We start from the raw sequence: 72,089 nt of genomic DNA, 5'->3' as shown, positions 1-72,089 counted from the left end.
CATCTAGTCTTGTATCCTATTTCTCACAATGCCCAGCCAGATGCCTCTAGGAAGCCTGCAAGCAAAGCATCAAAGCAACCATCTTCACCTGCTGTGACTTCCTTGCAATTGTTATTCGGAGATACCCTCTGAACGCAGAAGCGAGTGGTTGATCCACAAAGCTTCTTTGAAACTCCAGGAGTGTAAAAGTTTTCTGTAATTTTTGGCTTGCAGTACAGAAGAGCGTCTGAGAGTCCCTGACTGCCCCATAAGAGAACAAGCAGGGAGACAATTATATACTAAAATGATGCAACCAGATTCTACTCATAACAGTTCACATGAGATGGCTTAGAGACCTGTTTTCCTTTGTTCTTCAGCATCAGTGACTTTGGGAGCAATCCTAAGCAGGTCTATGCAGAAATCACACTTTTATTTAATGGGTCTTACTCCCAGGAAAGATTTCTTAGGACTGCAGCCCATGGCACCTGCACTTCTCAGAGGTATCTGAATTTTATGTTTGTTTTATTTGCAAAAAAGTATGGTGTGTGTGTAGATGCACAGGAGTTAGCCGTGTTAGTCTGTAGTAGCAAAATCGAAAAGAGTCCAGTAGCACCTTTAAGACTAACCGCTACAATAAAGTTGGTTAGTCTTAAAGGTGCTACTGGACTCTTTTTGATTTTGGTGTGTGTGTGTGGATGAAAGTAACATTAATATAATAATATAATTTTACTTCATATTATTTATTGTGTTCACATAGTTTTTTGTTTTTATTCAGTGCTGGACAACACAGCTTGATCCTAACCAGTTTTGATAGATCTTTCCAAAGACTGTCCAAAGCCAGGCTTCCTTGGCTACTATTATGGAGAGTATCCGTAACTCTTTTATATCAAACATCTGTACTTGATGTGTACAGGGCTGTCTTCCTTGATGGATGGGGTTGCCATTGTTCCAGATAGGACTACGATGCTCCACCCTCAAGCTCTCAATACCCATTACCATTCTAAGCGATGGTGGGCAGAATTTTGTTTAAAAGAGCCAGAATCACCAATGTGGTGACTCTTGGGAAAAGCTGGAAGTGACTGCAGGTCGCTTTAGGGATCACTGGAAACTCTATGATAAACTTGCATTTATTTATTTACACCACACATGTCTTCCCCTGAGGGACCAAAGAGTTTTCTTGGTATGTGACTACAAATTTAGTGGCTCCTTTATTATGCAGGAGGAAAAGTGGAATGGTGATTTAGGCCACTCTCAGTCATTCTTTACAGGACTGTTAGCAGGAAAAATGGAAATAGACTAGGTTTGCCAGCTTCAGGTTGGGAACTTCCTGGAAATTTAGGGGTGAAGCCTGGGTAGGACAAGGTTTGGGGAATGGAGGGACCTCAGTGGGGTATAATACCATACAGCTCATCCTCCTAAGCAGCCATTTCTTCCAGGGGAACTGATCTCTGTTATTTGGAGATCAGTTGTATTTCCATGAGATCTCTAGCCACCATCTGGAGGTTGGTAACGCTATGTCTTGAGGTCTTTGGAGGAAAGTTATTATAATATGGAGAAAGGATTTTTTTTTAAAGTCCACCTTGAGTCAACCAATTATTGGCCTATATGGGATAATAGACAGTCACATGTTTTGTTTTCATATGAAGTTTCATAACTAACCATATGGGCTACCTCCTCTTCCCTGTATTCATACAAACATCTGAACAGTGTCTACACACACACAACATTAGGTACACTGTCTTTGTCCCGATGACTGGGAACTATCAGGAACGAATGGATGCTCGGTTAGAAGACCATTTGCTCTGATCCAGCAGGGATGTTTTTCTATTCTGATTTTCTCTCCTGCCTTACTCCTTTCTTTTGCAGTAAGTGGCTATATTAGGCTTCGAAAAACAGGAAACACATATTCTTTCCTTCAAGAGGAATATTACCACATCAACTGGATGAGGAGTAGTTATAGAAAGCAGTTTTTCGGGTTCATATACCTCTCTCTTGTGGGTACAATATTTCATTCTCTGTCATACAAGAACTAAACTAATTATTGCAGCTTAAAGACAAAAGCCTTTTTATGGGAAAAAATGCTGTCAAGCTACTTCTCCCCTCTGTTTTAAAGGCGTGCTATTTTTATTCCTATTTCAATAATCCTTTGAAAGCCTGGACATGAAATGTATTTCTTTTCTGCACAATTGTTTTTCCCTTAACAAAGATACAAACATTCTAGTTAATTCTTCTTGACTTCTGCTTTAAAGTACAAGAAATAAGGGGAGGGGGGAAATCTATCTAATCTCCAGGTGGAGGGAAAAGATCTTTGCCAGCTGTATTTTGTTATCCCTTCACTGATTCAGCCTGACCATCAACTAGGCAGGTAGACTTCACCCGCAACAGGAAGTTCATTATAGAGTAAAATCATCATGACCCCCCCACCCCAATTCTCTTCTTTAATTGGGATGGATTTTTTCTTGGCACTGATGATGCTTCCACAAAGAAGTTTTGCTCCGGTTTCATGGCTAAACAGAAATGGTGGGGTTTGGGTTTTTTTGGAAGGAGGAATGATATCCTCATAATTGTACACCCCTTAATTGCACAATTCCCCCATTTTCCACCTCTTTGCTGCAATCTGTTCCAAACCCATATAGTACAATCTTTATGGAAAGATCACAGTTAAAGAGTTCTGTATGCTGTGTAGATGGCAAGAGTGTGTGTATGTGGGTGCATTGTGCCATTTCCCTTGCCTCATTCCCCCAGGACAGCCACTCCTTCTGCACTACCAGAGAGCTTTTCTGGGCTTTTAAAAATGGTAATTGAAATATCACTAGGATCAGGAAAACTGGGAAGCACCCTGGATTTCCTTAGAGCAGAACCACAAGTGACAAAAGGCACAGATTGGACACTTGTCAGCTTCCCTCAAGTTTTGATGGGAAATGTAGGCATCCTGGTCTCGCAGCTTGGCTCTCTGACTGCTGTCCAATGGACTTTTCAACTGTCACTTGTCCAACATTCCGCCAAGCTGCCTACATTTCCCATCAAAACTTGAGGGAAGCTGACAAGTGTCCAACCTGTGCCTTTTGTCACTTGTGGTTCTGCTCAGAGATACTGTGTGGTTCCATTCCCCCTTCAGGCCTGACTGACTGTTGTCCTGAGATTCTTTTGCAAATCAGAGAGAGAGCTTTGTTCTGGTTTGGGTTCTCCCATGATCGGAGATAAATTTTCAGGAGTAGAAACCCACCGACTCTTTCTCCAGGCTTGCAATCCTCCTGGTGGCTGGACCATGCTTCCAAGCGAAAACTAGAACAACAGCCAGACTCTCAATAAGGCAACTTTTGATGCTGAGTGTGGTTCAGCATGGTTGTCATGGTTGCAAAGCAAGGAGGAAGGTATTGTGTTTGGCTGCACCTCCTGGCAGCCATTTTAAGTTTAGCTCCAACTCCTGTGGCAGCCATTTTGGGGTATTGCTCAGGACCGCTTTTTGTCAAAATTCCAAAAGTACCTGCAGGATCAAAAAGGTTGGGGCCCCCTAAGTTATACAATTCACAACCAAAAAATGTCCATATATACTCCCCCCCTCCCAGTTTTGAAACCTACAGTACTTTTGTGCTGTTTTTTTCCTGCTTATTCCTAGCCACGAGAGACCAATCATTGCAACAGTTCACCAGGAACGTTTCCGGTAAATTAAGTGGCCAGTCTTCTTGTCCTACCTGCCTGAATTCATTTTTAATTTCTTCCCCTTTCCCATTTGGAAGCTTAATGCATCCCTATATGCTAACAAGGGAAATGATGAGAACAGTTATCGGTAAAGCAGACACCTTTAACCAAAGCAAAAGCTTCCTGCCCCAAGGAGCTTAGAAACGAACTAGCATTTAAAGTGACAGAGAGAAAAGGGACGAGAAGGAGGGGTAACAAAGGATGAAGGTGAGCAAGTGCAGTTTGATCTACTTAGGAACAAGTTACACTTTGATTTAATATCAACATCTGAGCTTTTGATGACACTAAAGAAAAGGTGGGGGGATCTTTGCGTGTAAAACTGCTCCATTTTCAAACAGTGATGCTCTCAGAACTGAGAGCCAAAGAGAGGAGGGAGAAAGAGAGGTGATGGGGCGGAGAGGAAGCAAGATTAACACCCTTTCAAATGTGTCTGTTTACTCTGATCCACTCTGAGCTCACTTTAAATAGGATAAAATGATCTCCTAATCCTCCCTATCTGCTTAAGAAGAGGCTGTAAAAGATCTACTTGACATTTGAGAAATGGAAAGAAAAAGGGACTTTCTAATATTCATCTGAAATGCTAGATGGGAATGGTTTAAGTTGAACCAGAAAAATCTCATCCTCCAAAATGAGGTCCCGTTCTCATCAAAAAATTATGCAGCCTCATTGGATTTGTTGTGAATCAGTGACATCAGGTCACGTCAAGCGGCAATCAGTCTGAATCTAGGGAGAGAAACCATGCACAAAATTAGTTGAGAGAGTTGTTAACACTCCATGGGGGTCAGAAATCCATGGCAAAGCCAAGTTTGCTGCAGCATAATCTAGGCCTCTGAAGTCAATTGATTGACCTCCAGGGCTTTTTTTCTGGGGAAAGAGGTGGTGGAACTCAGTGGGTTGCCCTCAGAGAAAATGGTCACATGGCTGGTGGCCCCGCCCCCTGATCTCCAGACAGAGGGGAGTTGAGATTGCCCTCCGTGCCGCTGAGCGACACGGAGGGCAATCTCAACTCCCCTCTGTCTGGAGATCAGGGGGCGGGGCCACCAGCCATGTGACCTTTTTCAAGAGGTTCCGGAACTCCGTTCCCCCGCGTTCCCCCTGAAAAAAATCCCTGCCACCTCCCATTTTCTCACTAGAAATGACTGAGCCAGACCTGTTGCTAAACTCTGGGTTGGGAAGAATATTATTTAACATTCTGATCCAGAGATGATTGTCATATAGGAAAATGGCACCCCATTTGCGTAACAGTCAAGCATTGGGCACTAGATACATTTCCAAACCACTTACTCCCAAATATTCAACAATGGAGATGGCATTAAAATTACCAGGACCAACACCAAAATATCCAGTTTGGTGTATTGGTTAAGAGCGCGGGACTCTAATCTGGAGAACTGGGTTTGATTCCCCACTCCCCCACTTGACGCCAGCTAGGTGACCTTGGGCCGGTCACAGCTTGGGCTGGATAATATGACATACTTTGTAAACTGCTCTGAGTGGATGTTAAGTCATCCTGAAGGGTGGTATATAAATCAAATGTTGTTGTTGTTGTTATCCAGTACACCTTTGATAGAGTTAGTCATATATTATTTTCTTGAAAGCATTGTAATCTCTCCTTACAAAATTTTTCAGAGCCCCCATACAAACCAGTTTGGGATGCAAACCATTCTTATTGAACCGTCAATGCTGACCAGCTAGTTCCACATGATTCCAGATGGATCCATGGGTCAGTCAATAGCAAGCATCACATTCTTGCCTTCCCCTTGGGAGAGCGCTAGATGATCTCCCCAGTGAAATCTCGTGCCTCATTTGAAATCGAGAAGGAGGCATAAAAGCATCCATGGGTCTATCAGAAAATTAACGTCTTTGTTCAACAGAAGAGATGAATCAAATAAATCAACCCTCCATTTTTTATTCTTAAAGATTCCTAAAGTGAAGAATAGTGGCTAGAAATCTGCCTGCTGTGTTTAGTGACTTTGAGACAAGAGAGTTTGCAGCACTGATGTTATTTTATTGCAAGCTTCACAAAGTCCCTGATTGGCAGAAAAGCTTTGCTGTGTTTCTAAAAAAAAAACACCCTCTGACTCTCTTGCTAGCTTGTTATCCACAGCCTCACTTTGGAAACGGATCTGTTTAGTCTTGAATAAATATGCATTCCGGTGTTACTTAATGGCCTTTTCCTCCATTTTTCAAACAAGAATGAGTAATGAATCATGAATAAGTTATGAGCAGCTTCCAGTCAAAAAACCACCTAAGTAAGTCTGCCTTCTCGTATGATGGACTGGCCGACCACGGTAATGCTGGCAGAGAAGAAAAAAACTTTGGTTAGTTAAGGAAATAATGAAAGTTGAACAATGCCTGAAAGTCAAGAGCTATTTAGTCCAGGATGGAGTGTCCTGTTCCATCGTGCCAAGAATAATGGCTTGTATCTTACCACTTGGACCAGGCTAGCCCAAACTTGTCAGATCTCAGAAGTTAACCATGGACAGCTCCAGTTAGTATTTGGATGAGAAGCTACCAAGGAAATCCAGGGTCACTATGCAGAGGCAGGCAATGGCAAACCACCTCTTTTTTGTCTCCTGCTTTGAAAACCCTACGGGATCTTTGCTGTGACTTAGGTAGTCCAGGCTAGTCCAGATCTCATCAGATCTCAGAGTCAAACTACAAATGATGCCTGAAACAGGTTGGACACTTGTCAGCTTACCTCAAGTTTTGATGGGAAACGTAGGTGTCCTGGTCTTACAGCTTGGGTCTCAATTTAATTGAAGTTTACAACCCCCCCACACACACACAGCAGAAGGGAAGGGGGCGCCCTGCACTCCCCTCCCGACCGCATGTTCTCCCTCCCATAGACTGCTGCTCTGTAAAATGGAGAGCTAAGCTGCAAGACCAGGACGCCTACATTTCTCATCAAAACTTGAGGGAAGCTGACAAGTGTCCAATCTATGTCAGGCATCACTTGTAGCTTGGCTCTCAGAAGTTAAGCAGGGTCAGTCCTGATTAGTACTTCCTCAGATTTAAGTGGCTCTTCTGCTGGTGAGAGAGCCGCTTCCCTCTGAGGATGTATCTAGTTCTAGTTTTCTACTTCAAAGGAATTACTAATAGAGGGAAACTTGGGATAATGTAATCCTTCCCGCAGCAGTCTGAAGTTGTACAGTCCGTATTACCACCTCAACTCTCTTCCCATCTCATTCTGCTCCATCTCTGGACCAGGCCTGAGATAGCCACAATGGATTTGTTCTCTGAGCATCTCTAAACGTTCAAGGGAGTTCCCAGAGGGAGGAAAAGAACTTCAAAATCTACCTTGAGGGGATGCTTGTAAGTAGGGGTGTGCATTGAGAAAACTTCCATTTCAATTTCGGTTCTGGGGGTTCAGGAATAATTCCATTCCATTATTGGTTTGTTCCGGGTGGGCTAATGCTAGCTTGGATTTGATCCATTTGATTTTATTTTTCATTTTCATAGTTCCCAAGATTTCTGTGTGTATGTTTGGCTTGTTTTTCCCCGTTATGCTCATCATTACTTGTTCTTAGGTTTAAGACAACTATTCCAGTCAGTCAGTCAGTCAGTTAGTCAACCTTTATTGGCATTAGTTGGCTCAGTAAATACAGAGCAAGGTACAGAAACATAAAATGCAGACTAATTCTGAAAACTTTCCTGATACAATTTTGTAGCTGTATAAAGAAACAACTAGGCACTTCTTCTTTCATTCCAGGTGGCAAAGACTGCTGTGCTTTCCCCTTTCTGGCTAGGATAAAACACCCAATAGGAAGGAGAAGAAGGCCCACTCTTTAATTGCCTCCTCTTCATCGGAAGCTGGCATGCACTAGGTCCTCTTGGGACACCAGGTCCCAAGTATCCACCTGCCTACACCAGTCCTCAAAGGAGGCTTTGTTGATCTAAGAGGAGGCTACTTGGGGTAGGTGAAGGACAGAAGGTCTTCTGCTTGGAAAGAGTGATGAATCTGATCATCAAGACCCATTAGGCAGAGATTAGGCAGGGAGAACATTTGCTCATAACACAGCTGAGCTGGGGCAGCGATTGCCAGAAAGCTGTCTGCTTGTTCCTGAAAATATTCTGAAAGGAGATTCCCCACAGGCTCTTCAGACAGATTGTCAGATTGGAGAGGAGACCAGCTTTCCAGAGATGAAATCCTCACTCGTTCACTTCAGTGAGCACCTTCTTGTTGATAGAGAAAGAATCCTGCACTCAGAGCATGTGGAAAATCAGGGTGTGGAAAGGGAGGTACTCGTCTGCTGCTTCTGTTGCACCAGGGAATTCAAGACAAAGGAGTCCCCAGAGGGAGAAGCTAATTCTCTCCCAGGTGGTTCTGCTCCTGGGTGTCGGAGCCTGAGAAAAAAGCAGGGATGTGATTTTACATGTATTTATTTAGAGTGTTTTTAGACTGCCTTTCTCCAGAACTGGAAAGAGATCTAACTAGCATCAGAAACAATTAGATATCAGTGTTGAAAGCCCAATACAATACAACCAAAAAAAGGGGGGTATACCTACAACCAGGGCTTTTTTTCAGCTGGAACGCGGTGGAACGGAGTTCCAGAACCTCTTGAAAATGGTCACATGGCTGGTGGCCCCGCCCCCTGATCTCCAGACAGAGGGGAGTTGAGAATCTAAACTCCCCTCTATCTGGAGATCAGGGGGTGGGACAAACGGCCATGTGACTATTTTCTCCGAGGGCAACCCGCTGAGTTCCACCACCTCTTTTCCCAGAAAAAGCCCTGCCTACAACTAACACAACAAACAATCAACTATTTTTTTTGAGGAACAGATAAAATCCCTTATAAAAATACATACAATCCTAGCAGACAGGTCCGCCTGCCCACCCACCCACCCACCCGCCCGTCCGCCCGTCCGCCCGTCCGTCCATCCGTCTGCCTGTCTGTCTGTCTGTCTGTCTGTCTGTCTATAACCCCCAAAGCAGTTTACATCATTCTCCTGTCCTCCCTTTCATCTTCACAACAACCCCATGAGGTTGGTTAGGCTAAAGGTGTGCGACCGGCCTGAGGTTACCCAGCAAGCTTCCATGGAAGAGTGGCAATTCAGATCTGAGCCTCCCAGATCTTAACCCAATACTCTAACCACTACACCACATGGGCTGTAAAAATGATAAATAAATAGTAAATAAAAACGACATAAATAAGAATGTGTAAATGAGTAAATATTAAAGGACAATTATTCTACTATGATTATGTATGTTTTTATAATAGTATCAAAAGCTATGCAGAGGAACTCGGCCTTACACGAATTACAGAAGCTCAGCCATATGGAAGCCTTTCTGACAGCTTCCACAGAATAGGAACAGTCCTTGAGACAGTCCTTAAATCTAGCAATGGCTTGCCGACTGAAAGGTATTGCTCAGAGGAGTAGAACATGGGAATATTAATATGCAGTTGATGCACAAAACACCCTGGAAAATGTGTTAAATGGGGGAAAAATCATCTAGAAAGAAAGAAAAAAAAAAGTGAAAATAAAGACTCATGGAGCTCAAGAGAAGTGCCATCACGAAAGAACAATGCATGAATATGAAATATGCATTAGCACATAAAACTGTCTTATAATGTGCCTGACCATTGTTCTATCAAGGCCAGTACTGTCTCCTCTGTCCGGCAGCAGCTCTCCAGGGTCTCAGGTGACGGTCTACCACATCGTCCACTACCTGATCCAGGGATTAGACCTGTGACCTTCTGCTTGGAAACCAGATGCTGTACCACTGAGCTACGAGAACCCTCACCTTAACAAGACTACACAGAGCTATCTTATACGGAGTCAGGCTGTTGGTCTATCAAGGTCAGTATTGTCTACTGTGACTTGAAGCCGCTCTCAACAGGGTCTTGGGTCAAGGTCTTTCTCATCACTTGCTACTTGCTCCACTTCAGTGAAGATTCCAGAGACTGAACCTGGACCTTTCTGCATGCAAAGCAGTGCCACGGCCAGTGAACCACACCCCCTCCCCTACAGCAAAGGATAAGGCTTGGAATCATCTAAAGGATACCTTGGGATGGTGACTGATTTGGACCGGAGAACTTTTTACAGCGAAGGCCATTTGTAACCATGAATCCAGAAAGGGTAAGACTGCATCCTATACATTATTCCTACATGTGAGTTTCTTTTGGAGTATTACCCCGCAAAAGTTTTAATCCTGATATTCAAACTGACCTTCTCTGGAGTGAAGCTTTCCCCTTTGTCCTCCCCCCCCCCCGGCCTGCACACCAGGGCCTCCTGTCAGTTGAAGCCGTTGCCATGCCAACTGTATTTTTGGTATCTCCATATTATTCATGCCAGGGGCCATAAAGTGATACATGTAGTCTCTATAATAAACTGCTGAGAGGCATTTGCAAAAACCCAACTGAGATGGGCTTGACGTATTCCGGCTTTCAGAAGTCAACCATGCTCCTGATGACCTAGGTACAGGCTTGAATACATTTCAATGCGAAATCCCATTAGGACATAATGATGCTGAATAGAGAAAATGCATTTAGCACAGCCGTATTTTTTCCCTCGGGATAAGTGGAGAAGTCTCACCAAGTACCCGTTTATATTCATGAATGGCTTGTTCTAGCATTTAGATACAGCTACCATTTCTTGAACTATTTTTTGTTGTTGTTGTTAGGTGGCTGACTGAGTCATAGATCTGGCATTCTAAAATATATGATTACTATTACTGTTGCTATTTTTTGAATGACAAGGCATTGTTTCGCTGGGAAGGAGAAAAATATGAAAGAAGGGCTCTCTGGTTTAGAGATGGGGGGAAGTCCTAAGCGTGTCTAGGGAGGAAGCAAGTAAGATGGGGAGACGAGAGTAAGAAGGAAACCCTCCCCCATCCCAAGTGCTCTCCAAAATCAGGACACCTGATTTTTACCCCCCCACCACATCAGTGAATAACTCATTTACAACCTCCAAATCAGTAAATAGCTCACTCTTTTAGACCAGTTCCAAACATTCATTCATTCATTCATTCATTCATTCATTCATTCATTCATTCATTCATTCATTCATTCATTCATTCCGTTTCGATTCGATTCGATTCATTTCATTTCATTTCATTTCATTTCTACCCTACTTTTCTCCCCAATGGGGACCCAAAATGACTTTTTACAACATTATCCCTTTATCCCTTTTGTCCTTATAACCACCACCCTGTGAGGCAGGTTAGCGTGAGATTATGTGACTGACCTGAGGTCACCCAGTGAGCTTCCATGACAGAGTGGGGATTTGAACTTGGGTCTCCCCCATCCCAATCTGAGCACTTTAACCACCGGAGCACACTGGCTCTTAGAAAGCGAATTAATTTTCCATTGCCACCATTATCCAGTCCTAACTTATCTGGCTGCTTTCAGTGGCAGAAGAGGGAAGCCTGCTGCAGCCCATGACACTGGAATTAATACTGGTAAACAAACATGCCCATGAAGCTTCCTTCTATTGAGTCATACCATTGGTCCATCAAGGTCAATATTGCCTTCTCTGATTGGCAATGGCTCTCAGCTCTTGGGTCAAGGTATTTCTCATCACCGACCGCCTCATCCTTTTAACTGGAAATGCCAAGGATTGAACCTGGGACACTAGGCATGCCGAGCAGATACATTACCACCGAGTCACAAGATTGCCCCTCAGCGGCATGGATCTGACAAACTGGCCAGTCGCTCAGCCAACTGATAGGTGGTCAGGAAGAGAGTCTCTCTTCCTTCCTGCCTCCCCAACTTTTGTTTAATTTCTCCATTGCCTTGGTGTACCCTGGTATGATGCAGACAAAGGAAATGATCACTGAGGGCAAGTAAGGGCAGGGAAGAGAGGAACAGGCCATGGAGGGCAATTGGATGTTGGATGAGAGAGCAAAAGTTCTATATACAGAAGAAGAGGAGTGGGTTTGTTAATAAATAGGAAATGGGAGATAGAAGTACACTTTAACAGATACTGAAAAAACTGGAGATAGTTAATGTGAGTTTCTCCTGTACTCTGAAGTGTTACAGGTTTACCACTTTAATTTAGAACCAAACTCAGAGTTGCCAAATGCCTGGCAAAACAAACAAATAATAAAAATCCTGCCCCTTTATTACAAATGTACCTGTGATAGCAGTTTGGTGTAGTGATTAAGAGCAGCAGGACTCTAATCTGGAGAACCGGGCTTGATTCCCCACTCCTCCACTTGTAGCCAGCTGGGTGACCTTGGGTCAGTCACAGCTTCTAAGAGCTCTCTCAGCCCCACCCACCTCACAGGGTGATTATTGTTGTGGAGATAATGATAACATACTTTGTAAACCACTCTGAGTGGGTGTTAAGTCATCCTGAAGGGTGGCATATAAATCGAATGCTGCTGCTGCTGTTGTTGTTGTTTTTACCTCTATGCCATTAAAAGCTTCAGCTGCCTATATCGACACATCAAATCAAAGGGACAGGAAAATTTTCTTAAAACCTGCTGGCAACCCTATGGTAATGTAGTTTGAGACACCAAGGGATTCATGATGGGATATAATAGCAAGGCCTTGGTTTGAATCAGGGCTGCGGAGTAGGGAATATAGGGTATAGGGAAAGAGGTATTAGCCCCTTCTTCGGTATGGTTTTGTCTATTGTTTTTGACCCTGGATTGGTTTTGATCATCCAAATGATACAGGACAGTGGATTAACACCCAATTTCCACTTCATTCATGTGTGTGTATTACGTGCCGTCAAACTGCGGCTCTCCAAAACATCCTATATTTAACAGACTTGCTCAGATCTTGCAAACTGGAGGATGCGGCTTCATTTATTGAGTCAAACCATCTCGTTTTAGGTCTTCCTCTTTTCCTATTGCCTTCCATTTTCATTGACTTTTCCATTATTGACTTTTCCAGAGAATCTTGTCTTCTCAAGAAATCAGAAGACTGAGACTTGGAAGAGCAGCTGTGAGGGAACTAGAAAGGATCCTTAAAGATAAGGATGTCTCTCTGGGGACCAAGATCAAGATAATCCAAACTATGGTATTCCCCATTACTATGTAGGGATGTGAAAGCAGGACAATGAAAAAAGCGAAGAGGAAGAAAATGGATTCATTTGCAATGTGGTGCTGGAGGGGAGTTTTACGGATACCGTGAATGGCCAAAAAGACTTCCTTCATGGTCCTTCCCCAAATCAGGGTCCCCCCATGACTGCTGTTTCCTAATTTTAAATGTCAGATCTCCCAGCATCTCTTCTTGTTTCACCCCAAGATCTGGGTTGTGATCTTGCCGCCCTCCTGGTGTGCCAAAGAGTAGCAACCCATATTATAATGTTATATTCCTTCCCCATGGACATCCTTTCTGAAGCACTTTCTTTTGACTGTTTCCACACAAAGAAATGTTTTGCATTGCATTAGTATCTTTGATGGAAGAAACTGGTACCATGAATAATTAAGAGAGATGCCCTCTTGCCGGTTTTAAAACAAGAGAAAGGCATTAAAAGTGACACAAACTGTAGTGGGAGGCTTAAAACACACACTGCATTTTGAAACGTGTGCTTTGTTGGCAATGAAAGAGTAAGTTGCGAGTTGACAATCAGTTCCTCAAACTGAACTTTTTTTCCCATTAGCTCCGTGATAGAGCATTTGTGCAGCATGCAGAAGATCCACTCTCTGGTCTAATCTCTGGTGTCTCCAGTTTTTTGTTTTATTTTAATATTTTTATGTCATTATACAGTTAATCTTAGTATCATATTTATGTTTACTGGTTATTATTTGTCATCCATTTTGTAGAAGGGTTCCCCATGGTACAGAAAAATCTTCTTCCACTTGCCCTTTCATTAACAATGTTAATTTATCCATTTCCGCTGTCTCTATTACCTTCGTTATTAATTCTTCTTGTTGGGGGACTCTCTGTTGTTTCCAATAGGTTGCTAATAAGATTCTAGCCGCTGTTACTACATGGATTACTAAGTATTCTTGCTCTCTCTTCATATCCGACATACAGTTTAATAAAAAAAATTCTGGTTTCAAAGGAATTGTTATCTGTAAGATATTTTGTAGTAACTTATGTATCATTACCCAATATCTATGTACTTCTTTGCAGGACCACCACATATGGAAAAATGTCCCTATACCTTCTTTACACTTCCAACACTTATTTGACATATTTTTAAACATTTTAGCCAGTCTAACCGGCATTAGATACCATCTATGGAACATCGTATATAAATTCTCTTTAAACACAGCAGATTTAGTTATTTTAACATTTACTTTCCATATCTTATCCCACTGTACTTGGTCAATATCATTACCTAATTTCTGTATCCATAGTCTTTTACATTTCCCCACCCCATCATTTTCTTTCATTTCCATTAGGAAGGTGTCTCCGGTTTAAAAGGATCAGGTAGTAGGTAAAAGACTTGACCTGAGACCCCGAGGGCCACTGCCAGAGTGGACAATACTGACCATTTAAACCAGATTTTGAAGAAGACAGCTTCATGTGTTCCTATCTATGCGTGTTCAAACAACGGATTCAAACTGATTGGGAGAAAAGTAACTCAAAAGGAAAGTGTCCTAATGTGAAAGCATGTGGCATTATCCTAACTTGTATGTTACTAAACTGACTTCATTTCAGTATTCAGAAGCTCCAGTCGCTCAAATGAAGGTGTGTGCTGATCCCTGGGCTCTATTTTGCTTTAAAATAAACAAGATTCCTTCACTATTTTCTTTATTGTCTCAGTCTATTGGTGGCCTCTTCAGGATCCAATATGTTCCTGCATGCACAAATTGCATGCTTGCAAATAAACACATATTACAAAACAAGCAAAAAAATATAAAAACCCCACACCCGCTATTACTCTTTCGGTTTTTTCTTTTCAAAGGAGCCCTGCTGACATGGCTTCTGGAACTTCCAACCGTTTACGAAAAACTATCTACCAACATTTTTAATTCCACTCTTCCTTCAAGTGGTATGACATTTTATCCTCTTTACTTGGAACATGAAACAATGGATTTCTACTCTTCCTTCCCTTAGTTCTCCTTCATTCTTGTCTCCCAGAGCTGGCAAAACCTTCTAAGCGGTTGTCCCTCTAGCTACTAGACTAATTTGCTATTTTAGTCTGTGGGTTCTCAACCTTCTATCTGCATTTTAGCCCTTAAAACGAAGAGTAAAGTCTTGCCAAAGTTATCCCATGCTCACATAAATAGACTCTTTGTCATTTATTAGCCTTTAAATGGCCTCTCTCTATTCTGGCTGTCCACCTTATCAATATTTAACACCTCTGTGATGGCTCATTCTTTTGGTTTTAGTTGGTATTCCTCAACTTTATTATTCTAAGCAAAAAGTCAGTTCAACTGAAGTGAGGAAACCAATTGGGAGACTCAATTGGTTTTACAGAGTTCAACCAGAGTTCTAGAGGGGGCCACGTAAACCTTATTGACACTTTGTGTCACTGGACCTGTGCTGCATTGGTAGCTGCACTACCAACTTTAGCCATCTGCAGTGGTGGCACTGAAGTGGCAAGCAAACTTTCCTCCAATGGATTGCTGCCATGACTGCAGATAATCAGGTACATGGATTACCATGTAAGTAACACGCATGACTAAGAGAATGGGACTTTTCATCGAGTACCAATGGCAATGGCAAACCACCTCTGTTAGTCTCTTGCCATGAAAACCCTGCTAGGGGGTCGCCATAAGTCAGCTATGACTTGAGGGCACTCTCCACCACCACGTTTTCCACTACACATTCCTCTTGTGTAATTCCTCAGGGTCCCCTATGCCCCTAGAGCAGCATCTGGGGGAAATAAGTAGGCTGTAGTGGGAGGTGAGAGGCAGGAAAGTTTTGTTCTGCCATTGGAAAATTTAGTCTGGATCCAACACACTGTAATAGATAAGGTGCAACTTACATCAACAGACAGTACGCAGTAGTATAGTCTACAGTCATGGTTCAATCCTTAGGTTCATACAGGATTAAAATAAATGTTTTTACAATGGCAAATTCACGTATTATGGTCTACACTGGTTGTATCTGGGTTCCCCACCCTTTCTGTATGAAGAAGGGCACTGTTGGATGTAAATCATTGTACTGGAATGCCTATTTTCACCAAACGTTTTGGCTGCTTAGCATATACTAAGCACATTTTTCTAAAATCTCCATACCCTCATTACTCCCTTCACTTTACTGAGGGCGTACAAGTGACTTACAGCAAGGAGCAAAGTTGGTATGACATCCCGTGACATGCAGAGGTATCGTCTCCTTTGAAGTTAACAAATTTTGCCTGTAAGGTGAATGGCTTTCCATTCCCCCGGGACCTCATTATTGTCAGCTCATCTCAGGGATAGCATTTTGTACAACCCTGGTTTGTCCTTTCCAGTATTTTGCAATTTGATTGATCTCCTATTTTTATTCCTTTGTCACAGATTAGTGAAGCCATAAACAGAGAGAAAATAGAGGAGGCAGAGCCATAAAAAAAAATCCCATTCAAATATTGAAGAGATCAAAGCAGCACAGACTGGGAACACTACCATAAGTCACAGATTACAGGTGGTATTAAAATGTGGAGACCTTGTTCTCTTAGGAGATTGTAATGAGAACAGTAAATGGCACACGATTAATCCCAGTTAATGACAAAACCTATGAATTACTACATAGTGAAGGAGTAATACCTGCCAAAACATTTCCTTAATTTCTTAAAAACTGCAGCTGTGCTCTGAAAAAATCATAAACAAATTGAATCCTGGGGTATATTATTCATACCCCCGATCCAAACTCCAGGTTATCTTGGGGTTTAAAAAGTCTCTCTCTCTCTCTCTCTCTCTCTCTCTCTCTCTCTTTCTGTTGTGGCAGGCATACTTGAGTTCAGGGCTTTTTTTCTGGGAAAAGAGGTGGTGGAACTCAGTGGGTTGCCAGCACAGGGGGCAACTCTTGGCGGGAGGTGGTGCCCCTGGTACTACATGCGTGCAAGCAAAGTGAGCAAAGTATGTGCATGCTCCCAGGACCAATGATGTCACTTTGGGTCAGCTGGAATAAGAAGGGAGTTTTTAAACGTTTAAATCGCCCTCGGCAAAAATGGTCACATGGCTGGTGGCCCCACCCCTGATCTCCAGACAGAGGGGAGTTTAGATTGCCCTCCATGCCGCGACGCAGAGGGTAATCTAAACTCCCCTCTGTCTGGAGATCAGGGGGCGGGACCACCAGCCATGTGACCATTTTCAAGAGGTTCCGGAACTCCGTTTGTCAGGTCTGTTGCTGACTGTCCCTCCATACTTTTACCCAGCTTAAGATATGTTGCAATAGCCTCATGTACCTGTTCCCTTGTGGCTTTCCAGATTCCAGGACGGTCGAGCCCTTATCTCAGATGGCTCGCCGCAGCAGCCTTGGAACAGCTCCTTCCGTCCCGCTACTGATTATGTTCGGCTGGGAGAGCTGGAGGGGTGGGGGGGACATGTGGAAGGGTTGATATAATGTATCATGTACTCAATGCGTCATTCTTAACAAGAGACCTGTGTACAGTCAGACACCTTTAATTGCTTCTGTGTAACCTATGGCCATATGGTGAAGCCTATGATATCTCAATAAAGACCCATTTACTCAAGAGAGCTTGGATTTCTTGCTGCAAGGGTTGGGACTTGGGAGTCACCTTCAGCGTATCCTGTCTTCCATAGACTGACACCGTTCCACTGCATTCCAGCTGAAAAAAAGCCCTGCTTGAGTTTCACGTTATCCAGAAACACAGAGTATGAGAAGACACTTTCAGATGAGGAGGAGGATTTCTTTTGAGCAGATTTGCCCTTTTGCTTTTGCTATTGTTATTGTTATTTACAAACCACCTTTCTCACCGAGACTCAAAGGAGTTACACAGTGAAAATCAGCATGATCAGCAGATGAGATATTCAAATAGACAATAAATAGGGTGCAGATTGCCGAAATTGAAAACAAGCAGAAAATCTGATAGTGTTGATACAATGGTGTAGCAAAACATAAACAATTTGATGCAGCATATTAAACACGGAAACTACCCAGTAGGAACAAACTTACATCAACAGACAGTACACACTAGTATAGTCTACAGTCTCTAACCCTTTATCAAAGCCTCTTTCTGCACCATTTCCTTATAGCACAGCCTTATTAAATGTTTTGATTTTGCACAGTTTGCAGAAAGGCAGGAGTGTGGGAGATTTCCTGACTTCCTCTAGCCGGCCATTCCACACAGTGAGGGCCACCACAGAGAACGTGTGTGTATGGACTGCTGTGGATTTCACCCATTTGCAGGGTGGGACCTGCAGAAGACCCTGTTCGGATGAGTGATGCTGCCATGGTAGAACATTGGGAGGGAGGTGGTCCCATAGATATGCGGGACCAAGACCATGAAGTGTTTTGTATATAGCTTTTAAGACTAACCAACTTTACTGTAGCATAAGCTTTTGAGAATCACATTTCTCTTCGTCAGATGCGTCTGACGCATCTGACGAAGAGAACTGTGATTCTCGAAAGCTTATGCTACAGTAAAGTTGGTTAGTCTTAAAGGTGCTACTGGACTCTTTTCAATTTTGCTACTACAGACTAACACAGCTCACTCCTCTGGATCTATGTTTTGTATATGATAGTCAAAACTTTGAATTGGTAACTGATGGGTAGCCAGTGGAGTGATTGCAGACTGGGAATATTATTCATGCTTCACTTAGCTCCTGATAATAATCGAGCTGAGGCACTCTGTACCAACTGGAGCCTCCAAGTTGACTTTGAAGGGAGATCTATGTAGACAGCATTAGAGTAGTCAATTCATGATGTCACCATACCGTGGTTGGGTTGGCTGTGTCAAGGCAAGGTGCCATCTTTCGGCTTTTGCATATTGCATATTGCATATGCAAATTGCATATTCACACTAGTACCATTCTTTTATAAACCTCTCATTTGTATTTTGGATCTGAAACAACAACCGAAAACTATATTGTAAACCTAAGATATTAGCAAACTAACACAGACTTTCATGCATTGTAAAGGAAAACACTTAAAATGAGTAATTGCTAATGTTGTTCACACACGGATGATTTTTCTGCCCCCGAATCTTTGCTGATTTAAATATTCTCCAGGTTACTAGGAACAGTCATCAGGAGGACTGGGGTAAAAAATGCAACCAACTGGCAAAACCTTTAGACTTCTGGGATTGTTACATAGCCTATGTTTTGTTTATGAAAGAAAACTGTAAGTGATTGTACTTTGGGGACATTGTCACCTGCACATGAATCAATGGGGACTATAGGGCCCTTTTCTACACCAAAAGAAGAATTGTAACTGGGGTGGAAACTCACCTTAGACTATGGAAACAAGGTAATATTAATTACAGCACATAAGTGATACTGTTACCATTTTATTATTACCATTACCAATCACGACAAATATTGTGTATTATCCCTGCCTGATTAGTATTAGCAAATTATTATTACTATTAATCCAAATAATGAGAAATACACTTAAAATAGCTAGATAACAACCACTACAACATTAGATTTATATACCGCCCTTCAGAACAACTTAATGCCACACTTAGAGCGGTTTACAAAGTGTGTTGTTATTATCCTTACAACAATCACCCTGAATTAATATACAACAAATACTTACATGTTCACTCTGAGATATCTACACAAGATTGCAGCCATGGGTAAAAAAAAACACACCCAGTAAATGTGGCTTGGCTTCTTGTTTATCACAAGTTCAATTTATAATGGTAATAGAGCTATATTATAATGAAATGGTTCAGGAAAGTGCTTCTATAAAGGGAACAGGACTGTACACTGTATCACTGCATCTAGTATGTATTACCTGTTTACAGAATTATTACCCTGCTCTTCACTGCATTGTTTTCTACTTATGTAATATCATTTTCCACATTGTGCATCACATCATAGGCAAACCTATGCTTTGTTTCGGGTTTCTGTGAAACTTTTCATATTGCATTGCTTATTAGTTCTTTTCATCCTGTTGGTTGCGTCAACTTACAACGTGTAATCCATCTTGAGTCTCAGTGACAGAGCTGGACTATAACTAAATAAATAAAGATGAATACTGCCTGCATTGAAGTAACCTCTTCACCCCCAAGATTCAGGGATATGGGGTCTTAATGGCCCAGCTGGCTCATCTCAGAGGCTGGGGCCAGATCATCTAAGCCCCCCCCCCCGCCTTTTGTTTTGGGCTTTGTGGGTTTATACATTTCCTAACACTTAAAAACTGTATGAAATGGTCTTTCTGAATATTCAGTTTAATTATTTCATTTAGATATTTATGTCTTGCATTTCTCCTAGTGGGGGCACAAAGCAACTTCCAAGACCATTCTCACATGTTCCATTTTCCCCTCCCAGCAACAACTCTAGCTAGCTGTCGTAATCCTCTGTTTTATTACTTGCCTCTCTGTCTCGTCTCTGGCAGCTTTCAACACTCTCTACCAATTGCACATTTTTTTTATAAGTTCAGTATCCAGAGCTCTAATTGTCCTAAGCCCTGAAATTGAGTAGCAGGCCCATAAGACCCTGAACTCACAGGTCTCTTTCTCAGACTCAACATCCTTGCAAATCAACAGTCTATTTATGTCTTGGCTTTTTAAGCATGAATGATCAAGAATTTTTTTATAGGCGACTCATTTGATCTTTGAAGGATAAAATGGGCTCCATGGTGATGTGCCTCAGATGGCAGCTCTTTGACAGATCTTGCCATTTGAAATTCCATCACAGCTCCTTAAAGAAGCCAGCGGCTCAGCTTCACTCATTTTTGTGTGTGTTTTGGAGCAAATAGGTTGAGCTAATATTGGCGTTTCTAATTCTGACAGAATTGATGAGTCCTGAGCTCAGAGCCAAAATAATTTCTCCTCGCAGAAGACAAGCAGGCACATCTTCTCTAATACGTTGGGGGCCATATGGAGAAAGTGTCGTGCCAATGCTTCACAACCGATTAAAACTGGCACAGAGGAAGGGAAGAAACACACTCACAAGTTTAGAGCAGAAGTGTCAATAACTTCTAAGAGATTTCAGCTGGGCCTTTGAGAGGGGATCGCAGACGCTAATGGTCAGATGCCCATGAACTCTCTTGGCTGCGGGGACTGAACTCCTTGAGCAAGAAAATGGACCAGAACAGAACATGCTGAGAGAGGTCTTTGTTCACATCGCCTTGCAAAGATCTGGCATTCTGGCAAAATGAGAAGAGATTCTTCAGCATGCAATGTGCTCTAGCAGAACAGCTGATCCCCAGAGCCATATGCTTGGTGGGAAAGGTAACAACAGAAGAATCGCTGTTTCACTGCGGAATCCTGTAACGTATTTTAGTCAATGAAAAGCCATCATAGAACTATCTTAGCTCCCAATGTTAACAAATTAGATCAGAAGTTACCGGAATAGCTTAAACAATATGGGGGTGCCATACCCATACGAGGAACCTGATCTGGATAGCCCAGGTGAGCCTCATCTTGTCAGATCTTAGAAGCTAAGCAGGGTCTGCCCTGGTTGGCAATTGGATGGGAGACCTCCATCAAAGACCAAGGTTGCAGAGGCAGGCAATGGCAAACCACCTCTGTTAGTTTCTTGCCATGAAAACACTACCAGGGGTTGCCATAAGTTGGCTATGACGTGAGAGCACTCTCTACCACTACACCCATAAGAGGAGCTGGGTGAAGACCAATGTTCCATCTAGTGCTGCATCCCTTTTGCAACAGGGGCAAAGAAGATGTCATGGGGAAACATCTCAGTCAGGGCCCATTAGGAGTAGCCCTCACTTTTTGATTGTTCCTAGCACCTGGCATCTGAATACTAAGATCACATCCAGCTTTCATTGCTAGTGGCCAACAATAGACCTATCTTGCATAAAATCAGCCCATCTTCCTTTTAAATCCATCAAAGAGAGTAGATGTTATCACATCTGGTGGCAGTGAGTTCCACAAGTCAACTGCTGGTTGTATGGAATAGTTCTTCATTTTGCCAGTCTTGAAACTATTGATAACTGGTTTCATAGGGTGACCCTGAATTCTAGTAGTGTGGGTGGAGGGATGTCCTTCTGTCCACTCTCCAAATTTTTTATTGGGGGGGGGCACAGTGCCATGCTCTTAGAGTTCCAGAATCACATTTTATCTGTCTATGTCATTTATAGTCCCCCCAGAGTGGTTTATAGTCCCACTCAGAGTGGTTTACAAAGTATGTTATTATTATCCCCACATCAATCACCCTGTGAGGGGGGTGGGGCTGAGAGAGCTCTGAGAGAGCTGTGACTGACCCAAGGTCACCCAGCCGGCTTCAAGTGGAGGAGTGAGGAATCAAACCCAGTTCTCCAGATTAGAGTCCTGCCACTCTTAACCACTACACCAAACTGGCTAACTAACGAAAGTATGCAGCATAGTGGATAGAGGACAAAGACTGAGGGGAACCTGGTTTAATTTAGTGACCAGCCCTATTTATGACACCCACTCCTCACCAGGAACCATAAAACAGGTGGAAAAAGGGTACTTCTCCCACTCAGTCTGGGAAGAACCCCAAAAATTCCTGCTCAGCCTCATTACAATTGGCTAATTCCACATTTCCTTCTGAAGGGTGTACAGTCAGCTGTGCTCTAAAGACAAGTGCCTGACAAAGGGAGGCGGGGCATATCTAAATATATGTTCCTTTCCCCCTCCTGATTGGCCATGCTGTACAAGATTCTCAAGCTGGGTCCCACCCACTAGAGACCAGTAGTCCTGGGCAGAGGACCCTGACTATCATGCAGGGAGGAAGAGTGGATACAGACGGCTGGTTGTGAGTGATTCCATCTCTGAGCAACCACCGAATTACCTGCATTGTACAAATGCATAGATGGAGTGCCTGGACATACACCCCCCTCCCTATGATCAGTGATGCTTCTTTCTCAATGTTGCTAATCATGAGCAAGGTTGTGCATGCAGGCTCTTCTTCCATGTGTTTGTGCCATGCAGACAGCTTGACAGTCGGCATTGAAGCAAGGGGGTGGGGGGGCTGGCCAGCATGCTTGTGCCCTTTCTCCCATACACAAAGTCAACATGTGGATGGCCTGCCTGCCCAAAGCTAATGTGTCTTCCTTCAGCATAAAGGAGGCAAGAACAAAAACAACCCTCACACCATGTGAAGGTGGGGACCCAGCATCATAGAACCAGCAGCAACCAATTAAAACCATAGTGCAACAGGAAAAAATACATTAAATCAGAGGAAACCATTAAGGTTGCCATGCATAGCTGGTGTCCTTCTGCTAGCAGCCCCTGATGCCAGCTGTGGGGAAAAATAAGGCCAAAATTGCCGTTGTGTTGATGTTGTAATGTTATTTCTGGGGTAAACCCGGAAGAGATGTCACAGTGTGCTAGGATTCAGTGGAAACCCTATGGAGGATGAGCAGAATGTGAGAAGTATCCTTTGAGGTAAAAACTGGGCCTAGTGAGAATGTCCCGGCACAGTAATCAAGATATTATTGCTCTACAAAGAGGATGAAACTTGAGAGCCAGAAATGGATGCGATTCTTTTGTGGCAAAGCACCAGAGAAAATGTCGCCTGTTTCTCAGTTATTGTAATATTATTTGCTACTTTTCCACTCCGTTTCCTCTGTGACAGTTCCTTTGATTCCCTCCCCTCCTTTCTGCAATGTATCTGTCACACAGCAATGATGTGTAACTGGAAGAGAACGTAGAGGGTAAATTAAAAGAAAATATGCACCAATGTATAAGAATGTCTGATTTGCATTCCCATTAATTTGATAAAAACTGTCAAAAGGCAATAGACAACCCCTGAAATGCATCTGTTGTCCATTTCCACTGATTCAATAAAATTTCCTCTGACCTCACATTGAAATGAATAGTTTGCAGACAGTAGCAGAGGGTGATTGCTTTGATAGGGCTTTGCTTTGATGCCATTCTATTTTTTAAAAATGTTTTGTTAGAATTTTTTTCATAATGCTCTTCAGTATAGTTTGACTAAATATAATTATAACTGGACCCTATCTTCTGTTTAAAGCTCCAGCCCCTGCCCCCCCCCCCCCGCCATGATCAGGAGCCAGTGGTGCCAGACTCCAACCAGGGATGGGATGCCCCTGTTTCCCTCCACTGCTCAAAGGGCTGTTGAGCCAATGGTATAGCTGTCACTTCTAGGAGAAGCCTGAAAATAACACCAATTCTCTCTAGGAATCACTAGAAACTCTGTGGTTTTACCATAGATTTTCTAGCAATTCATAGAAGTAAACAAGTAAAAGACTGCATAGTGAAGCAATGACAGAATGTGGCAAAAACCTCTAGAAAGCTCAAGAATTTTAACTCCGTAACAGGAAAGTGTGCAATCAGCAAACCGCGGTGATCACGTAACTAAAACAAAACACTGTGTTCCCATATATCTGTTAATTGATATGGAACTCACAATCGACAAATTTATGCAAATATAAAGGAGGAGGAAGACGATACAGCTCCAAACGTTCCTTGCAAGGTTATTGTATTAATAAGATTTCACATTTATTGCCTGTGTTATTCTGAGCTAATTACATGGGTGCCTAAATGTATCTCTTTTCAATCTCAATTAATGCCCTTTACAATCAATTCATTTTTAATTAACATAACTGGCTGATTAAATGTTAAGAGAATGCTTATTTGATGCAAAGTGTTCGTGGTGCCTCCAGTCTTACGAGGTGCTTTAGAAGGATAATTGACATTGATAGGATAAAACCTGACAGCTTTATAGGTTGCTGGCCTCTCATGTTATGGAAAGTTTGCTACCCCCTAATGCTCTTTCAACCTAACAAGGGGTGTACCATTTAATTCATGCACCTAGTCCAGGGAATTCTGAGTGACATACCCCATGAAATGGAGCTTCGTCCACTGAAGAACTGACTACTGCTAGTCTTTGGCCCAATTATTTTATAACTGTAAGGATGCCACGGCAACAAAATCTTGACTTGGCTATAACAATCAATGTTGTCATTGTACTGTAGGAACAGTGGACACAATTTGAGACAATCTGTCCTTAGTTGTTGTGGGTTTTCCAGGCTGTATTGCCGTGGTCTTGGCATTGTAGTTCCTGACGTTTCGCCAGCAGCTGTGGCTGGCATCTTCAGAGGTGTAGCACCAAAAGACAGAGATCTCTCAGTGTCACTGTCCTTAATTCAGAAAAAAAATGTTTATAGAGTATCTAGAAGATGCAGGACAAAACTTAGACAGGGCACCCAAACAACAAAAGAACCCTCATCTTATTCTAGTTTCCTCTTTGAGCTTAGCTCTTTCTATGTCCTTTGATAGTTGAAACAGCACTGGCTACTGCCTGGAATCAGAATGCCTACTGAAAAATTGCAAAAAGATACTAAATTTTTGCTGGTATAAAATTTTCTGCTATAAAGCATGCTACCGAAAGGATGCATTGCGAAGAAGATGAAGAAAATTCAGAAATCGCATTTAAGGATGAGTCTAACCAGGGCTTTTTTTCAGCTGGAACGCGGTGGAATGGAGTTCCAGCACCTCTTGAAAATGGTCACATGGCTGGTGGCCCCGCCCCCTGATCTCCAGACAGAGGGGAGTTTAGATTGCCCTCCACTGAGTTCCACCACCTCTTTTCCCAGAAAAAAGCCCTGAGTCTAACCAACTGGGAAATGGCTTAAAACAATTTTAAACATCTTAAATAGCAGCCTCTGAGTGTTTTCCTAGAACAAGCTAAACCCATGTGATCTCAGGGTATGTCCTCAAATTACCAAGTCCTTAGCAATGATCATTGTAAAGGAATGTGTGACTTTCTCTTTTGCTGGAAAATCAGGAATAGAGTACTCAGATTCCTGCTCTTAGATTCAAACCACAGAGACGGGTGTCAAAAAACATCCATTTATTAGCAAGGAGATGCAGAGATGGGAGCGATTGCTTCAAGACAAACTCATGCAGTTTAGAATTCTAGCTAACAAACAGAACTAAGGAGCAGGTGGAATTCCTTCCAAAGAGACTAAACCAACACATACAAATATCAGAGGGGGGGACAGACTGTTCTGTTGCAATGTATACAATAAATACAAAGCAGAATGTCTCTAAATTATGCAGTCTGTTACTACAGTATTGTGATAAATTTAATATTCTGTTTAAATAATATCTGAGGTAGTAGGAAAGGGCAGAAAAATGGAATCAGGGTTAGGTAGAGAATGCTACTTAAAGCTCCATTGCACAAAAAGTATCTCTCCTGGAAGGATCTTAAAAGACTATTGCTAAGGTCTGCTGTACGAGACCAAAGTAGATCAGATCAGGAGCCGTCTCTTATGCCCAGGTACCAGGGCTAGAAAACCACAATGAATGCTTTTATTTAGACGTTTATGCCCCAACTACATTCCCAGGCAGTTTACAACAACATTGCTCTCCCCTATTTTATCATCACAACAGTAGCTTAGACTGATGACAATACATGATTAGCAAAAGGTCACCCCGCAAGAGAGGCTGGGGTTTCAATTCAAACCTGGGTCTCTGAGATCCTAGTCCAACACTCTAACTAATACATTATATTGTTATAGTGCATCTCTTGGCTCTGACAAGCCCTAGTTAATTGTGACTATAAACATAGTAGGTGAGGATCGCCGAGTCCTTCGCCTTTAGCTACAGCCCTGGTCACTATGCACTCAGTCTATATATAGCTATAGCTCCTCCTTTTTGTGTCACCAAGAGGTCAAGATATGTGTCGGGTGCCTCTGGGTTCTGCATCGCTCAGCCTTCCTGACAGCTCTAGTTGGATTGTTTCAAGTTGGGTATTTTATTACCCAAGAGGAAATGGCCACAATCTGCTGCAAACCTAGCCACAAGACAGCTAAGACTCCTGTCCTTTCACTGATGTAATCTTGTGATCATAAAGCATGAGCATTAAGAGAAAACTTATCAGTCTAACTTCTGATGTCTTTACCTAGAAGTAAGCACCACTTAGTTCAATAGGAGTAAAATTCCTTTTATGAATGACATAGAAACCTGATTGCATGGGGTTGTGGTTAGGCTGTTAGACTGGGACGAGGTGAATTCAAATCCCTGCTTAGCCATGAAAGTCATCATTTGACTGTCTCTCAGTGTATTCTACTTCACAGGGCTGTGAAGCCCTGGAGATCAGTGAGGCTGTGATGCCACTCTAGAGCTTTTGCTTTTCCAGATCTCTATGGTATACCATAGTGTCTGCCCTCTGAAGCTGTCATGTCCTTCTGGGGACCTGATTAGACACATGGGCATGAATGGAACCCCCCTCCCCCAAACATCCTGTTCATCATTCGGTGCCATCCATGAACAACGAACAATGAACATGGATGAACATGAACTGTTCCTGGACATGTTCGTTGTTCATGGGGGCCAGAACCCCTCCCCCACCCCCCCCACTTAGCCCCCTCCCCTCAAACCCACTTACCTAGCCCTTTAAAGATCCCTTTAAACTATCAGCTGGCAGGCAGCGGGGGGGGGGGGGATTCCCCCCTTCTGCCTGCCAGCTGATAGTTTAAAGGGCCCTGTCCTGGCAAAAACAGCAGTGTCTGCTGGCAGCTAGTTTGAGGGGTTACAAAAGTGACCTTCCCAATGTTCAATACTCACCAAATTTGCAGGGGACATAGTCCTCACTGTCCTCTGAAGACCTCCCCCCACAAGTTTCAGAGAGATTGCACCCCAGGAAAGGCATGATCCATGGGTCTCCCCACTGTCTGTCTGTTTCTCTTCACAGTGGCAAAAACTGGACTCTCTGCTAAAAGTACTTTGAAGGGTTAAAGCCAGAAGGAAAGCTAGAAGGAGTTCAGACAGAGTTCAGTCCCTCCCTGCCTCCGGTTGCCAAGGGGATTGATTGCAGCAGGTGCTAGACTGTCTGGCTTGCAGAAGGGCTGCCAAAGGCAACGAATGAGGCTTGCAATGACCACCTGTTCGTTTAGGATGGGGCCTCACGAACAGCTTGTTCGAGAACAGCAGATTAGGCTGTTTGTTGTTTTTTTCTGTTCGTAATGCTGTTTGTGCCCATGTTTAGACATGATCTCTGTAGTCTGGAGATCAGTTGTAATTGGGGAGGGCCTGGAGAGTGGCAATCCTAACAGGTACAGTCAGCTCTACCATCTCAGAATGTTACCCCCTCGTTCCAGTGAATCCCTACACCTGGCTGTAGACCTGGCCTAATCCTTAACAGCCAGGAAGAGGAGGGTCTCTTCTTTCCTAGTCCCTACTTAACTCACATAATTAATACAAGACTAATCCATGTTTTGAAATTCCTTGCCTGGATTAGTCAGTGGCTGGAGTGCTTTAGCTTATGTCTACACAGGATATCTCCAAGGGGTTTGTCTTTCCTATTTATGCTTGGGACTGCAACATGCAGATAAGAGGAGCGTGTGGTATTGGAAAAGCAGAAATAAATTTACATTTAGTCAGTTGCAAAAAAAAAAAAAAGCTACATCCAGCTGGCATTAATGTTCTGAGCAGAAGTCATTCCTAAGCAGAAGGAAATCTGTATTAAAGGCTCTCAGGCATCTCTGGCTTTAAATCACCCCACTGCAAACAAATTTAATAGGATCTGTCCAGAGGCAGGGCTAGTAAAACAGGTGATCTCTGCTCTTAGAGCCAAAACACACGTTAAGAAAAACCTCAAGGTTTGCTGGGATCTGTAGGAGTCCTGGAAGCTTAAAGTTTAGCATTTACAGAGCAGCAAAAAGGGAAAGGGAAATACAGGCGCCTGTATTTTAAGCTTTAAGCTTCCAGGACGCCTTTAAGCTTCCAGGACGCTTACAGATCCTTTAAGCTTCCAGGACTTTAAGCTTCCAGGACCCCTACAGATCTTTAAGCTTCCAGGACGCCTACTTTAAGCTTCCAGGACTCCTACAGATCCCGGCAAACCTTGAGGTAAGAGAACACGTGCTGAACCTAGGTTTTTCTTAACGTGTGTTTTGGCTCTTAGAGAGAGCTCTTCCAAACATACCATATTCAAGCTGATCCGATCTGGTTCAGATTCTCCCTGGGTTCATTTGCATAGGTCCTGCAATAAGTTGCAAGTGGTCCAATAAGGATAGTTTCAGGTGAGTAGCCGTGCTGGTCTGCATTAGAAGAGCAAGATTAGAGTCCAGTAGCACTTTAACGATCAATGAAATTTCCCAGGGTTTAAGCTTTCCAGAGCTGAGCTCCTTTCATCAGATACAAGTAAGACTAGAGATCCCCGAGTCTTTTTATATCCGTCAGAAGATGGGAGGGCTGCTGCAAAGAAGAAAGATAGGATGTAAAGGAAGTACAACTTGAAATGTAATTACCTTGATTAATTAAGTTTTCCAGTGGAATCTGCAAGTAAAATGTTGCTTTTGGCAAGTGTCCAAGCACTGATGGATAAAAGAAATACTTGGACGGAGAGCTTGAATTTTGAGCTATTGTATATTTCCAGGCAAAATTAAAAGAGTTTAAGGATGAAAGTATTTTCAAATTTGCAGCTACCTTTAATGTACTTTTTTGCAGATATAGGGTTGGATCATGCAAGAAATGTGTTGCCAACCCCCTTGCATTCAGTCAGCTTTACTGAATCCCAGCTTGCGTTTCAGCTTGACTAAGACAGCACAAGGCATATTTCGGCAAAACCCACACTTGAAATAATAACCTCCTTTGATCAAATCGTATTGCACTTCCACTGTAATGATTGCATGAAATAGATTTACTTTATAGCCCGCCTTTCTTGCGGAGTCTCAAAGCCAGACTACAGGACATAAAGCACAGCAAGCAGACAACCAATGAATAGTGCAATAGGACTAAGACAGCAAGTTAATGTTTGTTTTTTTTATGTTGCAGCAATGATCAGACATGAAAAATATCATGTAGAGAAAAATATAATGTAGCAGATCAAGAGACCTCTAACATACAATTATCAAATGAGAAAAGCAAAGATTATTATCCTCGATGATAATTTCTGCAGACTTCAATTTCTGCAGACTTCTGGTAGCACTGATTGTATGATCCTTACATCAGGGACAAGGGATACATATGGCATTCTGTTTATTCACCAGCCACCTAGGTTAAGCACTCTCTCTGAGTTGGCCAAGGTGCTCGAGGATGTGGCGCCAGAGACATCTAGACTGATTGTTTCGAGTGACTTCAACATTCATGCTGCATACTTCTCAGTTCTCACTAGGCCTGTCTGTTATCAGTCAGACCTGTCCTCCAAGTTTGGTGTAGTGGTTAAGAGCGCGGGACTCTAATCTGGAGAACCGGGTTTGATTCCCCACTCCTCCACTTGAAGCCACCTGAGTGATCTTGGGTCAGTTACAGCTTCTTGGAGCTCTCTCAGCCCCACCCATCTCACAGGGTGATAGTTGTTGTGGGGATAATAATGGCATACTTTGTAAACTGCTCTGAGTGGGCGTTAAGGTGTCCTGAAGGGCAGTATATAAATCGAATGTTGTTGTTGTTATTGTTGTTATTGTCATCGTTGTCAATGTTATCATCGTCGCCACTGTTGTTGTTGTTATTATTATTATTATTATAAGGGCAGTTTATAGATATGGAATCATAAACATCCTCTCTCATATGTCAGAAGCACAAGGCACTGCCTGGCACAAAATTGATGCCAGCCAGGTAGAAGCCTGGAAAAATATTTTAGAAGGGAGTCAAAGCAGCTGGCTGACTAAAGACCCTCCTCTTGCCTAGGAGAGATGCATAATTTAGGGCAAAGAGGCTCCGAGGAAGCTTCTTACTAATGTCATCTACACCTTTAGTCATCACCCCTCATCTTGATTAAGAACCTCCTAGTGGTATTCAGCTTTTCCCATTTGGTACTCAAAGGGTCATCAAGCACCATTTACACCTATAGCCCACCTCAGGTAGACCCATTAAGGCCCTCCCAATTCATTAGGCACCTTTGGAAAAACTCATCAATTCATTGTTTGGGGGGCAAAGACATCAGCTTGCTCCAGGGAGCATTTTGCCCTATATCAAGACTCCCCCTAGCCACCAGTGAGCCACCATTTGGCCGTCTTCTTCTCTGTGAAACGATGGGCATTTCACTGCTGCTGCTGCCTCCACAGACCTCTGTTTTCAAGACAGGTAACTATAGCCTTCCCGAAACTACTTTCTCTCCCTTTCCTCCCTGATTTCCTCTTAAGCTTTTATGCGTGCTGTGTGCGATCTTTGTATTTTTGCCCTTTTATTTCTCTTGTAATAAAAAAACCCTTTCTGTTCAGACATCTGACTGATTTATTTCAAGAGTTCTCTTAAGGGAATAACCCCATTAACATAAGAGGAGAATCCCAGTTACCCCCTCTCGCCTGTCTCCTTTAAGCTAATTCCCCCAACTAATTAGGAGGCTGCCTATCTGGGTAACATATCTACAGTTGCCAACCTCCAGGGGTGTGCATGGAGATCTCTAGGAATTACAACTGATTTCTAGACAACAGAGATTAGGACCCCTGGATAAAACTGACTGCTTTGGAGGGTAGACTCTGTCATCGTACCCCACCGAGGTCTCACCCTCTTTAGGTTCCAGCTCCAAATCTCCAATAATTCCCCAACCCAGAGATGGCAACCGCAAACTTGTCCCAGGATTTTATAGCCTCTTTGGCTGTCCTGGGCCTTTTTCAGATTGTGATGGGCCCAGAACATGAAAGAGGCCTGGTCTCGGGCTTAATCTTTTGCACTGCACCTTTGAGGGGAGGTTGAAAATGGTGTCCATTTGTTATAGTACCCTTCCTGGCCAATCCTCACCCACGAACTTGCTTCTGTATATAAAAAAGGTGAACAAATTAGCCTTGGAGTGGGCAGCAATGGCCATGACAGCAGTGACACTCCCTTCCCACTCCAATGGCCTTGATCACAGAAACTGTGACCCATGAGCCACTGGTCTGCCTATTACCTTGCTGTACACAAGTGCATTTCCAAGGACAGCCGGTTCTTCAGAAGAAATGTAGTACACAGATGGGGCTGTGAACAGAACTGCCAGTCTAAGGAGCTGTCATTGCACACTAGGTAAAACCACGTTAATCGACTTTGGCTGGAGATTGCTAATTTGGCATTTTTCTTTCCTCCTTTCTTAGCCTTGTGGGACTCATTTGTACAGTGCTGTTCGGCACTGTTTTTTATGCCTCTGGATTGACAAACATTGTGGCTATTCGCAAAATAAACGTTTTCCAAAGGCAGCGCAGGGGGAATGTAAAATATCTTTGCTTTGTCTTCTCTCCCCCTTCCTCCCTCCCTCGACTGTGGCTCTCAACAATGTAATCCTGGAGCAACCAAGAAACCATCAAGAAGATGGCATATAATTAACTAGCAGAGTTTGGGCTGTTGAAACTAAAGAACTAATTACACACTGTTCAGTTACTGCAGATAAAACACTGGTTTCTTTCCCAGCCAATGTTCCACACAGAGCGAATGTTGGGTAACAATGTAAAATGAGCCACATCTAAGAAGCAGAGGAGGGCCCTGTAGTGGGGAGGGTGGGTTGCAATAAATGGAAGACTTTGAAAACTTAAGCTCTCATAACAAGAGATATAAAAGCCAGTTTGGGAGAGCCAGTTTGGTGTAGTGGTTAAGAGCTGCGGGACTCTAATCTGGAGAACCAGGTTTGATTCCTCACTCCTCTTGAAGCCAGCTGGGGGACCTTGGGTTATTCACAGCTCTCTCTGGAGCTCTTTCAGCCCCACCCACCTCACAGGGTGATTGTTGTGGGGATAATAACAACATACTTTGTAAACCACTCTGTGTGGGTGTTAAGTTGCCCTGAAGGGTGGTATGTAAATTGAATGTTATTATTATTATTAAAACGGGTAGGATTGGGGGTTCATCCAACCCAACTCTCATTTTATGTCTGTCCAGTACTCACCTCCAGACATGTGGAACCAGCAGCGGGACAAACAGCCCTCTCCAACTGCCATTTTTTTCTCTTGAAAGTAGGAAAGAAGGAAGGGAAGGCTAACTCCTTTCTGCCATCATTCCATGCTCCTTACTGTCTCTGAAGGTGAGTCTTAGGGCCAAACTACAAGTGACGAATGACACAGGTTGGACACTTGTCAGCTTCCCTCAAGTTTTGATGGGAAACGTAGGCAGCTGGGCAGAATGTTGGACAAGTGACAGTTGCAAAGTCCATTGGACAGCAGTTGGAGAGCCAAGCTGCAAGACTAGGATGCCTACATTTCCCATCAAAACTTGAAGGAAGCTGACAAGTGTACAACCTGTGTCATTTGTCACTTGTAGCTTGGCCCTTAGTCAGACATGAAACACAAGCTGGGTAAGGGGAACCCCCAATTCAACTCAAAACTCATCTCTTGGGTAGTGACACCTAGGGGTGTGTGATTCAAGATTCCGATTCAGGAAAAAAAACCCTAAATCAGATCAGATTGGGAAAGATTCAGCATTTCTGGCCCGATTCAAAAATACCAAATCAAAGCTTTCTGAAGTGATTTGGATTGCTTCAGAAAGCTTCGGGTCAAGCGGGAGCAGTCTGCAGCACTTTTCTGGCTGTTTGCAAGTGCTGTTTTCATTCAAACTTCCCACCCCACTGCTTTTTTCCCCCGATGGAAGAGAGGAGAGTGCTCCCTCCTGCCCCTTCCATGGGGGAAAAAGCGATGGGGTGGGAAGTTTGAAAGCACCCCTTTTCGTGCCAGTTGCAGGTAGCATGGAAAGGGGCACTTTCAAAAACCATGCAGCTAGCTTTAGCTGACTGGTGGGGGAGGAGGCTCCCACTGTCAGCTGAAGCAAGCGGCACAGGGTTTGAAACTTAAAGCGCCCCTATCTGTGCTTTCAAATGCCACATCACTTGCTTCAGCTGATGGGTGGGGGAGGAGGTTCCCTCGTCCCCCTACCATCGGGTGAAATAGGTGGCAAGGCGGTAGGTTTAAACCTACACTTTTCTAACTGCTTGCAAAAGGCTAGAAAAGTGTAGGTTTAAATTGCCCCACTGCTTACTTCACCTTTGTACCCCTCCCATCGGTTGAAATAAGCGGCAGGGTATGAATTTTGAACACAACACTTTTCTTGCCACTTGCAAGCAGAAAGAAAAGTGTTGCTTTCCGGTGTGATCCGAATCTTTACGGAGCATACCGAAGCAAGCCAATAAAAAATTTCCAAAGTGGGAAACCCAAATCTTTTTTTTTGTTGTACACTTCTAGTGTCACCTTTTGCTTCATGGGGGGAGGCTCAGTGGGGTCTCCAGAAATCAGGTTACAACACTTATTTCCTGCGCTTCTGATGTGCAGTTCCTGGTGCAAGTGTAACGTTCTGAGATATGGACTTCAAGAGCACCATCTGGGCTGAAGTCCCAGCTCTGCATAAACACCAGTCAGGTGACCTCCAGGGCTGCCATGTTGTATAAAGCCCTGGCCTCAGACTCTTCTGTTTCAGTGAGGACTCTGCCCAACTGGCACAAAATCACCCAGTGAAATTGGTGTCTGTGGGGAGATTTGAGTCCATGTCTCCAGCATCCTAATTTTCCATTCTTACCACTATACCATACTGGCTGTCAGGGCTGTAATGCTCACAGGATTTATGCCTCTCTAGATATTCAGTGTTGTGCAGTAGATAGAGTGCTTGCATTAGCTTCAAAAAGCTAAAGCAAAAGGAGGAAAAATATCCAAATAATATATTGATACAACCAAGGACACGATCACATCAAGATCGCTTTGGGGGAGGTGATCACACATTGTTTCTTACATAACCCACTTCATTACCCATGTGCCAGGTTTGTGCAGAGGAAGTTTCCTGTTATGGAGTAAGACCAATGGGTCCATCTTGCTCAGTGCTACACCAATTGGCTACACAACTCTAAGGTCTCAGGCAGAGGGCCTCTTAACAACTGCATCCTAACATCCTTTTAGATGGAGATGCCAGAGATTGCACCTGGGCCTTCCGTGTGCAAAGCATGTGTTCTTCCATTAAGTCACCCCTGTTGCAAAAAGAAGAAATTATGCACAGCTTAGTTAAAAAAAAATGTCATCTTACAAACTAAACAACCATCATTGATTCTATTCCTCTGATCTGTCAGCAGAATCGTTTCATGTCCCTTCCCGCCTTCCCCACACACTTTATTGATTCTCCAATAACAGAGTAAGTAAATTAAAGTATATTATGATGGTAAAAATGTGACAGCCAGGTGCATGGAAGGAAGGCTTATTTGCATTCCTAATGAGGGAAGGTGAGCAGTGGGTGATACTCCAAGGATGGCTGTATCATCTCCCACTGTATGATCTGTCATCTCTACATTCTTGGGTGGTAAGAGGTATCCCAGGGAAAGAAAGAGATTAACCAGAGGAGGTTGTGCCTCATGTAAAAACATGTGCTTAATTGCCACTTAGATTTTCTTTAATATTTGCAGATGCTTTCATAAAGTGGCAGGCAGAGAAAATAAGACACACTTTTCTGTGTGTGTTGCAAAAGCAATGTTTTCTCTGTGAGCTGCAGCCGTTTTCACACTTGAAGGAGAGAGGTGTGATGAGAATGGCAAAACGGTGGCCTCTTGCTATGTGCTACAAACTGCCTTGCTGTTCTGTGCACCCAGCCATGTGGTATCCGCTCCCCTCCCCCTCCCCCAATGTTATGCTCAAATAATCTGGAATGCCCAAGATGCCCTTCTGCATAGCAGAATCTTTTGCAAACTAACACCATGAATCATACCCCACCCCCAATTGAACAGGGAGTCTTTCTTTCTTTCTTTCTTTCTTTCTTTCTTTCTTTCTTTCTTTCTTTCTTTCACTTCATTTCACTTCACTTTGCATTTTTGGTGCTCCTATGGCATTTTTGCATCATTTGAAATGTCATTGATATATTCTACGCCATCCTGCTTTGTCAGATGTGCCTTTGACTTCAGAGCTTTCCTGTTGCAACTTTGTGGGATTAGCAGAATAGTTTGAATTCAACTCTAAACCATTTCTATCCTATTTCATTAGTATGGCCTGCAAGTGTAGAGTGAGGGGGATGGATCTGCGTTTCATCTCCCAATTTTTTTGTGGGGGGGACCCAAGTAACAAAACTATAGCTTTAAAACGGAAGCCGCATGTTTGTGACATTCAGTAACATCTTTAGGTATACATGGGAAGAATGAATGACAAATTTCTGGTGTTCTGGGTATTATTCTTTTAATTGCATGGGGTAAATCTACACACCCCAGCCAAAAAATGCCCTGGCCAAGTAAACATCAGAGGTAATGTGCCATGTCTGAATGCATGGGTTTTGGGTGCACAAAGAAAGAGAGAAGATATTAGCCAGGATATTGGCAGAAGTCTTTTCACTGCAGAATCGGGTTTTTGTCTGTTTCTCTCAAAATCTGAGTTTTACTGTCTGATTAATGATCTGTGCCTGCCAGCTTATGCTTGTCTTTTGAGCATCTCTGGTAACAGCCTGCCTCTGAACAAAATGCAAAGCAGTGATTCTGCTTCTCAAAATCAACCACGTCTCACTCATAATGAATGCAGGATAAATAGTGCAGGGAGCTGGCAGTGTAGTACATGTACTGCGTGAAACAGAATCGCTGCCTCTGAGTTGGAGGCTAGATGGCTTTGCATAATACAAACATACCCAATTTTTTTTCCAAGGTCAAGTGCAGCAGTCAGGGGATCCAGGAATGAACTCAAGGAGAGGTCCAAGATTTGATATCATAGGAGCATCCCTAGAGCTCATTGATGAAATGTTGCAATTTTGGTATGATTATGCATACAAATTGAATCCAGATTGCTTTTGTACATGGTCTTGTGCACTTCTGTGCAGTGATGAAGCACTGCAAAAAAGCAATTGTGGTCCAAGAATATATGCAATTATATCACTTTTTTATGATTTTTAAAAATTGGTTTGCTTGAAAAAATGTTGATAACAAACTTTATTGTACACCAAATGGCAAGACTTAAAAAACATTTATAATGGCTGGCTATGATTGATGTTCTCATTACTGGTTTATACAATGGCTGTCCAGAAGGTCTGTGGGAGAGGGAGGAAAGTAGAACTTCCATCAGACTCTGCACATCTTCTCACTAGCAACGATGCCCATTGTGTTTAACAATATAACGGGCTCTAGCAGGGCCTCAAACAGGCATAATTTGGGCTGGTGCATTCGAGGATGGGGAGCGCAGTTCAGGCAAGCTGGCACGCCCATCGCCACCCCCCACCCCATTGAGGCTCAGGGAGGGTGGAGGTGGCAGGCTGCCCAGCTCAATTGGGGCTGCGGAGGGCTCTGTGGGTGGCTCACCCATCCTGCCCCCTCCCCAGCGAGGGCAGCTCGCCTGTCTCACCCCTTCCCTGGCTGATCAGCTGGGGAAGGCAATCAGTGGGGAGGGCAGGTGGCAGGCTCACCCATCCTGCCCCCTGCCCAGCCAGGGCAGCTCGCCCGTCTCACCCCTTCCCTGTCTGATCAGCTGGGGAAGGCAATCAGCTGGGAGGGCAGGTGGCGGGCTCACCCATCCTGCTTCTTCCCCAGCTGATCAGATGGGGAGGGCAGGTGGTGTGGGCTCATCCATCACCCCTCTAGGCCCTGTTAGAACCTGTTGTATTGGTAAATACAATGAGAGTTGTTGCTAGTAGGGTAAATAAATGCAAGTTTACAAAGATATAACATTAGCAAAAATCCAATACAAGGTTGAAGAAATGCTGAAACAGAGCATAAGCAATTCTAGAACTGACATTAGAGAACACAGGACTACCCAGTATGCATGCCAAGCAAATGTTCTACTACTGATCCACCTCAGTTTTATACCACAACAACCCTATGAGGTAGGCCTTGGTTGAAAGGTGACTTCAGTGACTTCAGCAAAGATTCGAACTTGGGTCCAACATTCTAATCCTTTTAACTGGTCATGCAGGGGATTGACCTTGGGACTTCTTGTATGCAAAGCTGATGTCACAACATAAAGCTTCCTTATACTGAATCAGAGCCTTGGTCTATCAAAGGTGGCATTGACTACTCGGACTGGCAGCAGCTCTTGAGGTCTTTCCCAGCACTTCCTTCCTGATCCTAAGGACTGAACATGGGACTTTCTGCATGCAAAGCAGATGTTCTATCCCTGCACCAGGGCCCTTAATGAAGAAGCTGTTTTCTACTGAGTCAGTCGTTCAGTCTATCAAGATCAGTATTGCCCGCTCTGACTGGCAGTGGCTCTCAGGTCAGGATCTTCCACATCACCTACTACCTGAGCCCTTTAACTGGTCTTTAAGGCCCTTAGTGGACTGGGACCAGCATACCTTCTGGACTGCTTCTCACTCTATATACCCTGGAGGGCATGTCACTCAGAAGGGAAACATCTTCTGGAGATCCCCGTTCCCATGAAGATCCGTCTTGCCTCGACCAGAGCCTGGGCCTTCTTGGTCCTGGACCCAACCTGGTGGAACTCTTCTGTTTGAAACAACTTGGGCCCAGCAGGATCTTTTCGCATTCCACTGGGCCTGTAAGACAGAGATGTTCCGCCAGGCTTTTGGTGGTTGAGGCATGCTGGCCTCCTCTTGACCTCCTACCAGAGGGGGTGGGATCCCCCCTCCTGGTTTTTAGCTCTTTTTTTTTTTTTTGAAAAATTTTTATTGGGTTAGAATCCATTATTTCCACATTTACATTCAATTTTCCCCAATTTTTTCATCTCTAACCCCCTCCCTTTCCCCCCCCTTTTTGTTGACTTCCAACAGCTTTCCAACCCTTTGTCCCCTTTCCCTTACTTTTATTAGCTTCCTCTATCTAAAACAAATATATATTCTCCATTATTCTAAGCAGTACATCCTTAACTATTTTTAACATTATATGCCCAAACTGTAAGCCTTTGTTTCCATCTTAGATAAACAATTTATCCCAATTTTTCAATTTCAGGTATTTCTATATATCATAAACCATATAGATCATACATTCGTTTATATCAAACAATTTGACTTATTCTCTATATATATTACTCATTCTATCTTTTTATAATAGTTCTATATATCTCTCCTCACGTAGTCAATCAATTTGACCCATCTATATCTTCAGACATTCAGTTTGGTACAAAACTTGTCAGAAAAAAAAAGAAAATATTGTTAGTTAATCGCTCCTTATATTTAGTCCTTATAATTAATTATTTTCTCTATGTTCTGTTTGTTAACCTATATATATCTATATATATGTCAATCTATTAATCTGACTGCTTATTAATTCACATTTATCTCTTCTCCCCCCGGTAAAGTCTCCCCCCTCTACTTCAATACTTCAGTAGTTCTCAAACTGCCACAGTTTTCCTCCCACCTCCCATTTCTTCTCCAGGTATTGTTTCAGCTTCTCCCAGTCTGTGTTGAACTGCCCTGAGTCCAGATCTCTCAATTTTCTTGTCATCTTGTCCATTTCAGCCATATACAGCAATTTGTAAGTCCAATCTTCAATAGTTGGCACTTCTTGTACTTTCCATTTTTGCGCATACAAAAGTCTAGCTGCTGCTGTCATATAAAATATCAACGTCCTGTGTTGGGCTGGAATTCCCTCCATTCCCAAGTTCAGTAGCAGGAGTTCTGGGTTCTTATTAATTTGAAATTGTAAAATTTCACTCATTTCTCTTATTATTTCCCCCCAGTACTGCCTGGCTACCTCACACGACCACCACATATGATAGAGGGAGCCCTCATGCTTCTTACATTTCCAGCATTTATTAGAAGTATTCGAATTCCCTAGCGCAATCTTCTTTGGTGTCATGTACCAACGATAGATCATTTTATAAATGTTCTCTTTGATATTAATACATGTCGTTGTCTTCATTGTAGTTTTCCACAAGTATTCCCATGCCTCCATTGTTATTTCTTTATTAAAGTTTATAGCCCATTTCACCATTTGTGTTTTAACTATCTCATCCTCGGTATACCACTTCAACAGTACTTGGTATACCTTGGATATTCTTTTCTTATCTTCTTTAAGAAGGGTCTGCTCTAGTTCCGAATTCTCTATTCGTATACCTCCCTTTACAGAGTCCGAATTATATAAGTCTCTGATCTGTCTATACTGGAACCAATCGTAGTTAGGTGATAGTTCCTCTTGTGTCTTTATTCTAAGTTTGGATGCTTCAGTTTTAGTTATTTCTTTATACGTTAAACATTGTTGTTCATTATCAACAGCTCTCGGGTCTATCACCTCATATGGAACCACCCACAAAGGGGTTCCTTCTTGTAGATAAATTCTGTACTTCTTCCAGATTATGTATAGACTTCTCCGAACAAAGTGATGCAGGAACATCGAGTTGACCTTTACTTTGTCATGCCATAAATATGCGTGCCATCCAAATATTTTTTTATATCCCTCTAGGGCTAATAGTTTCTTGTTCTTTAATGTCATCCATTCTTTCAACCAAACTAGGCAGATTGCATCATGATAAAGTCTCAGATTGGGCAGTTGCATTCCGCCTCTTTCCTTTGCATCTTGTAAAACTTTCACTTTCACTCGAGGCTTCTTGCCTGCCCAAACAAAATCTGATATTTTCCTCTGCCATTTTTCAAATTGTTTGGAGTCTCTGATGATTGGTATTGTCTGTAGCAAAAACATTACTCTTGGTAACACATTCATCTTAACTGCTGCAATCCTGCCCAACCATGACAAATTCAATCTATTCCATTTAATCAAGTCTCTCTCTATCTGAGTCCATAGTTTTTCATAATTGTTTTTGAATAGATCTATGTTCTTTGCAGTTAATTCGACTCCCAAATATTTCACTTTACTTGTTACTTCACAATCCGTTGTTTCCATTAACAATTGTTGTTTCTGCTTAGTCATATTTTTGCATAATATCTTTGATTTCTTTTTGTTAATGAAGAAACCTGCCAAGTCTCCAAACTCCTTGATCTTATCTATCACTCTTGGCATGTTCTCCAATGGGTCCTCTACAATTAACATTATGTCATCCGCAAATGCTCTGACCTTGTATGAATAGTCCTTTATTTTTATTCCACGAATTTCATCATCTTGACGTATTTGTATCATCAGAATCTCCAATACTAAAATGAACAACAATGGAGATAACGGGCAACCTTGTCTTGTTCCTTTACTTATCGTCAATTTCTTGGTCAATTCATCATTCACCACAATTGCTGCAGTCTGGTCTCTATAAATTTCCTTAATTGCTCTGATGAATCTTTCTCCCAATTGTAGCTTTTCCATAGTGGCAAACATAAAGTCCCAGTTTAAATTGTCAAACGCTTTTTCAGCGTCAACAAAGAAGAAACCAACCTCTTTGTCACAACGCTTGTCATAATATTCAATAGCATTGATCACTGTCCTTAAGTTGTCTCTTATTTGTCTGTCTGGCAAAAAGCCTGCTTGTTCCTCCTCTATGACTTCCGAGAGCCACCCCTTCAATCTCTCCGCCAATATCTTCGCAAAAATTTTGTAGTCATTGTTGAGTAGCGATATAGGTCTATAATTTTTCACATTAGTCAGGTCTTGGCCCTCTTTTGGGATCAATGATATATTCGCTTCACTCCAAGTTTCTGGAATCCTTTGATCCCTTAAAACCCCATTCATCACCTCTTTTAGGAATGGTGCCAGTTCATTAGCCATTGTCTTATAGAATTTAGCCGTAAGTCCATCTGGCCCTGGCGCCTTTCCTAGATTTGCAGATTGTATTGCCTTACTTATTTCCTCGTCAGTTACTTCACTATTCAACTTATTTCTCCAAGCTTCCGAGATTTCTGGAAGTTTGGTTTTCTCCAAATATGACGCTATTGATTCTTTGTTTACTTCTTTTTTATTATACAGCTTAGCGTAAAATTTATAAAAGGCTCTACTAATGGTAGCCTGCTCCAAATACGTTTTGTTATCTTCGCAAATTTTATTTATTATCTTCTTTTCCCTTTTCTTCTTCAATTGCCATGCCAGGTACTTCCCAGGTTTATTAGCACCCTCAAACGCTTTTTGATTCAGTCTTTTGAGATTCCACTCCAATTCTTTATTGCTCATTGCTGTTAGCTGTTCTTGAAGTATTTTAATTTCCTGGTATACCTTCTTTTTCCCTGGTCTCTTTTTTAGCTGTATTTCTTTGGCTTTTATTTTCTCCTCAATCTCTTGTCTTTTCTCCTCTTTCTTCTTTCTTGCTCTACCATTTAAGTCCATTAGTATGCCCCTTACAACCGCCTTGTAAGCATCCCAAACTTTATTGGTTGGTACTTCTTTATTCACGTTGTATTGTATAAAAAACTTTGTCTCTCTTCTCAGTATTTCCATATTCTCTCTTTCCTGTAACAAGTCCTCATTTATTCTCCATGCTTTCCTTTTTCTCTTTTTTCCAAATTTCCACATAATTGGGTTGTGATCTGAGCCTACCATAGGCATTATTTCTACCTCCTTAGTCCATAATGCTAAGTCTTTTGAGGCCCAGATCATATCAATTCTTGATAATGTAGAATGCCTTGCAGAATAAAAGGTAAACTGTCTGCTTTTAGGATATTCTCTCCTCCATACATCTTCAAGAGTCTCTTGTTGAATCAACTCAAAAAAAAGCTTTGGTAATAGTCCTCTTTTCTTTTGTGCCGTTGTAGTCTTTTTGTCTAGTTCCAAGTCTGTCACTCCATTGAAGTCTCCAGCAAGAATTATCTGGTCGTATGCAAGATCGTCTAAATGCTTCCTTAAATCCTCAAAGAAGCTTTCTTTTGCACCGTTAGGTGCATAAAGTCCGACTACCAACACTCTCTTTAAATTCCAAATACATTCCACTGCTACAAATCTAGCTTCCACATCTCTCATAACAAATTTTGGCTGTAGCTCCTCTTTTATGTACAACACCACTCCTCTTTTTTTCTTGTTGGAGGCCGCTACATATTCTTTGCCCAATTTTCCAGATTTTAAATATTTTACATCCTGCTTTCTGATATGGGTCTCTTGCAAACAAACAATGTCACATTTTTGTTTTAGTAGCCAGTGAAAAGTATTTTTCCTCTTATTCGGTGAGTTTAGTCCATTTACATTCCAAGATAATACTTTACACTCCATACTCATGATCTTGTTGGTAAGTCTTTTTCATTGTCCTTAATAAATCGCTCCATCTCTCGCTCAGATCTGATGCGTTTTTTGGCCCCTCCAAACTCAAAGGACACTCCTTCCGGTAACTCCCATCTGTACCTGATTTTCATGTCCTTCAAAATCTGAATTAGCACTTTATATTTTTTCCGGTCCAGTAACACTGATCTGGGCAGTTCCTTCATTATAATAATCGTCTTGCCATCAATCTCCAATGGATCTTGAAACTGTTTTGTCACAATCCTCTCTTTCATATTTCGTGTTGTAAACTGCACAATCACATCTCTTGGTAGTTTCCTCTGGGTTGCTATTCTCGAATTCACACGGTATGCCACATCTAGGATAGCCACAACTTCCTCCTCCTCCTTCCCCAGGTACTCAGCCAACACCTCAGTCATCTGTTCTTGCGCTGACTTTCCTTCCACTTCTGGCAAGCCACGAAAACGTAGCTGCTTCTCCATATATTTAGTTTCTGCAACTGACATTCTCCCCTTCACCAATCTCATCTCTGTTTGTTGCGTGTCTGCTAAATTCTCCATCGCGTCTTCTACTGTTTTAACTCTCTGCTGCGTTCCTTGTAATTCATTTCGTATTGTTTCCATACCTTTTTTCACTTCTGACAGCTCCGATTTTACTGTCTGTGTAACCTCTTTAACCTCTTTTATCAGCTCCAATTTCGTGTCCTTAAGTTCTTTAATCATATCTAAAAGTTTTTTGTCCAGGTTTTTATCCAGGTTTTCTATTGCCGATTGCCACTCTTTTTTTGACATCGTGGGGCTTGCTTTAGCTCGCTCCCACGAATCCGCTCTCTTCCTTAACTCCGTGGCGTAAAATTTAACGTTTTTCTATTTTAAATGTCCCGGTCTTCTTATAGAAATTAAGTTTTAAAGAGTCCAAAATGTCGGGCGTCTTTTCTCTATGGTTTCTCTATGATTTTGTAATCCAAGATGGCCTACTTCCTCTTCCGCTGAAGCCGCGACCCTTCCCCTTTCAAAAATGGCGATTCCCTACTTCCTGCCCTCCAGCAAGGGCCGCTTCTCTCCAGCCACTCTATTGTTATTACGCACTTCCTGTCTCCCGTCTTCCCACAGCAGATCTCGCGATGGTGTCTTTTTCTCACAGCTCCAAAGCCACAGGTATTCAAAACAATAGTCCCATTTCTTTAATAACTTCTTTAAACTTAGTCTCTTTTTAAATTCGATTCCTGCCGAGTCTTCCCCTCCTTTTCACTAGTCTGTTGCAGTTTAAAAATCTACTTTTTTTTCCTCTCTGTTTTTATCAATCTGTCCCGTCTCAGAAGATAATGATCTTTACCTTCTCTTCACTTTTCTCGGGTTGTAATCGCTGTTTCGATTTTAAGTTCTCCTCTCAGCTTCTTCCCCCAATCGATGCTTGGGTATGTAGGTCTTATGCCAGCCGAATTGGCCCCAAAACTGCCGCAGAGATTATAGCCGACCCGTCGCAAGGTGGGACCTCAAGGATCGGGGGGAGACTCGTTGTGTAAAGCCCCCCCTCGTCCGAGATCTAGCTCACCCTAGGGTCTTGAGCGTTCTTTGCCTGCTCCCCGCCTGAGAGCAGTCGGCCGCGGGCTATTTTCACCCCGCCGGCCGGTTAAAACGGCAGTCCGGTCAGCTCCGCAAGTGGAGCTGCGTTAGACCTCCATGGATCCCAAACAGGAAGTCCCCTGGTTTTTAGCTCTTGTTGTACATTAGACTCCGCAGACCAAGTGATCTTGCAGGACTGTAAAATGTGCTGTTTGTTTAAATTTTGCTGCCAGTTTTAAATTGCTTTTAGTTATTTATTGTATATTATATTGTGTTTTAATCAGGTTGTGATCTGCTCTGAGCCTGCATTGTGGGGAGAGCGGACTATAAGTCTAATAAATAAATAAATAAATAATAAATAAATGCCAGGAGTTGAACCTGGGACCTTTTGCATGCCAAGCAGATGCTCCACCGCTGAACCATGGCCCCTCCACTGCTCCACTCTGTCACCCTGCTGAGACACCCTCACCCATGAATGGATGAAAATGCAGCTGGCTTGCAGAGTCAGAAAGTGATGGTTACTCATCCCTGCTACCCCTGATGCCTGCCTAGTGGCCCACACTCAGCTCTGTGGCTGGAGAGTCACCACATTTCATTCAGAATGCTGGATGCTCTCTCGTCACCCCTTCTCCGGTGATCAGTTGGGGAGGGCAGGCGGCAGGCTCACTCATCACCCCTTCCCTGGTGATCATCTGGGGAGGGCAGGTGGCAGGCTTGCTCATCACCCCATTCCCACTGATCAGCTGGGGAGGGCAGGTGGTGGGCTCGGCAGTCCTGCCCCTTCCTGGCCAATTGGCTGGGGAGGGCATGACTGTGCCTGCGCCAAAAGTGAGTCATCTGGAACACGGCTCACCTTTTATATAGTAGGATGCTACATTGTACTGTTTGGATGTGTGATCAGTTCTGAACTGTATGATGAAAAATTGTTTCCCCGTTCATGGATGGTCAACACAATGAGCCAAACCAGTAAGTACTGGTTTTACTGAATTTTAGCATTCATTTTGCACATTTTGGGGAGTGTGAAATTCAGTAGCATCCCTATGTCCTGAGGTTGTTGGGAGGATAAACTGAGACATGCCCATATATATGTGAAGAAAGGGTGGGATAGAAATGTAGGGCTGCTGAATAGGCCTGGAAAAAGGCAACCTGTCCCTTTAATAAGAGGCTTAATGTGCAGAAATGCTGAGCTGCAGCTTTTCATGGCATGGAGGTAAATAATACCACCTGGTAAATAACATCCCACAAGCCTGTGTTAAAGGGACAGGACGCTTTTCTCCAGGCAGTTGTCAATCCTGGTGACAAATCCATGTTAAAATAGCTTTGTCACCACTGAATGGAAGCCTCCCTTTTCCTCTGCAGCTGAACATTCGGAAAAGCTAATTAGTCAATAATGTCCAAATTCTTGTGCATACTTATCAGCTGAAAACCATATGCCATTGGATTAACAATTAAACTACATTAATTTATACTTCCCAATATGAATATTTTTTTACACATGCTTCAGTCTTTGTGTTTTCCCTCCAGACATCCTTTGTACATGAGATCTGAACATCTCAGAAATAATGTTGTGGCTTTCTAGTTTTAAAAAAAAAATCCCACCACAGCCTCCCAACATGGTCCAAGCATCAAGCATTACCATCCGCAAAACCCACTCACATTGATATGCAAAGGAGCTGCTTGTATTGGAAGTAAACATATGCTTCATTTAGGGAAGTAACCAAGTGCTTTTACATTTAATTCCTGACCAAGTTTATGTAAAATTAATTGCATCACATGTTCTGTGCATCTTTTAATTGCAAAACCAATTAACTTTAAAATGTTCTGCATTGTAGTTCCCTTAATGGCTGGCATGGTGTTCGTTGGCGTTAGAGCATCCGTCTTTTGTTGGAACTGGGCAGACAGCCATTCTTGGTTATCTCCTGTGAATCCTGCTTCCAATAGTTGAAGCTCTGAAGTTATTTGGTATGGGGAAAGGAGCAATTTCAGCTGAGTGCCATTTGAGACAGGATGCTGTTCTTAAAGGAGAAGCTCAGTTTTCGAGCATATAGAGTGGTAAGCTGCAGTACTGCAGTCCAAGCTCTGCTCACGACCTGTGTTCGATCCTCGCAGAAGCCGGGTTCAGCTAGCCGGCTCAAGGTTGACTCAGCCTTCCATCCTTCTGAGGTTGGTAAAATGAGTACCCAAGTTCCTGGGGGTAAAGTATAGATGACTGGGAAAGGCAATGGCAAACCACCCCGTAACAAAAAGTCTGCCAAGAAAATGTCGTGATGCGACGTCCCCCCATGGGTCAGTAATGACTCGATGCTTGCACAGGAGATTACCTTTACCTTTATATTTCATGTAGTGAACCTCAATCAGGATTCTCAAAATGGGCTGCTTTGAAATAATGGAATCATAAGATGCGTATGTGACCTGCTACTTTGTGCAAAGTGAAGTGTTGGCCACCTTTATGAATATTTCTAGAATTTGATAGCCAATGGGTATACTGATAGACTTCTTTATTTAGAGCTTTCCCCTTATATTTGACAGTGTCAGGGAAGTGGTTGTTGGAGGACTTGCCCTAAGATCACATGACCATATTTCTGGATTCAGCATTACTGCTGCAGAAGGAAGATAATGCATCTGCAACAATCGCTTTCTGCCAACTTACTTTAGCCCAGAAGATGGCCCCCTATCTTGACTAGACTTCTGTAATACACCCTACATAGGTCTCCCCTTGAAGTTAGAGACTCCAGTTGGTGCAGAATGCTGCAGCTCGGTCATTATTGGGAACTATATGTGGAGCATGCATATTACTCTCATTCTGGGGATAGCCAATGGAGTGACTGCAGACTAAAGTAATATGCATGCTCTGCCTAGCTCCTGATAATAATTGAGCTTCAGCACTGTGCACCTGCTGGAGTCTCTGAGTTGAAGAAATCTGGATGTATATGGAAGCCCTGGTTCTTCCCCCCCCCCACAAAAAAAAATGCTTTGTGCGCTGCTAAGGTGGAAATGAAAAGAAGGAACAAGGCTATAACAAGAAGCTATCGCTGTTATAGCAAGCAGCCAGTCCCTACGCTCATTTGATCAAGGAATGAGGAGGAATGAGGTCAGTCAGCAAGTAAGACAGAGACAGATGGCTCATGTCAGCGAGATTTCTGGATGGGTCTCTAATAACAGCCCGTGTGTTGTGGGTTTCATTAAGCTGCGGCTATGTCTGCCTGTTCTTCTAGGGTCAGGTGTCAGAGAGCTGCCTCAAAGGGAATCAATCAGAGATATTTTCAGAACAACCTGTGAGGCATCATAGAAGAGCTATTCAAAAACAGCCCAAGGAACCTCCTGGTACAAAGTATGTATTTTTTAAATTTAGGCAACATGGTATGTTTTGGTATGAGGAACTGCATTGAGGGAAGGGACTCCAGGTTGTCCAACATTCAAGCAGGTAAGGAAAGGCAGCGAGTATTCCTTTAGTTTATCCTTAGTACCCAACAATCAGAGATCTGTTGCCCTACATCTCACCACTCTGTTCAGCAATCTGAAAACCTTCATTCAGCCTAAGAAGCTCATCCTCTGGTGGAAGGAAGTAGGGAAGACCCTGCTAGCTCCCTAGCAGCTGCTGAATTACATGGGAACAGAGTTTGTGTTCTCCTCTGCTTGCAGGTACTTAACCTGGATGCAGCCAGAGGTGTAAGGCCCTTCAGCAAGAGTCAAAGGATTCTTGACCTGTGAGCCAGTTAACCTAGACCCTGTGTTAGCTAGCCCAGTGAATCAGGATTTGTCCAGGATGTATTTAGGGTTTATGTTGTTGTTTATTTAAATTGTATTTACACTGGAGTTTTGGGAATTTCTGCAAGCCATTTTCAGTCCTTTTGGGCAGCAAAGTGGCAAAAAATGGCCTAATTGTCAGTCCCTGGCAGTTAAATCCTCACGTTCTCCACAGTTAACACACAGGTGTTCCAGTTGAAGTAACTTTATCAGAGATCCATTGAGTACAAGGTGCTCAGACAGTGGAATTGGCAGAAGTGACGTATGTGGGGCTAGCAGTGTTAGTTATAGGGGATATTCTCGCCTTTGGGAAAGAGGACCATTAATAAGAGTGGGGCTTTGGAGTGAGACATTGTTTTAGAGTAGATAGTGAGAAAGATGAATTTATCTTTGGTTCTCAAGAAGGATACATTTCGAGCCAGTTTCAGCTGGCATTCAAGGACACTGGCTCAGTGGAGCGACAAAGAGGAAGTAAACATTTGCGAGATAACCTACTGGCATTGCAGCAATAAAGAGCTTCCCATACTCTCAGAGACCCAAGGCAGAGCCCATATACATTCATGGCAGATATGCAGGAGATATGACATACTCTCTGGGAGCACTTTGATGAGGGACAAAGGGAGTGGGTAAAAGCCTCAGATGTAAATGCTCCCAAACTGATACATACATTTCATAAGGCTTATCCAAATAAGCCAGGTCCTTTGTGAAGATGAGAGCGCTCTCTTGGGGAGGGCAGTATGTCATATCATACTGCACATCTGCCATGAATTTATATGTATAAAACTTTGCTGAGCATAGTGGTGGGACACATATCATTACCCCTGAACATGGAGGCTCCATTAAGCTTCTATGCAGCTGCCTTGGCTTAAATCTGCACTATTGTTAATGAATAAATCTAAGCATGAAATTGAATTACCATAAGAATGCATCATTTTATTATATCCAGTCATGGAATATGAATTTGTAAGAGGGATATAAACACTCCTACTGCCAAGACATAAGATAAAACTTAAGCAAAAATAAATAGACATATGGTCTCTTTCTCTTGGCAATACCTAGAGATTCTCTCTAGGGATAATTTAGATTTCTCATTCCTGGTCTTTTGGCTTGAAAATTCTTCACTTTGATTTTGTGATACCCTTTTGACATCTGAACACACAGGGCTTAATTTTTGTGTAACTTCCTGTTTTGCTCACACCAGTCTTTTTCCTATGAAGTTTATGTATTTTTTTAACATGAATGTATCAACAGATCAATATCACGCAACCAGAGGTATGTGTAATGGTACTTCTAAATGCTGTATACATGGCATATGAAAACCATATAGCATATATCCATAGTGCAAACATATGTTCAAAACAGACAGCAAAAAGCAGAAAATTGAATCCACTGACAAAAATATATAAAAGTATTAAAAACAAAATTTACTCATTTGTAATTCTCTCTCAAATATTTTAAGCAATCAGGGCTAGAAAGAAAGCCGATGCTTGTTGAGAAGTTTCTAAGAAATTCAGACAGTGAAAATTCAGATAAAAATTACTGTTATCCTTTTGAAAAGCCAAGGTGTTTTGCAAGCGAGAGAGAAACCCAGTCCCTCCTATTCTTCTTCTCCTGGCAGGGAATCGCAGTGCGGATTTAACCCCCTGCTCCCCGTCTCTGAGCTCCTGAAGAAAAACCGAAGCAAGTGGATTTTTGAAAGCTAGAATCTCTCCAGTTGAATGGCTGTTCTTTGTAAGAAAATCCACTCTGCTCAGTTTCCTTTAGGAGCTTGTAGAGGGGGGATGGTAAGACTACCATTCCCAGGGAAGCTTGCACAACCCAACCTGTGCTCTTCACATGTTATTCACCTGCATCCCAAGCTCTGCTCACAACCTGAGTTTGATCCTGGTGGAAGCCGGATTCAGGTAGCCGGCTCAAGGTTGATTCAGCCTTCCATCTTTCCGAGGTCAGTAAAATGAGTACCCAGTTTCCTGGGGGTTAAGTGTAGATGACTGGGGAAGGCAATGGCAAACCATCCTGTAAAAAGTCTGCCAAGAAAATGTCGTGATGCGACATCCCTCTATGGGTCAGTAATGATTCCGTGCTTGCACAGGGGACTACCTTTACCTTTGCCTATGTAATAGGGTATTTTACAGAGGCTCTGATTTCAAAGCCACCTATATTTTCCAAAAAGTTGTTGCAACACTGCACAGCTGCCAGTTAGTTATGCATCCAACACCAGTGGTAGCTCATGTTTCTTCTGGAGTTGGACCTGGTTGTCCTTCTATGTCTCTCTTCTGGTTTCTGAATTTCCTGCCCAACATTTGCTTCCTCTTCTCAGAGAGAGATACCGTTTTTTGCACTGGAGGTTAAAGAATGCTAAATTTACTAACAAACAGCTGGCTGCTTTTGCGCACGCTAATCATTTAGCTTTCATGCAAAAAAAATCTGTGTTGGATGCAAAAGTAGCTGGCAGCTGTGCAGTGTTGGAAATAAACAAAATCAGGTGTTTGTTGATATGAAAAGTAAGTGGGTGGGCATGCACAGAAAGTGCCCGTAATAGAGAAGAAGAGAACACATGGTGGCTAGGGCGAAAAATGTCAAAACAAAGACAATGGAAAGCATGCAAAAGTTAGTACTTGCTGAATAAAAACTTGCAAAAAAACCTGGAACTGCAGTGAAATAGTGTCTATTTCTTAAGAATGTTTATATTCCCTTTGTCCCATCCAGATGGATCCAAAGGAAGACTTTATGCAAATTCAAAACATGATATAAACAATCTGAAATCAACAGCCCGTACTCAGAACACAAACCTGCCAACAGATAAAATGAAACATCTTTCCAATCAACAACACCAGACAACAGACAAAATTAATATTTATGTCATTAGTAGTGGTTCTTCAGTGTTTGACATTGGTTTTATAGATACAGATATATTGTTCTGCATGTGATATAGAATTTATGTGTAATGTATAAGGTATTTATATGTATATTGTTATGTATGTCATTTATGTGTGTAACATATGTACAATACATACTGCTCCTTTATTCATGTACAGGTAGGTGAAAAGTATGTAAAAGGCTTTAAGACCACATATCCTACTGGCAGTTTGTTGGTGGAAAGTCCTATAAAATCATAGCTGACTTATGGTGACCTCTGCTGGCATTTTCAGGGCAAGAGACTAACAGAAGTGGTTTGCCATTGCCTGCCTCTGCAACCCTGGTCTTCTTTGGAGGTCTCCTATCCAATTACCAACCAAAGCCGACTCTGTTTAACTTCTGATGCGATCAGGCTTACCTGGGCAGTTAAATTCAGGGCACTAGCAGAGCACAACTGTTAACCCCCCCCAAAATATTATGGGTTGGATCGAGTCAGCTTTTTCACTCAATTGCCCAATTCCTAGTTACAGCTTCCCTTTCAAATGTTTTTTTCCATGCAGGTCACATAATCCCCAGCATAACCTTTTTTTTTTAACCTTCTTTCTTTTTTTTCGCCAGTGGAAAAGCTGATCGGATCCAATCATATTAGACAGAGGAGACTGGATAGAATCCAGCGGTTTGTTTCCTACTGTGCCACTCTGCATGTAGGCTTTTCCATTTGAAGAAGCCTCCTTGGGGTGAAGGAAGAGTCTTTACTTAGCTGAGCAGGGTAGAAGGACACAACCCCAACTATACCTCTTAAAAGCGGCAGTCCGAATAAATAGGATTTTTTAAAAAGCACAGCAGGAGGGCTGTTGTAAATAAGATTGCCTTACACAGGCCACAGAAGACAGAGGACACAAACACCAAGATCAGTTTGCATAAGGAGGAAGGAAAACTGGAAGAGGGCGAAGCATCTCTGGTTTCAGAACAGTTCGGAACGTGAGTCGAGATTAGCTCTGCCTCTGACCCTCATAGTTCAAACTACATGAAAAACAAACACAATCTACGAAAGTTAATCTTGCAAGACCATATTAATAGAAAGAAGATTGAGGAAGGGGCCATGGCTCAGTGGCAGGTTGATGTAATGGTTAAGACTAGAGGTGGGCATGAACTGAAATATGAACTAAAATTAAGCACAAACCAAGCTGGTTTGTGGTTCGCAAACCACAGTTCATCAGATCCCATTTCTGACGAAGCGCCATGAACTTTTAGGCTGGTTCATTTGGTTCATTTTTTGGTTCGTCACTACAGACAGCCTGGTGCCAATCAATCAGTTTCCTAGGCAACAGGGGATGGACTTCCTGCACACCTTCTGCTGACCTGGAAGTGAACTTCTGCTGGCTCGGAAGTGACCTTCAGTTGACCTGGAAGTGATGATTTTCTGACCTGGATGTGACGTTTTCCCTAACCAAATGAACCGATTTGCGAACCAGGGGCAGGTTCGTGAAAGTTTGTGGTTCATGGTTCGTGAAAATTGACGAACCATGAACTGCATGGTTCGGTTTTTTCCCGGTTTGTGCCCATCTCTAGTTAAGACCAGCTGGACTCTAATCTAGAGAGCCGGGGTTGATTCCCCACTCCTCCACTTGAAGCCAGCTGGGTGACCTTGCTTCCTGGAGCTCTGTCAGCCCCGTTCACCACACAGGGTGATTGTTGTGAGGAGAAAAATGACACAATTTGTAAATGTCTCTGAGTAGGTGTTAAGTTGTCCTGAAGGGTGGTATATAAACTAAATGTTGTTGTTATTATTGTCATGTATCTCCAGTTAAAAGGACCAAGCAGTAGGTGATGTGAAAGACTTTCTACCTGAGACTCTGGAGAGCCACTGTCTGTCTGAGTAAATACCGAGCTTGAGGTACTGATAGACTGATTCAGCCTAAGGCAGCTGTATATGTAAGGGAAGTACTTAAAAGTGCAATCCTAAAAAGACCTCCATCCTTCTCAGTCCATTAAAATCAGCCCCCTTTTGACATTTTGAACTCTGTTCAGGATTGCACTGTGAAGAAACTATAATTCAGTGCTGTTTGTTTTTCTGGGTATTATAATCTCATTTGCCTGGTATTTCAAATAATGAGCTTCACGTTTTATGTAGGGTGGTAAGAGCATCAGCTGTGTTTGTGATTGCCTTTCAAGCAAGAGGTGCAAAAAAACTGCCGAGGAGAATAGTTTGCAAAGACACGATTGACTCTTTTATGACTGACAATGATGGGAAAACTTGTCAGGCCTTTGTCTTCTTTTTTTTTTCACCCTGTCCAGAAATATGAGATTAAGGGGGCAAGCTATGAAATTAACAGCCAGTAAATTTAGAACCAATAAAAAACCCATCCATCTTCTTGCTGTGCACAGCAAGCCAGTATAATTCATTTTCACAGGGGGTCAAAGAGTCAAATACTGTGAGTAAGTTTTAAAAGGGCTGGCTAATTTTAAGACTGGCAATGGCATTTGTAGCTCATTGGTTCTACTCGTGGCAATTGAATCTTGCACCTTAGGACTTCCACTGCTGTCAGCATTGGATCAGGAAAGAAAGCCCTCTATGCTCATGGTACCTGTGGAGAAGGTAAGATGACTGGGGGGTGTTTGTTTTGACTATATATTTACTGACTAGGGGTGTGCAACCTGAAAAGATTCGGGTTTCCCACTTTGGGTTTACCCAAAGTGGGAAAAAGATTCAGAAATCCTGAAATCCAAAGCGGCATGCCGTTTCAGATTCGGGTTTCCTGGTCGCTTCGGTATGCTCTGTAAAGATTCGGAGCATACTGAAGTGATGGGGAGGAGGGAGGGAGGAGTCTGTCCCCTTAAACACCCCACCCTTAAACACCCACACCCACCCTTTAACCCCATCCCCCACCCCACTTACCTTGTGCAGCCAGGGCCTTCCCTGCCACTGCCAGTGGCGGCGCGGCTGGCCGGCAGAGAGGGCCTTCCCTCCTGCCGGTGCTGTGCCGGCGTGGCTGGCTGGCAGAGAGGGCCTTCCCTCCTGCCGGTGCTGTGCCGGTGTGGCTGGCTGGCAGAGAGGGCCTTCCAGGTAATTGGTGGTGGGGTGGGGAGGAAATGGTGGGAGGGAATGGTTAAGTTTAAAGAGCCCTGCCACTTGTGAAAGGGCCCTTTAAACCTAACTCCCTGGGTCCCCCGAAGCTTCCCAAAGCATTCCAGCATGCTGGCCCCGATTTGGAAGTCCTGAAGCTTTCCGGGTCGGGTTCGATTCGGGTATTTTACCCGAATCAGATTCCCGAAGTGCACACCCCTATTAGTGACCACTGGTACCACCGTGGATGATATTCAGAGTTTAGGAAACATGAATGGACATTATCATTTGTACCTCATGAACTATGGATTTTGGATTCTAGTACTTCCACCCTCCAAGAGTCTCAGATTTCAGTTGGCTAAAAAACAACTGAAGACACCTTAGAGTTCTACACAGGGATGCCTGAATACCTGCCACTTTGGCTCATCTCTGGATGCCTGTGGGAAACAGGGAGCTGATTTTTTCACCGACTCTTTGTTGACATTTGTGGATGTTCCTCAGGCGGCTTCACTGTATTCATTTCCTAACAGTGCAGTACAGCTTTTTACCCATGCACATTCTCACGTAGTCTGATTGAGTTCTACTTCCCCCCATGCTGTGCTGGTGTTCCAGTCATCAGAAAATTGTTTGAACATACAGTTAAATCTGTTAAAAATCATGTATATCAATCATAAATACTGTATTTTCTTTTTTTTAAAAAATCCTTACAGTTCCATGTTTGTCTTAGTGTTCCTTAGAAAGATTCATGGCTGCTGATTGTTTTGGATCGGTAGTGGGTTTTTTTGCAGGCATGGTTTTGAAAAACTGCAGTGCAAAAGCCTGAGAGAAGCAATCCCAAGGGCAAAGACCAGAGATGAAAACAAGACTGGTATTAGAAAGGGGATCAGAAGTGCATATGAAGAGAACAAGCTGTAAGAGCAAGAAGCAAAAAATGTAATCCAAGGAAGGCAGAGTCAAGTTCAAGGAGTTGAGTCTGGTTTAAGCAAATGAAGGAAGCTGAAGTGCTATACTCAGTTTGACACAAGTCCTCACATACTAACAAGATGACAAAGGAGAAAAGTTGCAAGCCCAGGTTTTATGGGGCCTTGGGCATTCTGACTGGTGGGAGAACACTTCAATCTACCAGGACATTCCATCAAGGACTTAAAGGTCACTGTAGTTCAACAGAAACCTTTCAAAAACAAAATCCAACGGGAAGCTGCTGAATTGGAATTCATATGTAAATTTGACTGAGTCAAGCTGGGATTGAATAGAGACTATGAATGGTTATCTCATTATCAGAAGTAACTGACTTCCTTAACAGAAGCAAACTGATCTCCATATCAGAAGCTACTGTTTGCATCTACTCCTCCCTCCCCTCTCCACCTATATATCTGACCAGTTTCTTCTTACCCTCCATGCATCTGATGAAGAGAACTGTGATTCTCGAAAGCTTATGCTACAATAAAGTTGGTTAGTCTTAAAGGTGCTACTGGACTCTTTTTGACTGGTTCTGTGATCATGTAGTGGTACTCTGGCAGATGATATCAGGCCAGAAGGAAAACCTCAGGCAGGAAGGAGGTTTGTTGTGATTTGCACATTGTGGTAAATAACTCTGCAATATAAGTTTGTAAGGGGTCAGGCCCAGATTGGCCCTTTACTGAACCACAAGATTTTGGGGAGAAATTTGGCAGCATCTCAAAGTTTTCTACCAGCTTTCACACCAACAGATCCTGGACCCAAATACAAAACTGCTGCTTCTCTCTTTAATACTGCCTTTGGATTTGCCGCACTCTTTAGTCCATTATCCAGACAATTACTGAAGACAATAAAGAAAGCTTGCAAACTCGTTGCCTGTGGTTTCATGCTTTTAAGAGCTCTTGATAATGAGAAACCCATTTACAGTGCACAGCATCAATAATGTCATTTGTTCTGCAAACTTGTAAGCAAAAGCTTTTCTCCATTTTATAGGGCTAGATCGAGAAGTTCATCTCCTTTTTTATATGCAATCATGAACAAAACAAAACAAGACCTCTACAACTTTTGTTAGACATGAGTTAAGTCTGCAAGCACGAACTTACTCTTCCTGTGGACATCCTTCCATCGCCAAAATACTTCATACAGTGCTTTTCATTTTATAAAAGATACTCCTCCCTTCAAACCCTTCATGTCATCAGTTTTATACACCAGAGGCCTCTCAATTTGTTGAGCCTATGGCCACTTTTGAAATTTTGAGAAAGAGTAGTTGATGTCACCACAAAATGGCTGCCATGGGATGCAGGACCAGTCACAAAATGGCTTCCATGGGAAGCAATGGCAAAATGTCATAAAATTCCAAGTCAATCATCCTTCTAGGATAGGGCCAGCGATTTCTAAATGAACACTCCCTATAGACCCAAAAGTGATGCCCCCTGAGGTCTTCTGAAGCCCCTCCATCTCCAATGAAAAAAAGTTAGGATTGGTTCTTTGCTTTGGGGATGAAATGTTTGGGAGAAAAAGCAAATGGGCACTAGGAAACCCATTGGTGGGACACCATGACTCCCAAAGGCACTATGTTGGGAATCACTGGTGTACACTTTCACAACATGTCCCGCTTTTGCTACTACCAGAGCATAAAGGGAAGTGAGAAAACCAGGGAGTTGTCCAGCAGGGCAAGATATTCTCAATGCATATTCCAAATCTAAAAGGTCACAATTAGAGATGGGCACGAAACAAAATATGAACCAAAGTTCGTCACAAACCAGGCTGGTTTTGGGTTCGAGAACCAGTGGTTCATTGGAGTTCATTTCTGATGAACTGCAATGAACCGCGACGATTTTTAGAGCGGTTCATTTGGTTCATTTTTTGGTTCGTCACCACAGACATCCTGGCACTGATCAATCTGTTACCTAGGTGGGAGGATGGGCTTTCTGCAGACCTCCTGCAACTCCTGAAGTGACGTACTCATGAACCAAAAGAACCGATTCGTGAATCGGGCAAGTTCATGGCAGTTCATGGTTCGTGGTTCGTGAAATGCGACAAACCATGAACCGCAATGAACTACTATTTTCCTGATTCATGCCCACTTCTAGTCACAATCCTGAATCTGAATTCTGGTGCTGGTGTGCATCTCTACTGGATTTGTTCATATGGTATCACATGTACATATAAGAAGCACCTTGCTGGACCAGACCAGTGGTCCAACTAGTCCCACATCCTGTTTGACACAGTGGTAGAACAGCTGTTCTAGCGGGCCAACAAAGAGGAAGCTGAAACCAACACTATCCCCTAATGTGCCTTCCTAGAACTGGGATTCAGAGACTTACTGCCTCTGAATTTGAAGGTTCCCTTTGGTCACCACAGATAGTACCCATTGATGGACCTCTGCTCCATGAAACATTAAAAACCAGAGTTCAAGGATTATCACTGTGCTGTAAGCCTCTTTTGAATGTACTTCATTATGCATCATAAGATTTCCTAAGCACCAAACAATCCAGTATGAACCTGCTATCCTTCTCTTCCCTTACCAAACAGGCACATATTGTGAAGATAGATCTTGCTATTTTTGACTAGCTGCAGAGAAAAGCAGGCCTCATAGACCTTTAATATTTAGGTAGATGAGAGAATTTTAGCAAGTGTCGCTTTTCTCCCTAGTACATACTTTGTAGCAGCTGTGGACATTTCCTTTCCTATACACCTACGGACATTTCCTCTTCTATGCACGTACAAAAGGTACAATGGCTCCAATCCCATTCACATGTGATCATTTTAACTGTAGGCTGGTAGTTGTCTACCAGCTGTAAATCACTTTAGTTGTATGGACTACTAAAATTCCAGCCCCACAGCTAAACGCAAAGCAAAATTAACGGATGCAGAAAAATCATATTTGAGACTAAATTAAGAGCACAAATTGGCTTGAATTTTGGAAACATCTGGTTTTCTGTCTATCTGAATGTACATCTTGTTTGAATCTTTGCTGCTGTGTGATTGGTGCATGGTGATGGGTGTTAGGGATAGCATTGGTGCCAATACTTAGGGTAGCTCATTTTACAAACTGGATGACATTTCTTTCTGAACTGGCAAGATATATTGTCGAAGGCTTTCACGGCCGGAGAACGATGGTTGTTGTGGGTTTTCCGGGCTGTATTGCCGTGGTCTTGGCATTGTAGTTCCTGACGTTTCGCCAGCAGCTGTGGCTGGCATCTTCAGAGGTGTAGCACCAAAAGACAGAGATCTCTCAGTGTCACAGTGTGGAAAAGATGTAGGTCATTTGTATCTACTCAGGAGGGGTGGGGTTGAGCTGAGTCATTCTGTAAGAGTTTCCCAGGGTGTGGAATGCTAATGGCGGGAGGCTTCACTGTATCCTGAGGAGGGTCTTTTGCATATGGATTGGTGCTTGATGTGCTAATCTTCTCTGCAGGGCTATTGTCGGGTGTGGAGTGTTTTGTTGGCCTGGTGTTTTTCAGAACTGGAGCCCATGCTCTGTTCATTCTTAAGGTTTCTTCTTTCCTGTTGAAGTTTTGCTTATGCTTGTGAATTTCAATGGCTTCCCTGTGCAGTCTGACAAAGTAGTTGGAAGTGTTGTCCAGTATTTTGGTGTCCTGGAATAAGATACTGTGCCCTGTTTGAGTTAGGCTATGTTCAGCCACTGCTGATTTTTCAGGCTGTCCAAGTCTGCAGTGTCTTTCATGTTCTTTTATTCTTGTCTGGATGCTACGCTTTGTGGTCCCGATGTAAACTTGTCCACAGCTGCAGGGTATACGGTATACTGCAGAGGTGAGGGGGTCTCTGCTGTCTTTTGCTGATCGTAGCATCTGTTGTATTTTTCGGGTGGGTCTGAATACTGCTTGAAGGTTATGCTTTTCCATAAGCTTTCCCATCTGATCAGTAATTCCTTTGATATATGGCAAAAACACTTTTCCTGTAGGTGACTGTTTTTCCTTGGTTGTTTGATTCATCCTGGGTTTGATTGCTCTTCGGATTTCATTTCTGGAGTAGCCATTTGCCTGAAGTGCGTGGTTTAGATGATTAATTTCCTCATTGAGAAAGCGCGGCTCACATATCCGTCTTGCACGATCCACTAATGTTTTCATTATGCCTCTTTTCTGTCGGGGGTGGTGATTGGAGTTTTTGTGTAAGTACCGATCAGTGTGAGTTGGTTTCCTGTAGACCTTGTGACCTAACTGAAAGTTTGCTTTGCGGATGACCAAGGTATCCAGGAATGAGAGTTTTCCCTCACTTTCTTTCTCCATTGTGAATTGTATGTTCAGGTGGATGTTGTTGAGATGATTCAAAAACTCCCTCAATTCTTCCTCCCCATGGCTCCAAATGATGAATGTATCATCCACAAACCGGAACCATACACTGGGTTTGTGGGGTGCTGATTCTAGAGCTGTTTTTTCAAAATGTTCCATGTAGAAGTTTGCTATAACTGGGCTGAGTGGGCTCCCCATGGCCACCCCATCCATCTGTTCATAGAATTCGTTGTCCCATTGGAAGTAACTGGTTGTCAGACAATGATGGAATAAGGCTGTTACATCCTCTGGGAAAATCTGATTAATCAGTGCAATAGTGTCTTTTACTGGAACCTTGGTAAACAGGGATACAACATCAAAACTGACAAGTATGTCTTGTGGATTGAGTTTCAGAGAACTGATTTTGTTGATGAAATCTGCTGAATCTTTGATGTAAGACGAGGTTTTCCCGATGTGGTCCTGCAGGAGATCTGCCAGATGTCTAGCTAATTCATATGTCGGTGAACCAATGGCACTCACAATGGGTCGGAGTGGGACTGAATCTTTATGTATTTTGGGGAGTCCATATAGTCTAGGTGGCTGTGCTTCAGTCTTGCATAGTTTTCTGTGCGTGTCGGGATGTAGTGAGGAATTCTTGATCAGCGCATTTGTTAGCCTGGTGATTTTGCAAGTGGGATCTCGTTTTAGTTTTTTGTAGGTGGAGGGGTCCAGGAGTTCCTTAATCTTCTTTTTGTATTCCTCCGTTTTCATGATCACTGTAGCATTGCCTTTATCAGCTGGTAGAATGATGATGTCTGGATCTGCATTGAGGGTCTTGATGGCATTTCTCTCCTTGCGTGTTATATTGCTGGTGGGAAGCTTTGCCTTTCGTAGAATCCTGGCTGTCTCTCCTCTTATTTCCTCAGCTTCCTCTTCAGGTAGATGACGGATGGCAGCTTCTACATTTGCAATGATGTCTTCCACAGGAATTCTGGTGGGGGTGACTGCAAAGTTTCCTCCCTTTGCCAAGATGGAGGTTTCTTCTGGTGAGAGTTGACGGTCTGTCAGATTGATGACAATGCGTGCATTGTCGAGCATTGGGCTTGTCTGTCTTTTTTCCTGTAGTTTGTTAAACTTCTGCTTCTGTCTGGATGTGTGGTTGGTAAACACTTGTTCCATCTTCCTGTAGGTGAGATTATCGACCTTGTCCCAATCCTGACTTCTCATTTTATGGCTGGTGTTGATATGCAAGCAAAATAGCTCCTTGTCTGTGGCAGCAAGTTCTCTGCGGGTAGTGTGGATTCTCTCACGTAAGAGGGCCTGTTCTAGACGGTCATAAATGCGGTTCGCCTGTGTGGTTTTGAAGATTCTTTTAGTTGTGAGAAAAGATGGAATGGTTCTTGTGTCCCTGCAGCGTAGAAGAAAGGTCAAAGAACAGAGTAGATGTGCTTTCTTGTTCCGAAGTGTTTCCAATCTTCGGGTCTGTTGGAATGTTTCCTCCCCGTAGAGGTGTTCGATGTATTGTCGAAGGCTTTCACGGCCGGAGAACGATGGTTGTTGTGGGTTTTCCGGGCTGTATTGCCGTGGTCTTGGCATTGTAGTTCCTGACGTTTCGCCAGCAGCTGTGGCTGGCATCATCTCAACAACATCCACCTGAACATACAATTCACAATGGAGAAAGAAAGTGAGGGAAAACTCTCATTCCTGGATACCTTGGTCATCCGCAAAGCAAACTTTCAGTTAGGTCACAAGGTCTACAGGAAACCAACTCACACTGATCGGTACTTACACAAAAACTCCAATCACCACCCCCAACAGAAAAGAGGCATAATGAAAACATTAGTGGATCGTGCAAGACGGATATGTGAGCCGCGCTTTCTCAATGAGGAAATTAATCATCTAAACCACGCACTTCAGGCAAATGGCTACTCCAGAAATGAAATCCGAAGAGCAATCAAACCCAGGATGAATCAAACAACCAAGGAAAAACAGTCACCTACAGGAAAAGTGTTTTTGCCATATATCAAAGGAATTACTGATCAGATGGGAAAGCTTATGGAAAAGCATAACCTTCAAGCAGTATTCAGACCCACCCGAAAAATACAACAGATGCTACGATCAGCAAAAGACAGCAGAGACCCCCTCACCTCTGCAGGAGTATACCGTATACCCTGCAGCTGTGGACAAGTTTACATCGGGACCACAAAGCGTAGCATCCAGACAAGAATAAAAGAACATGAAAGACACTGCAGACTTGGACAGCCTGAAAAATCAGCAGTGGCTGAACATAGCCTAACTCAAACAGGGCACAGTATCTTATTCCAGGACACCAAAATACTGGACAACACTTCCAACTACTTTGTCAGACTGCACAGGGAAGCCATTGAAATTCACAAGCATAAGCAAAACTTCAACAGGAAAGAAGAAACCTTAAGAATGAACAGAGCATGGGCTCCAGTTCTGAAAAACACCAGGCCAACAAAACACTCCACACCCGACAATAGCCCTGCAGAGAAGATTAGCACATCAAGCACCAATCCATATGCAAAAGACCCTCCTCAGGATACAGTGAAGCCTCCCGCCATTAGCATTCCACACCCTGGGAAACTCTTACAGAATGACTCAGCTCAACCCCACCCCTCCTGAGTAGATACAAATGACCTACATCTTTTCCACACTGTGACACTGAGAGATCTCTGTCTTTTGGTGCTACACCTCTGAAGATGCCAGCCACAGCTGCTGGCGAAACGTCAGGAACTACAATGCCAAGACCACGGCAATACAGCCCGGAAAACCCACAACAACCATGGCAAGATATAATTTGGGTCAAACAAGTGACTCCCAGAGTGAAAGCTCATTGATAGAGTCCCACTTGAGAAGACTTCACCACTTCATGTATCTAGTAGGTGAACCAGTTCTTAGATCATCCTGAAAGACTCTTATGCATTTGTTTCTTGAATGGAAGGAACAAAAAACAATCTAACTGCTATAATATTACTAAATAAATCTGCAAGTACCCCCTATACAATTGTGCAGAGTGCAATCTCCAGGTAAAGGAAAACTTAAAATTGTTACAACACAATCAAATAATGACATAAAATAATAAAATCAACTGCTGACAGCTTTGAATTGTAATGAACTCTCTTGGGAACCACAGCCATAAAGAAGGCAGTTCAGATATTATTGCTGCCACTGCTTAAAATTTAACACCAAAACAGACATTTTTAAGTCTAGGAAAAGAAAGTTCAATATGCAATTGCCTCAAGAGTGGGAATACAAAGGCAGATCTAGCACTGTGGTCTCATGCTTATTTCTATTGCTTATCCACAAACTTGGGAGACTACTCAGAAATAGAGATGGGCACAAACAGCAATATGAACAAAAAAAAGCCACAAACATCCCAATCTGCTGTTCGCGAACAAGCTGTTCGTGAGGCCCCATTCTAAACGAACAAGTGGTCGTTGCAAGCCTCACTCATTGCTGTTCGTTGCTGTTTGTCAAGCCAGACAGTCTGGCACTTGCAATCAATTCCCTTAGCAACTTAGGCAGGGATTGTCTGAATTCTGTCTGAACTCCTGCTGTTGCCCTGGAAACCCCAATCTAAGCCCAATTTAGCTTGATAGGCAGGTCTTCCTTTCAATTGTGGAGCTCCAAATTTGTTACAAGGGAGGCTCTGGTTTTGCAGACAGTGCAGAGGAAGAGACAGTTGCTGTTGGCATTTTGATAGAGAGAGTGCATTGGAGCTTGAATTTTCTTTGTGTGTGGTGGGATAGGGATCTACCCCTTCAAGTTCCAGGGCTGCTGCCAGGCTCTGGGCCAAGCTATTATTTATTATTGGTACCTTTCCTGGTGCCTGCTCAGGTCAGGTTTCTGGGAGTGGTGCAGTAGGGATCTTGACTTGGATGATGGTTGGAGGAGAGCCTGCTGGACCTCACGAACAGCCAGCCACAAACATGTTCGTGAACAGGGCCATGTTCGTAGTTGTTCGTGAGTCCCTATTTGTGAATGGCTATGAACAACAAACATCATGTTCATTTTTTTTCTGTTCATGCCCATCTCTACTCAGAATAGAAACCAACCAACATTCTCTTCCTGGGCCCTTTTCATACTGTTTACCTGCTCCTGGAACGTTGCAAAATATTGCACAAAAAACACAGAAGATAGCATCTTCTCATGAGAGTTTTACTCGATGTCTCGCAAAACTCTCGCAAGAAGATGCTATCTTCCGTGTTTTTTGCACGATATTTTGTGACGTTCCGGGAGCAGGTAAGCAGTGTGAAAAGGGCCCTGGACCTGCTGTGGCAGATCCAAAAGTCTATCAAAAAAACTTCAAAGGAAATATACAATGTGAAAATGTGGAATAGTAAATTAAATGCTTTCTGTCATCCTGGCTTAAACCAAGACTTAATCTGGACCTAATTTTTAGAAACTTGAATGGACTCTTCTTAACATGTTACGTCATACCAAAACTCATAAGAACTATTTCCTTTTTGACAGTCCTCATAAACAACTATTAAAAGAAACAAATTAGAGAACAGATGCTCATCCACACACTGGGGCAATTTATAAAAGAGAATCACACCACACATACAGTCATCTGAAACTAACACACACATGGCAGCTAAGCAAACCAACTCTCACCTAAGAATATGACAAGTGTAATGCCAAAACCTAGCCTTTGATTCCATTGCACAATGTTTCTGACAACAAAATAGCTTCTGATCTGATATTTTTCTTACCGAGAGGCAACTTACTTGGTAAGAGGGTCATTCCAACTCGGAGACCTTGACTGTATGTACAATGTACTATATGAAGAAACAGCCAGGCTGTAATGATTGAGAAACCTAAAGACCCGTACTTGATGGCCAACTGTAGAGAAAAGGCAGGAAGATTTACTTTGAAGTCAGAGTGAAGGAGAAAGAGATGCGGCCCACTGGTGTGCCTTAATCGCTTAGTTACCTCGTTCAGCAACTCTCCTCTAGCAATTGAAGATAAGGGGAGTAAGAAAACTGGGAAGAAAACAAAAACCTGCCAGCCAGTCTCATCTCACCTTCCCTCTTAAGCTGTATTTCCTTTTGTATCAATAGGACCCAAAGACAACTTTCCTCTACTGTTGTGACAGAACATTCAGAATAGCACAACCTGTCTGAGCCTATACCATGTAGGTAGGATACAGGTTTTGAGATTTCGGGAGAGGCCATGGCTTATTGATAGGGCATCTGCTTTGCACACAGACGTTCCCAGGTTTGATCCCTGGCATCACCAATTTTAAAAAAGGATTTGATAGTAGGTGATGTGAAAGGCCTCTATCTGAGAGCCAAGCTACAAGAGACGAATTACACGAGGAGGAGCACGTGAAAGGAGTCGCAATGTTAGCCGGGAAGCTGAGTTTTAAAAGTGATCGAAAGGCTTTGTCAATTTCTCTCTCTACAGAGCCAGGGAAATTGCTGCTCAGAGGGTTTGTTAATTTCCTCTTTGCCTCCTAGAAGGGGAGGTGAAACTGACCAAGCCTTCCTGAGGCAAAGAGGATCTCTCTGGCTCTGTAGAGAGGGGAAATTGACAAAGCCTTTTGATTGCTTTTCAAACTCAGCTTCCCAGCTAACATTGCGACTCCCTCCATGCGCTCCTCCTCATGTAATTTGTCTCTTGTAGCTTAGCTCTGAGACTCTGGAAAAATCCTGCTAGTCAGAGTAGACAGTATTGAGCTCAATAGGCCAACGGTCTGTCTCGGGATAAGGCAGCTATATTTGCTTATTTTCAGTTTCTACAGACTTCCTCTTCTTAGCCATTTGTGATCACAGGTAACCTGGACAAATGAGAGAGTCATTAATGCCTCAGGAATCTTTCTTTGTTCCTCTTAACAGTGGGCTAAGGTAGGAATGGAAGGGAACACCTATGCCTTTCACTCTGAGAGAAATGACAGCTCCACATCCTTTTCTTTGAGAAGAACAATCTTTCTAGACTGACAGAATTATTGACCTGGGTTAATATTATAGCTGCCAAGACAAGAACAAAACTATAAGATTATAAGAAATTATGAATGTTGGGCACACTTTGAAAATTCATTCTAGTAAAACATGTGGGGAAAGAATGCAATTAAGTTTAATAACTTGAGTGTATGAAGAGGAAAGTTATGAGAGATTGTTTATTACAAAGGTCCTGACTGTAAATACAAAATGAAATGATAGCCATACTCCATAAGAAATAGGAACTTTATTTGTTTGTTTGATATTAAATCACCCATCCTAGACCTTGTTCATCGCTCAGCCATGATTTCTGATGGATTATGACCCATAAATTGCTATTTGGGATGCTCTGAAATGATTTTTTTCTGTCCTTTCCACTGAAGTAGCATCCACATTGTGCAAAATTATGTTCCCCACCAATGGTCAAGTACCGAATTTACTCAAATCCTCTTTGGATAAAAAACTGATGAATTTTCACTCTGCATCAGAATGTCATTGGGTTGGAACTTAGTAGCATTTTCACAGTTTTCAATTTAGTTGACGAAATTTTATGAACTTGGGGGAGTTCTTGTATTTTGGCTACTGGAAAAGAGAGGCAGGGCCAAGCAGCAGTAGTGTTAGTGAACTTCATGAGGTAGACTTGCATAAATTTGCAAGAAAAAGAATCGCTTCACATTCTTTCAAACTACAGTGAATACATACAAAGTTGCCTCCTTGGTTCATCAAGGTCTGTATTGCCTGCTCAGACTGGCAGCTGCTCTCCAGCATCCCAGCTAAATATCTTTCATATCACCTACTTCCTGGTCCTTTCAACTGCAGAGCTCAGGGATTGAACCTGGAACCTTCTGCATGCCAAGCAGATGCTCTGCCACTGAGCTACAGCCACTCCCCATGACTTAGAGCTAAACTACAAGAGACAAATTACACGAGGATGCTCACATGAAGGGAGGCACAACGTTAGCTGGGAAACCAAGCTTTAAAAGACAGATCAGAAGGCTCTGTCAATTTCCCCTCTCTACGGAGCCAGCAAAGATTGCTCCTCAGAGGCTTTATTTCCTCTTCACCTCCAGAAGGTTCTGTCTGTTCCACTTTCCCTTCTAGGAGGAGAAGATGATCTAGGTGACCTTGGGCTCTCTCAGCCTAATCTAGCTACCTTTACAGGGTTGATGAGAGGATAACATTGAAGGTAAAGAAGTATATACGCTGCCTTGATCCCACTGTAGGAAGGGTGGGATTCAAATGTAACAGAAAAGCTAGGATTGACTTTTCAATTGTTTGACATTGGTGATTTACAACTAGAGGGTGTTTGTTCATTTAATCTCTCTCTATATATAAAGACAAGTGTCCTGACTGACTCATCAATGCCCAGCCCAAACCCCTGGACCTAGAAATGTGAAATTTGGGAAGAATGTTCCTTTTGTGATGTAGAGGCTCATTAAGAAGGGATTTTGAGAAATTCACCCCCAAAGGGGGTATAAAGGGGTAAGATGTAATAAAGGGGTAAAAAAGGGGTAAAAGGGGGTAAAACCCATAGGGATACAGCTTCCCTGTGTGGCTGGCAGGATTCTCCTCCCCCCCAAACTGCACATTCAGCCACTCTTCCCTGAGGTCATTTGCATATGTGGCCTGACTGGTCATCACCCCAGCATTCTAAATAGTGTGCAGTTGCTGTTGAGAGTCATTGAATGTGTCCTGAGGTAAAAATACACCTCCCAGTCTTGCCCTCTAGAGTTGCCAATCTCCCTGTGGGGGCCTGGCTTTCCCTCCCTGATGGGTCAGCTGTGGAACTCTGTGTTCTGAGGTAAAAATTAGGTAAAGGAAAATGCAGACAATTGAAGAAAGACAGTACAAGACTCCTGAATAGGGATTTTATATAAAAGTCAGTATGTCAGTTCACCAGCAGTGCTCGGGGGGAGTTGTGTTCATGCCACGCATACCATTCATACCATCAGATACCCTGTTAAAGTTCAAGAGACTGCAGTTTCCCCTCAAGGTCTGCTTTGCTATGACTATCAACAAGTCCCAGGGGCAGATACTGAAGGTGGCAGGAATTGATTTGAGGGAGGGCTGCTTCTCACATGGTCAGTTCTACATGGCCTGCTGCAGAGTGAGCTCACCCAGCAGCCTGGTGGTCCTGGCACCTGAGGGGAAAACCACCAATGAGGTCTACAAAGAGGTCCTTTAGTAGAAAAAAAGGGTTGTACTTATTTTTCACTTTATTTATTGCACTACAATCTTTTCCTTTTAAATTTTTTCCCATAAATGTTACATTTCGAAATTCATCAGTTTTCAGCATCAACACGCTTCATTTTATTCAAACACCTTTGTGAAGCTTGGATAGTATGCTATTATACTACAAAACCAACTTTAAAAAAAACCCCACAAACCAAAAAATGTTACATACCCATAAGTATTATAACTAGGTTTAAAGTAGTTAAATACCGTAGCGAAGCACGGACATCAAGCTAGTTTGTGTGTATAAAGACGAGTGTCCTCCTGACTGACTCATCAATGCCCAGCCCAAATCTCTGGACCTAGAAACATGAAATTTGGGGAGAACATTCTTTTCATGATGTAACGCCCACTAAGAAAGGATTTTAAGAACTTCATCCCCCTTAGGGGTGAAATGTGTTTTCCCAAAGGAATACAGCTTCCCTGTCTGGCTGGCAGGCTACTGCCTGCTTGCACCCCTGCCCACTGCCAGCTCAGCCACTCTTCCGTGATTGGGCCAGCCTTTCAAGGTCATTTGTTATGCAGGCTGATTGGGGCTCACGGCATTCCACATTCTAAACAGTCTGCAGTTGCTATTGGGAGTCATTGAATCCCTGAGATAAAATGCACCTCCCAGTCTTCCCCTAAAAGCAGTTAGATACTGTAGTGAAGCATGGGTATCAAGCTAGTTCAAGATATACTTGAAAAACTCAGTTGTCTACAATACCTTCGACAACTGCTGCTGTAGGAAATTGCATGATGTGCACTGCGCGGATCTTTAGTGTTTATATGCTTGCATATATGCTAGTAACAAGGCAGCTCTACTCTTCAGTCAAAGATTTAATGTTTAGACACTCGGGAGAATGTAAAGCTTGAAGAATATCAGTCCTAGTATCTTGCACTAAATATTTTAACATCCCTGCTCCCCGCTCCTAATAAGGACAAAACAGGGACAGGGACAGGAAAGTGTACAAGCTTATCATTTATTTATTTGTTTGTTTGTTCTTTTGTTTATTTCATTTCTACCCCACCATTCCCCCAATGGGGACCCAAAGGGGCTTGCATCATTCTCCTCGCATCCATTTTATCCTCACAACAACCCTGTGAGGTAGGTTAGTCTGAAAGTGTGTGAGTGGTCCAAAGTCACTCAGCATGGCAAAGCGGGGATCTGAAGCTGGGTCTCCCCAATCTTAGCCTGACACTAACCAATACACCACACTGTCCTAGATCAATAGGGACAGCTTGTTTGTTTGCTTTTATTTTAATATCCCACCTTTCTCCCCAGTAGAGACCCCCAAGTGGCTTATAGAGAAATAAAACAGAAATAAAATGGAGGTGGGGGGGAGCACTCCAGTGAAGGAGGGGCTTTCAAATGCAGAGCTGATCTTTCTCATGGTTGATGAGTATGATCTTTTCATAGCATGTAACTGGCACCCTTGGTGGAGAAGTTGATCAAAGAGTTGAGTCCAAGCATCCCATAATTATCCAACTACTGAAGAAACAGGAGTCCTGTCAAGGAGGACCATAGCCAGGCATTGGGCCCACACGAGTCCTTCTGCCCTTGAATTCCACTTCTGTCTTTCTGCTACTTCATCTGTTCGGTATTTTTAGAGGGATTTCTTTTTCTTCCCTCTCTCTTGATGCACTAAATATTTAATGATTGCTCTAAGCATTCAAGCGTCATGAAGTTTCAAAAGTTCCTGCCTCCGTTGCCTTTAAAACCCAGCTCAGACTGCAAAATGACTGCCCGGGAGCAAATCCATTTTGCCTCGTTGTAAATGGACAGTGAGGCATGCAAAACAAAAACAGCTTGATGAGGGGAGAGGAGAAGGTGGGAGGCTGAAGCCAGTTTGCAAGATGCAAACAGAAATCCCATTAAATATCAGCGGTTCCATCCAGCTACAGTCGTTTATTTATTTATTGACTTCATTTATACTTCATTTCTCCCCAAAGGTGACTCAAAGTAGCTTACATCAATCCCCTCTCCTCCAGTTTATCCTTACAACAACCCTGTGAGGTAGGTTAGGCTGAGTGTGTATGATTGACCAAAAGTCACTCACCAAGCTTCCATGGTAGCTTGAGATTTGAACCTCACTTTTCCAGATTCTGTTCTGACACTCTAACCAATACACCACACTGGTCATCAACATGCAATGCTTAGGACAGACCGACAGATCTCGTGTGATTCTACCTGCTTTTCTGCTGGCAAAAGAGTGCCCCCCTTTGACCACTGAAAAGGATTGTGGGGCAAATATAGACAAAAGCCACATTGGATGGGGGTTGCAATGGAGGATAATTGAGTAAGATCCAGCACAAAAGCTGGTAGAATCCAACCCCTTATCTTTATGGGACAATGAATCTCCCTATTACATGTTGGTCATATGCTTCCTTCAAAGAACTCAACTTAGCACACATAGTTAAGTTGCTTGAGAATGCAATACTATGCAGGTAGTTTCAGGTGAGTAGCTGGGTTGGTCTGCAGTAGAAGAGGAAGATCTGAATCCAGTTGTACCTTAATGAACAATAAGATTTCCAGGGTATAAGCTTTTAAGAGTCAAAGCTCCCTTCGGCAGATACAAATAGGAACAGAGATCCCTGAGCCCTTATATTCCAGACAGAAGGTGGAAGTGTTGCAAAGAAAGAAGTCAGGATGCAAAGGTACAATGAAAAATGTAATCAGCTTGATTAGAGCAGGGGAGAAATGCTTAGGTATAGGAAATGCAAAAAAATTAGCATCTGTAGTGGGATAAGAATCCTATGTTCCCATTCAGCTGGGGGTGGTAGTGGTGGATCCTTGTTTCAATAAAGTGACCTTTGACTTTCGAAAGCTTATACTCTGGAAATCTTGTCGGCCTTTAAGGCGCTACTGGATAAGATCACATAGGATACATAGGATTACAATGTGAAGAGTCTGAAGGAGGTTGAGGTCATAGATAAAACATGGTACTGGGGAGAATTGGTTGGTTGAAAGTGACCTCAGTTTCCAGCTGACATGGTGACCCCTGGTGGGGTTTTCATGGCAAGAGACTAACAGAGGTGGTTTGCCATTGCCTGCCTCTGTAACCCTGGTCTTGGTTGGAGGTCTCCCATCCAATTACTAACCAAAGTCAATTCTGCTTAGCTTCTGAGATCTGATGAGATCAGGCTTACCTGGGCTATCCAAGTCTAAACTATACACCCTTATAGAGCACCTGACCCGCATGGCTCAGTAGCTGGGAATGCCTCTGGTGAGGCATCAACCAACAAGCTAGGTGAGACAGGTCTCTGGGTGCTGCTGCTCTTGGCTTGCTTTCCTCTTCCCCCCGTGTCCCAAGTGACACTTCAAACTGTAGAGCCAAAGACTCTCTAAAGTTCTGTTGTGTATAAACTGAGCTTGGTTGCTGATGTCAATACTTTTTGGAAGGTCATTTGGATCCATCTTGATGAGCAATCACATCCAGACTGAACCTTTGCAGGGTTTTCTCCATAAAGCCATGTGCAGTTGGTTACCTTAGAGGGAAGGGGCATTTCAACTCAAGGAACTGGAAGCCATGGCAAAATTTGTAAATATTTTTTTTAAAAGAAGGGACATGAGACAAATCCATTTCCATTTCAGAAGCAAGATCATTTCACTTAGGACTCCACCATCTAGGAAGAAATTCAGATGAGGATAATGTCGGGTAGGCTTTCTCATCTGTTATAATGCGGTGATTTTTTTTTTTTTTTAGCTCTCTGGTTTGATGATTTTGTCCAGCCACCCACAGCAATTGAGGAATGAACGGTGAAGTTATCAGCCTTTGATAACAGCTCCTGGGAAATTCTAAATGGGTAAAAAAAAAATAATTATCAGATTGGAATTGAGCCAAGATGCTGGGGACACGGATCCTCTGTTTGCATCTGTTCTTTACTTGGAAATGAAGTCTTATTTCTAATGAGTATAACATTCCAGCCACAATGCAGTTACTGATTATTATATCCTAGACACTCTCTGTCTCACACACACACATTTCAGAAGCTTCCCTCTACCGGGCCCATTAACAGTTTAGCAACATGGACACACACAGTACATGTTTGTGACAATATTGAATGGCCTTTTCTTTTTTTAGAAAGCTGCGTTGCCTCTTGGGATTGCCTTCACTGCAATACAAATAGGATCTCGAGGGTTTTAACAATTCAGATGAGAAAGTACCCGTACAGAACAGTTTAGTAATCTAACAATGGGAGATCTGTGAACGGATCAATGAACAACATTTCCAGCTGTTTCTTTCAGATTCAAGCTAAGGTCACAGCATGGATGTACACATAAGGGTTTAACTCTTTCTTCCTTGCTGTTTTTGTGATTTAACTAATTCCACCCAAGTTTGTCTGTCTCACAAGCAATACAGGTATTTAACATTTCTTTATTTATTGACTTCATTTCTATTCCACCTTTCCCCCCAAGAGGGCCCAAAGGGACATATGTCATTCTCCTCTCCTCCATTTTAACAACAACAACAACAATAACTACACTTACATACCACTCTTCTAGACAGATTAGTGCCTCACCCAGAGCAGTGAACAAGTTAGTGTTATTATCCCCACAATACAGCTGGGGAGCTGGGGCTGAGAGAAGTGGCTGACCCAAGACCACCTACTGAGCTCATGGCAGTAGTGGGATTTGAAGCAGTATAGTGCTGATTCACAGCCAAACCACTTAACTACAAAGGATAACTTTTATCCTCACAACAACCCTATGAGGTAGGTTAGACTGAGAGTGTATGATTGGCCCATGGTCACCCAACAAGCTTCCATAGCAGAGGGGGCTTTTGAACCTGGGCCTCCCAGCTCCAAAGTGAAAAACATGGCGGGCAATTCAGAGAACAACTTTGTGTTGCACCGGTTGAAGTGTCATTCTAGGAGTGATGAGACTCAGCCATGAAGCTTTCTGGCTGACCTTAGGCCAGTCAGTCTCTTTCAGCCTAAATTACCTCATAGGATTCTTATGAGGATAATTGGAGGAGTTGCGTGTGCCAACTGGTACTCATT

This window comes from Eublepharis macularius, chromosome 15 (genome assembly GCF_028583425.1).
Source record: "Eublepharis macularius isolate TG4126 chromosome 15, MPM_Emac_v1.0, whole genome shotgun sequence".
Taxonomy (NCBI): domain Eukaryota; kingdom Metazoa; phylum Chordata; class Lepidosauria; order Squamata; family Eublepharidae; genus Eublepharis; species Eublepharis macularius.
Note: the sequence above shows the minus strand (reverse complement) of the source record.